We start from the raw sequence: 72,089 nt of genomic DNA on the forward strand, positions 1-72,089 counted from the left end.
TATCTTATTTATGAAGACACATCTGTAGTTCCCCTATTTATGTCAAGAATCAAGAGATTCTTGAGAAATGAGTATTTGCCAAAGATGTATTATTACAGGTCGTAAATTACCTAGCTGCCGTGGAACTCAGCCAGGCACTTCCGAACAGTAGTTCACTCTACCTTAATTACTTATTGATTGTTGACTCTGTACCTAGGTGATGGGGAATGTAATTGAGTTACAGGACACACATAGTATGCCAGTCAAGAGGTAGGGCTTCCATACAAGTTCCGTAGGAAGTCGACAACCTTTACTCTCCTTTTCTCTCTCTGCTTTTTTTTTTTTTTTTTTTGTTAGTTGACACTCCAATGCTTCCTATACAACCCAAGTCATCTTTTACTTCCTCTGGAATATCTTCTTGGCACCTTCAGTCTTCAATGCTCTTTTCATGCCTGATCAAATCTAACACTCACAACACCTGTGTATATACTCACACATAGTCTGTTAGTCTATATGTTAGTGTATGTTGTAATCCTGTAATTCCATGCATATGATTATATCCAGACCTAGATGCCAACTATAGGAACATACAGAAAAGATTTAGGTAACTAGAACAATGAACTTGTTATTTGTTCTTTGATTTTGAATACCTTATTTAATTATTTTTGGTATTTAGATTTTTCCTATGCAAATTAACAATACCTTCCTCATAAATGTTGGTAAGGAATATGACAATGTGTGCCTTGTATGAAATTTGATATATAGTAGGAACTTTATAGATAATAATGTCTTATTTCCAGTCACATACTCACATGACTTCCCTTCTTCTTCCAATAATAGAACAGCCCTGGATAAAATACTAGAGACCATTGACTAAACAGAATAATTGGTCAAAAATTGCATCTTAAGAGTCAGGATACCATCATGGTTGAACAAGAGTGCTGGTCCCTGTAATAAGGCATCTTTGAAGTCATAACTTTCTTTTTATTTTAAAGATTGATTTATTTATGATGTATACAGTGTTCTGTCTGCATGTATGCTAAATTCATAATTTTCTGCACCTTTAATCTTTTCATCTGTAATCCAAAAATAGTGGCGCTCATTTAATCTTTCAGACTAGAAAATGTGAATTAGAATGGTTAAATAATTTGCTTATGAATGTAAATATAGTGGTGCCAGAATTCAAACTCTATTTTATTATAGAACTCATGGTTAAATGTTATTTTATATATACTTCATATTTATTTTTGACCCTCATAACAGCTTATGCAATAGGCAGAAGTGGGTGTCTTTATTGTCTAAAAAAGAACATCATGTTTCAGGGTCACATGGTAATAAAAAGTGGAACTGATTCTGGCACTCTCATTGTTGAGATACAAACCTGTACATCTAATGAGTTCCTTATTTTATAACTAATAAAAGAAAAAGGTAATTGTGCCTATGAAATCACTTTGAAAGGCTCAGAAGACAGCATAGAAACAGGAACATTTTCCCCAGTATAATCCCTGCTATTTGTAAAAGCTGCAGTGTCTTCAAGAGGAAGGCCCCAGAGAGAGCAGTTCATACGTTGTTTTAAGCGTGTCTGCTTGACACTGTATTGGTGGTGGCTCTAATAGCCGGAACCAACGTTAAAAAGGCTGTACTGGGAGAAGGGTTTCTTTCTTTCTTTCTTCCTTCCCTCCCTCCCTCCCTCCCTTCTCTCTCTCTCTCCTTTATTGTGATGAAAGTTTTCATCTTGTCTGGAAAAGTCATTACATAAATGTTTAAATTTCTTAAAGCCCATCAAAATTTATATTTACAATGTGTATATTTTTCACACTTTTTCTTTTGTTGAAAATGGATTTTTTCCCTCACATAATATATCCTGATTATGTTTTTCTCTCCCTCTACTCCTCCCAGCCCCCCTCCCATCCATATGCACTCCTTTTCTGTCTCTCATTAGAAAGTAAGAAGGTTTCTAAGGGATTCTAATAATATAATATAATAATACAATATAATACAATAAAACAAAAACTAACAGATTGGAATTGGACAAAACAAGATTTCAAAAGGTGTGACAAGGCTTAGGTGCAGGTAAGGAGCATTAGGTGTGAAGATAAGGCAACAGCTTTATTGTACAGGATATGATCTCTGAAAACTGAGGATTTTGCTCTGCACAGCAGCGAGGGAGTGTTCTGTTGAGGTGTAGATACAGAGTGTAGCCTCATTGAGGGGACACACTCTGGGTTGAGAGAAGAAGGTGACTGCTTTATCTTAGGTGTGGTGACTGCGGGAAAAGTACCATGATTTTCCTGTTGACAGATCTGTCATCTGAATACCAATCATGCTGGCAGACCTGGACCTGCTCCCAGACAACCTTGCTTGACTCAGAATTTGGGTATCTTACTTTACATATGTATGTGCGTGGTGTTTTGTGTGTATCTGTCTTGGCAATACCCATTCCTTTCCCAGGCTATGTTTTCGGTTTGGCCACACCTTTTCTCTCTCCCTCTTGTGACTTTTGGTCAGAGTGTATCTATTTGCTTTGAATCTATCCCCCTTTCTCCTCTTGTTCACTGTCTTGATTCTCTGAGGTTTTCTAACAACCAAGTGCTCTGAGCTTCTCTATTTAGGACAGTGTTTTCTGGCTTCTTCCTGTGGAGAGACAATGCAAGGAAGTACTAAGAGCCTGGGCTTTGGATCCACAGAAGCTTTGGTTCCAGAACTAGATTTGATGCCAATTCTTACATATTCAACTTAAATGATATAATCATGTATTTGAACCATAAGTGCTGAGCAATATTAGTTTTATTACAATTGCTTGAACTCTTGACCAGCTTTTGGACTCCATGCAAAAAAAAAAAAAAAAAAAAAAAAGGCAAACCTCATGCTTTATCTATTTCACTTCGTATCTCTATCCAGTGACACTCTAAAAGCATCATGTTAATTTTAAATATTAATGACATACCTCTCAGGAGTTGTGTTAGAGCTACCCACTACACTGGGCTGAGATTATGAAGATACAGCACAATCAGGGAGGCAGCTGACTCTTCAAGCCCTTCGCAAGGGAGGGTTAGCATAGGATTGAAAACTGGCCACATGGTACAATTTTTTCTCTTCCACAAGCTGCTGGATTGCATACCCTTGGCCGTGTAATTCAAAGTCAACTTTGAAATAGTAAGTTGCTGTGGTCGGTGGCAGTGACAGTAGTGCGCCATAGAATGCCAACTGAAAATATTTTTGTCAAGCCAGGATTTTACTGTGTAGCCCCTGCTGGCTTCAACTCACCATGTAGCCTAGGCTGGCCTCAACTTTGAGCCATCCTTCTGTTTCAGTCTCTCAGATGTTGGGACCATTGGCATGTGCCACCAAAACCAGCTTGAAAATAAATTATTAATCAAAGAATAATTTTCCTAAGATATAGAAATGGAAATAGAATCATCATACTTGAGTGACTTGGAGAGATGTCTGCGGTTAAAGGTGCTTGCTGCTCTTCCAGAGCACCCAAGTTCAGTTCCCAGCACATACATCAGCTAGGTCATAACTGCCTAAAATTCCAGCTCCAGGAAATCTGTCACCTTCTTATGGTGCCTCCACTGAGTCACATACATATGGCACACACTCTCTCACATACACACAGAAATAAAAAGAATTCTTTAAAAAATTCTACTTGATTGACAAATGTAACATCATAATTTATTTAATTAGAGTTCATTTGGCTTAATGTACACTGTGGGCAAATCCTTGCTTAGGATGAGAAACTTAAGAATACAAACCTGCTTCAGTACCTGGTCAGGACACCAGAGTAAAAGAATAGTTTTGCCCCTTCTTTCATGACATAAAACTAAAGCCACCAGGATGTGACTGCACACTGAAGTAGATGACTATGGCAGAACACTAGAGTTCTACAGTACAAGGGTAGATCAGGAAGAAATTTACAAAATTTGAAAAGTTAAAAAAAAAAGAATTGGGCTTGAGAGTTGGCTCAGCAGTAAATAGTACCAGCTGCTCTTATAAAAGACTGTTCAATTCTCAGCACTACCATGGTGTCTCACAGCTATCTGTAACTCCAGTCCCAGGGGAACTGGTGCCCTCTTCTGACCTCTGAGGGTACCAGGCAAAAATGTGGTACACAGACACATATGTAGGCAAAATACTCATAAAATAAGAGAGAGAAAGAAAGAAAGAAAGAAAGAAAGAAAGAAAGAAAGAGAGAGAGAAATGAAAGAAAGAAAGAAGGAAGAAACAAAGAAAGAAAAGTAAATAATAAATCAAGGACCCCTCTTCCAAATAGAAACTCCTGCTTACCACTCCATCCCTCACTCCTGAAAACGCTGTATCCTGTGCTCCATTCCTCCAGGAAGGGACCTTTGGCTTAAATTTTACATGGAAACACAAAAGACGCAGGATAAACAACCCTGAACAACAAAAACAGGGCTGGAGGCAACATCACCCCCATTTCAAGTTATATTACAGAGCTCTAGTGATAAAAACAGCATGGTGCTGACACAAAAACAGATACATTATCTCAATTAAATAAAATCGACAGCCCAGATATAAGTTTACATGCCAATAGCACTCAAAATTTGAGAAAAAGGTCAAAAATACACATTGGAGAAGCAATTGTGTTGCTCAAACTGAGTAGCTACACATAGAAGGATGAAACCAGAGCCATATCTTTGACCCTGCACAAAACTCAACTCCAAATAGATCAAGGACTTCAATGTAAGACTTAATAATACCCTGAATCTGATGGCGAAAAATTATATGCTTCAAATTATAGTCACAGGATAGGACTTTTTGAACAGAATCTTTTTAGTTAGGTATTCATACAAAAAAATTGACAAATGGGACCTCATGAAACTGAAAAAAAACACCTCATTTTATAGCAAAAGATACCATTATTTGAATGAAGAGGCAGTCTAAGAATTGGGGTGGGGGAATCATGTAGCTATATCTGTAACAGAGGGTTGGTATCTGTTATAAAAAGAACCAAAAAATTAGACATCAGGAAAAAATTAGAAATTGGAACTAAATGGAGTTCTCAAATAAGAACTACAAAAGGCTGAGAAATATTAAAAAATATTCATCATCCTTAGTCATTAGGGGAATGCAAATTAAAATTACTTTGAGATTTCATTTTTCTCTAGTCAGAATGACTAAGATGAAAAAAAGACAAAAAAAATGGTAGTACAGATGTTGGGCAAGAGGAACACTTATTCATTGTTGGTGGGAGTGCAAACTGGTTTAGCTACTATGGAAATCAGTTTGGAGATGCTTAAAAAAATCTAGAATTATATCTACCATATGATCCAGCTATACCACTCTTGGACTTATTACGTCCTACTTCAGAAATACTTGCTAATACATGCTCATTTATTACTCACAATGTCTAGGAAATAGAAACAGCCTAGATGCCCATCAACTGATTAATAATGCAAATGTGGTACCCATATACAATGGAATATTATTCAGCTCCTCAAAAAAAAAAAAAACAACGAAACTATGAAAATTTCAGGTAATGGATGGATTTGGAAACAAACAATCCTGAGTGAGACACACCAGGTACAGAAAGACAAATGTTGCATGTTTTTCCTTATATGTGGATGTTAGCTCTGAAACTTTGGATTACTGTATTTAAATTTGAGTACCAATGGAGACCAGTAAAATGGTAGGGGGAATTGATGGGGGGATATTAAGAGGGAGGGATGAAGGACAAGTGATATGAAAGAGGAATGGGGAATAATGCAACAGCAATGACTGAGTCAGATAGAAGAAAGAATGGCAAGATAGAGGAGGGAATATGGGGAGGGATAGTTCACAGTATAGGCCGTTGAGAAAGTCACATGGAAAACTAGTTTTGTAGAATCTTCCTAAAATACATACATATGCATATATATGTACATAAATATACACATACAAAAAGAGTTTACATGAATTTACCCAATAACAGAGAAACAATGTTCCTTCTAGACACCATAGATCATCAACTAAAAAGCTCAGTTCTGTGGTGGTATTGTGTTCCCCAAAATATTGTGTACCCTAATAAACTTATCTGGGGTCAGAGAACAGAAAAGCCACTAGATACTTAGGATAGGCAGTGGTAGCACACGCCTTTAATCCTAGCATTCCAGAGGCAGAAATCCATGTGTTCAAGGATACAGTCAAGCATGGTGACTCACGCCTTTAATCCCAGGGAGTGATGATAGAAAGCAGAAAGGTATATAAGGCGTGAGGACCAGAAACTACAAGCATTTGGCTGGTTAAGCTTTTAGGCTTTGAGGAGCACAGTTCAGCTGAGATTTATTCTGGATGAGGACTGAGAAGCTTCCAGTCTGAGGAAACAAGATCAGCTGAGAAGTTGGCCAGGTGAGGTTAGCTGTGGTTTGTTCTGTCTCTCTGATCTTCCAGTGTTCACCCCAATAACTGGCCTCAGGTTTGATTTTATTAATAAGACCTGTTAAGATTCCTGCTACACAGTTCCAAGCTCGTTTTGGAGTTGTGGATCAGTGGGGTCCCAAATACCTCCAAACATTAAAGGCTATTATTTCCATTGCTCCTGGTTACTATCCAGAACTTGATGGTGAGACCCTACTGTAGAAGATAGGACCTACTTGAGTCATAGAACATGGAGAAATCAAGTTGGTATTAACCTGGAAGCTTTGTGTCTATGGTGTAGCTTTCATGATGCCAGAATATGCTATGTACACTACAGAGGAGAAAAAAAAATAATCATTAGTCTTATCCAGGTATAAACTGTGTGAGCTACAATAACAACTAAACTGGCAGGACATGCAATTAGTGCAATAGTGGCACAAACATCATGGGAGAAACCAAATACTTTCTGATTGGATTTAAGTCCTCCTTCATAAGATGAAACCATATTAAGCACCATTATTAGGCCAAGAACCTGTGGTTAGATAAATCATAGGCCCTAGGAGAGATCCTATCATTTTTAATATGCTGAATGGACATGATGTTAAACTGACTCCTAATGATTTATCATTATACCCATGGATTAGTACATCTCTCAACCCTCAACAAGAGAATCTTCTTTTTGCAGTAGATGGCAATATTTATAAAATAAATAAACAGAATTGAAACAAAATAAACATTCATCATCATCAAATTGGCTTCATACCAGGGATCTAGGAAGCAAAGATGGTTCTGTGGATCAATAGATTTCATACATTATATAAATAGGCTTATCTGTTTAGATATTGAAAGGGTCTTTGACAAAGTCTCACAACCCTTCATAATAACACCTTCAAGTAAACCAAATATAGAAGGAATATCCTTTGACATAATAAAGACTGAGTATGGCAAATCTATAGTCAACATTATACTAAAGGGGAGAAAACTGAAATTATTTTCACTAAAATCAGTAATAAGGTAAAGTGTTCAATTTCTGTACTTCTATTCAAAATAGTGCTTGAAATTATAGCTAGAGCAATAAAACAAGAGAAGGCATTAATAAGAACCAAAACAGGAAAGGAAGAAGTCAAAGCATCTTTACTTTCAGACAAAATAGTCTTATTCATAAAAAATCCTAAGGATACTATCAAAAAACTTAGGAGTGATGAACATATTTAGCAATGAAGAGAATACAAAATTACCATATAATAGTATCACCATACAATTCAATATATACAATACAATGTACAACAATTAGTACTTTTCCGAAATGGCAGTAATGAGCATTCTGATAAAGACATCAGGGAAACAATTCCATTTATAACAGCCTCAAAAACAAAACAAAGCTAAGCCCAACCAAAGAAGTGAAAGACTTCTTCAATGAAGATTTTACATTAAAGAAAGAAATTGAAGAAGACACTGAAATATGGAATGACCTCCCATGCTCATGGCTAAGTAAAATTAGCATTCTAAAAGTGTCTCTGTTACCAAAAGTGATCTACAGATTCAATGCAATTTTCATCAAAATTCCAATGACATTATTTACAGAAATGGAAAACAATTGTAAAATTTATATGGAAATGCAAAATACTCAGAATAGCCAATGCAATCCTGAGGGGAAAAATATCAATGCTGGAGTTATCACCACACCTAATTTCAAGTTATCCTACAGAGCCATACTAACAAAAGCATCATGGCACTGGCACCAGAATAGACATACAATTAAATAAAATATAAGATTCTATTTCAGCCAGTTGGTTTTGACAAAGAGGACAAAAACAAACATTGGAGAAAAAAAGCCTCTTCAATGAATGTTGTTGAGAAAACTGGGTATACATATGTAGAAGAATAAACCTAGGTTTCCATCCTTTACCCTGTACAAACATCAATTCAAGATGGATAGAAGACCTTTATATAAAGTATGAAGCTTCAGCCTGGGAGGAGGGGACTGGACCTGCCTGAACTGAATCTACCAGGTTGAACTCAATCCCCAGGGGAGTCTCTGCCCTGGAGGAGATGGGAATGGGGGGTGGGCTGGGGGGAAGATGGGGGGGAGGACAAGGAATCCATGGCTGATATGTAAAATTAAATTCGATTATAAAATAAAATTTTAAAAAGGAGAAAAAAAAGATATGAAGCTTAAACTTGCAGAGGAAAATCCAGGGACAAGATTTCAAGATATAAGTATATAAAAGTACTCTTTGAAAAGAACTCCAAGAATGGACAATAAGATTGTATGAAATTTAAAAACCATCTGTACATTAGAAGAGATCATTGATGAAGTTAAGAGACAACTTACAGAATGGAAGAAAAAGCATTGCTAGATAAATATGGGGTAAGTGATTATCTTCTAGATATGTGGAGAGCTCAAAATACTAAACACCAAGAAACCAAATAATCCAACCAATAAAGGCACTAATGAAATGGACAGATAGTTTTCAAAGGACAATTAAAATTACTCAAAACCATATAAAATAAATATTCACCAGAGAAATGCAATCAGGGAAACACAAATTAAAACAAAATTGAGATTCTGTGTCTCCTGAGCCAGAATGGCTATCATTAAAGCAAAACAAAACAAAATACATAACAGTAAATTCTATAGGATATGAGGAAAACCTTTCCCTGTACATTGCTGGTACTAATGCAAAAATAATCTAGGCAGCATGAAAAGAAGTATGGAGGCTACTCAGTAAACTAAAAAGTACTATATGATCTAATATACCACTCCTGGGTATATATATGAAGGACTTTAATATACCCCACAAATACTTACACATTGATATTGATTATAGCAATATTCACAGTAGCAGATTATAGGGTCAGCCTGGGTATCTTTAAACAGATGATGGCTAAAAAAAGACAATGGATTATGTACACAATGGAGTACTTTTCAGATATAAAGAATAATGGTTATGTTGTTTGAAGGAAAATGGATGCAGAGTTCATAATATTAAGTGAAATAAGGCAGAACCATGTGGGAGACCAGCCCTCACTTTTTTCCCAGGGTACTCTTGAGGAAAAAGGAATAAGAGATTTAGGTAGAAATATAGAGGGGAGAGAGACAGATAGAAACTCAGGATAGCCTCATGAGGGCCTGGATCCTTATCCACTGGCCATTTCTGTCTCCTCTAAAGGGCTTTTTATAGGAATGCCAAGGGGTGAAGCAAAGACCTCCCCCTAGCACAGGCAAGTGCAAAACCTTCCAGTTACCTAGTAACCACTCATGTGGCCAAGCAAACCTCTAATGCAGCCCTTCTGGGTGAAGCAAGCTCAGATCTCACTAAGAAACCTTTGTGAGCCTCCACAATTTCCCCTTGTTGATATAAAAATGGGTCCACCAGACCACTCAGATAGACTGTGCCTGTATTAGGTTGTCCTTCTTGATTGATCTTTCTTACCCATCATGGAGATATACTTCCCATCAAGCATACTCTGTCTTAGGTATGCAAGAAGAAAGTTCCTCGTCTTTGGCTACCAGTCTCTGGCAAGAGGGGGTACAGAGCCTAACTCAGCTCTGACTCAGGTCCCTACTGAGCTTGTAAGTAGTTAGAACATCCACAGAGATTCCTACACTTCCACAACTCCCAGTAAAGGAGTAGAGGATGGTAAAGATGGAATATTCTTTTTGGAATGGGTTTAAGGTGACTATAGCTGTCTTAGGTGCACCAAGCCCTTTTTCTAAATGAAAAATCTTGAGGCAAACAGATCAAATTATCTGTATCAAATTTAAAAGTTCCCTTAGCTTTTTACCAAACCATGATTCATAAATAAATTAACATAATTCTAATATAAATGTTGCTATACATATTTGGAACTAACATGAATATTACTATACTTTTTTCAAACTTATATTCTATAGAATTATTTTACAAACTCTAACACACATCTAGAAAAGATTTCTTAACATAACTATTTACATATTCTTACAACAAGACAGAGAGTAATTTTCTTTGGACTTCATTTGAAAAGTAGGAATAAAAATAATCTTAGTTTTCAAAGAACAGTGCCGCTGCTTAACAGTATTTTATGCATTCCAGATTTTTTTTTTATAAAAACTCTCTTGAGTGCTATCTCAGTTTGCAGAAAGCTACAAAAAAGAAAGGAAGAAAGAATAACAAGGAGGAAAACCTCCTAAGGAACATTCTGTTTCTAAATTACTCAGCTGGAAATTCTACAATAGTCATTTCCCATTATTGTCTAGGTTGGAGTGGGGTTTCACACCTGCAGCATTCATCAGACTCCCCTGTTAGGCTATTGCCCTGAAAGCTTAATGTGTGTCTGAGCAGCTTCATTGCCCTTTCAGGTAGTTCTTTGTATCATACAGTAGTGTCTTTGCTAGGACTATAACACTTGGGGAAATGCTATTCCCCAAAAGTCACCTTTCCCACCAGGCTCTCTCAGCCGTTCCAGAACCAGCAGAAATGTGCCCAGCAGCAGACAGTTTCTTAGCTAGGGGCTGTCCTTTTTACCCAAACTTAAACATTGCTGAAACTTTTTCCCAATCTCCTACTTTCCCCAGACTGCAGGATAATACCTCAACATCAGGAACATTGTTTCCACTGCTTTTTACTCCAGTTCCTCTAGAGGAGCATCATTGAAGCTGACATTTCTCTGTTCCATACACCTCACAAAATGTTCAAGTAGTCATCTGGCTTCATTTGCATCTTGTGAGAAAGTACAAACATGCCCTCAACCCCATATTAAAACAGAATTGGGACCTTTCCATGATTCTGAGCAAGGATCTTTTCATTTCACCTGAGCAAAAGTCACTCGGGTGCCATTATGCCAAAATCTATCAGTGGCAGATTGCTCAAGGACATCCACATTAAAAAAATTCAGAATGAAAAGAGCATGATTCAATGCATTAGGTGGTGATTGAGGGTAAATTTCCCCCATCTTTATTTTTTGAAGTTGTATTTTGAGATTTCTGTGAGCTCTTTCCACTATGCCTTGTTCTTGAGGATTATAAGGAATGCCTATTTTATGTTCAATTTGCCACTGGGTACAAAATTGCTGAAATGCTTTACTAGTATATTCAGAACCATTATTAATTTTGATAATTTTTGGCATTCTCATATATGAAAAATATTTTAAGGTTTGTGTAATCACATATTTTGTAGCTTCCCCAGGCTGTGCACTAGACATTAAAAATCTGAATAAGTGTCAATGGTTACATGTACATATTTTAATTTGCCAAATTTTGAAATATGAGTGACATCCATTTGCCATAAATGATTAGGAAGAAGACCTCGAGGGCTTACCCTTAAGTGAGAGATAGGAAAATATTTTGGATATATCCCACATTGTTTAACCATTTGTCAAGCAGTTTCCTTAGTAAGATTGAATTGTTTCCTTTGACTTTTACTGTTTTGATGATGAAAAGCATGTGATTGTTGAGCCAATTCTACTTGAGATAGGGCAATTATCTGTGTTAATTTGTCAGTTGTTGCATTACCCTTACCTAGAGGACCAGGAATATTGGAATGAGCTCTAATATGACCCACAAAGCATGGTAGCTTTCTTTGGTGATAGCATCTTGAGTTTGCTGAAATAACATTCTGACTTTACAGTTGCTAGTTCCAATGCATGGAACAGTTTCTATGACTCAAAGAGCTCTATAAATGTATTGACTATCTGTATATAAATTAAATGAACTGTTTACAAGAAATTGAAAGACCATATTCACTGCCCACAATTCCACTATCTGTGCAGAAGCTGGGGTTGTTTGTATACCTAGCTTTTTCCATTGATAATGTAAGCAGTTTTCCCATTAGAATAACCATCAGTAAAAACTAGCATAGCATCTCTTACAGGATTTTTTTTTTTATCACAACCTTAGGAAATACAAATGAATGCATTTGAATGAATTGTAACAATTGATCAGCTAGGAATTGACTATCAATTCGACCCCAAAATTGAGAAAGAACAATGGCCCAAGAATCATTATTTTGAAAAAGCCAATCAATTTGTTGTTTCATAAAAGGAATCCTAATCATACTTGGTTCTTTACCAAAATAACATCTAGATTCAACCCTGCTTTTCTGTACCAAACAAACTACAGCTTCATAATATGGATTTTTTTTTTTTTTTTTGGTTTTTTCGAGACAGGGTTTCTCTGTGTAGCTTTGCGCCTTTCCTGGAACTCACTTGGTAGACCAGGCTGGCCTCGAACTCACAGAGATCCGCCTGGTTCTGCCTCCCGAGTGCTGGGATTAAAGGTGTGCGCCACCACCGCCCGGCCATAATATGGATTTAATGCCTTAACTGGTGAAACAGAAAGATGTAACCATAAGAGAGGAATGTTTTGCCATAGAACTGCTGTAGGAGTATGTCTAGTGAGTAGGATATATGAATGCCAAGGTAAACTATAATTAATATAGCACACTTGCTGATATTGGATAGCATTCTACACTTGTAGAAGAACCTGTCTGCCTTCTTCAGTTAACTGTTTTGGTGAATTAGGGTCACTATCTCCTTTCAGATCACCTGTCGGTAGTTTCAAATAAGGTCGTAACCATTGAATGTCTTTTAGTAACTTTTGAAAATCATTTAAAGTTTTTAACCCATCATTTCTTATTTCTAATTTTTGAGGTTTCAGTTCTTTAGGGTATAATATATGTCCTAGATATTGAAAAGATGGCAGTCATTGCACTTTTTCTGGAGTGATAATTAACCCTGCACAAGTAAGATAGTGTTGAAGCTGTCCAAAGGTGTTAAGCAAAGTTTCTTCATTTTTATGTGCAAGCAAAATATCATCCATATAATGAATGATATAAACCTGTTGAAACTGTTTTCTAATTTTTTTTTTTTTTTTGGTTTTTTGAGACAGGGTTTCTCTGTGTAGCTTTGCGCCTTTCCTGGGACTCACTTGGTAGCCCAGGCTGGCCTCGAACTCACAGAGATCCGCCTGGCTCTGCCTCCCGAGTGCTGGGATTAAAGGCGTGCGCCACCACCGCCCGGCCTGTTTTCTAATTTTTTGAATAGCTTGAGCAACAAATTTCTGACACAGTGTTGGGTCGTAAACCATTCCCGGAGTAAAACTCTCCAATGGAATCTTTTTATGGATTCTTTAATGTTAATTGAGGGAACACTAAATGCAAATCCTTGACAGTCTTGAGGAGCCAAAAGAATGGTATAAAAACAATCCTTCAAATTTAAAATAATTTTATAAGTATTTTCTGGTATGGCAGTAGGAATAAGTAATCCAGGCTGTAAAGTTCCCCTTGGCTGTATGATTTCATTAATTTTCCTTAAATCCTGCAATAATCTCCATTTCCCTGATTTCATTTTTATTGGGAAAAATAGGAGAATTCCAAGGAGAATTAAAAGGTTCAATATGGCCACCATTCAACTGTTCTTGTGCTAACTGCTTGACAACTTGTATTTTTTTTTCTGTTAGGGTCCATTGATCTATCCATATAGGCTGATCAGATTTCCAAGTTATAGGATCTGCATGGAGTACAGGCTGCTCAATGATCCTTCCTAAAAATACTCTAACTATTAGCCTTTTCTTTTTAGGGGTAAAGATGACATTTCTATTAACTCTTGGTCAGGAACTTCTTGCTTAGAAACAATTGTACTAGGACTATATAAATATACTCCAATATTTCAACCCCACAAATTTACAGGGAAGTGAGGAACAATGTATGGCCAAAAAGTTCCTTCATGACCTTCCTCATTTTTCCAGGAGAGTTCATTGTTGCTCTGCTCAAGACACTGAGTTTGACCAATTCCTTTCAGCTGTGCAATAGTTTCCATTTTTGGCCACATAGAAGGCCATTGACTAGCAGTTATAATAGATAGATCTGCACCAGTATCTAAAAGCCCTGAGAAAAATTTTCCATTTATAACTAAAGTGAGTTCTGGACATTGTGGACCTCTGGCTTGTAGTCAATAGGCATCTGATGAACCAAATTCTGCTTCTCCTCTTTTATCTTTATTGACTGAATTTTTTGCTTGTATTTGAGGAAGTAAAATTAACTGTGCAAATCTCTGGCCAGTCATTATTACAGAAATTCCCTTGGGTGAATGAGTCATCACTTTAATTTCTCTGACATAATCAGTGTCAATTACTCCAGGAGCAACAAAGATGCCCTGCATGGTAGTACTACTTCTTCCTAATAATAACCTTACAGTGTCTTCTGGCAAAGGTCCATAAACACCCATAGGAATGGCCTGTATCCCCATTTCAGGGGTCAAAACCGCATAGATGAAAGAGCTGAGATCTAATCCAACACTACCTGGGGTTGCTCTATAAATGTCATGAATATATTCCATTGCTGGAAGATTGACTGCAGAGTTACCCCAAAGATCTATTTTGTCAGGGCCTGGGGCTGGCCCCTCCATCCGTTTCCTTGGGTATCTGCCCTTGATAGACATTTATTAGTCCAATGGTTCTCTCTCTTGCATCTCAGGCATAACCCAGGTTCTTTATATGCCCTTAAACTATTTCTCCTTCCATGACATCTCTTAATATGATCTCCCATCTGACCACACCCAAAGCAACCTCCCAGGGTTCTAGCAGCTCTCCCTTGTCTTGAGCTAAGATGTCTTTGTCGGTATAGAACTTCCTTGACTGTTCTTCCTTGTAACATTGCAGCCATAACTATCCCCTGATTGTATGATGGCCCTATATCTGAACATAGTTGGATATAGTCAGAGATGTTTCCTTTCTATCTAAAAGGGCATATTGCGCCCTGGTATGCTGCATTGGCATTCTCATAATTGAGCTGTTTAACAAGCAGAAGTCCAGCTTCTGAATCTCAGATTAACCTGCCTGCTGTTTGCAGTAGTCTGGAAATGAAATCTTAAAACAGTTCATCAGGCCCCTGCCTTATTTTTGATAGATTCCCCCATCTGTCTTTCAGATGACAGAAGTCTATTCCAGGCTTTTCTGGCAGCTGCATTGACCTGAGCATACACCGCTACATCAAAATTTAATTGTTGGCCTGTCTCCTGTTAAGGGCCTTCTCCAGCAAGCTTGCCAAAGGTAGTGGGAATCTGCTGGACCTGATTTATCTCAGCTGTGGCCTGACATTGCTCTATGAACTCACTTTTCCACAGCAGATAGCCTCCACCTGATAGGCAGGCTCTGGCCATTTGCTTCTGGTTACTTGGAGGCAGAGGCTCCAATAAAAGGCTTTCTAATAATGTTGTTCTAAAAGCAGCCATTAGGCCACTGATTACATGCTGTTTTTTAGCTCCTTGAGCTGTTTAAAGGGGATTGGAACATGCATTCATGTGATATTTCCCTGAGTGTCTGGCTGTTCCATCACAGAAAACATCTGACACCCTTCTAATTCTCCCCCTCAACTAGCCACTTCCCATATGCTGGCCTGAAAAGGAGACACAGCATTAACAGTGAGTTTGTAATGCTCCCGGGGATTTTTGTGTTAGGATAGTTACAGGCGATCTTTCCAGACTAAGAGATACCTCCCCAGGTGAGTCTGATCTTGCCTTTACTGAAGAAAGATGAGGTCTTTTCTGAGAGGGAGAGACCTGAAGAACTTCCAGTTTTTTGTGTAAGTGAAATGACTAAACTTTTAAACCCCTTCAGTTCCTCTCTTGTCTCATCCCAAGACTTGTTCCCTTAAATCAGTTTCATGGTCAAATGGAAACTGATTTTGATTGTACTGTGTCGTAATGGCATCTCCTGGTGGAGTGGAGGTTTTTTGTTTTTTGGTTTTTTTTTTTGTCCACATTTGCCTCAGGAAAAATTCCCTCCTGCATTTTGAAGCTTGAATCTAAGCTGTCTCGAATTAATGTCTACAAGCCAAAAGCTTCTATAGGAATCTTTTCTGGCCCATTTCTTCATAGTATTTTTTCATTTTTGCCCCTGTTCTCTTCCAGTACTCTGTGCTCAAAGTCCCATAATCAAAAAACCAAGAACACAATTCCTCTATAAACTCCAAAAATCTCTGTACTTCTTGTAATTCCACCTTAGTCCCTCTATTTTTAATCATTCTACAAGTGAATCTTCAAAGATTTGCTTACTATTTTCATGCCCCATTTTAACACTAAGGAAATTCTACTCTTGTTCTAAATTTCTTCTTACGTTATTTTCCTATAGATAGCAATTAAGAAACAAAAAGAAAGAAACCTAGATAGAAAGAAATATACATTGAAGCATGATTTTCCAACTTCAGCATTCTACTACCTAACTAGACTCCTGAGAATAAAATACCATCACCCTTATATTTCCATTCCTTATCAGCATGCCTTACACCCGTGATGCCCCCTTTCTCCTTTTGCCATGTCTCTGAGTCCCTTGTTCCTTGGTGCCATTTGTGGGAGACCAGCTCCTACTTTTCTCCCCAGGGTACTCTTGAAGAGAAAGGGATAAGAGATTTAGATAGAAATATAGAGGGGAGATAGACAGATAGAAACACAGGATAGCCTCACAAGGGCCTGGATCCTTATCCATTGGCTCTTTCTGTCTCTTGCTGTGGGATGTTCTGTATGGCAAATGTGTTGCTAATTAGTCAATAAATAAAACACTGATTGGCCATTGGCTAGGCAGGAAGTGTAGGTGGGACAAGGAAGAGAATAAAGCTGGGAAGTGGGAGGCTGAGTCAGAGAGACACTGCCAGCCGCCATGATGACAAACAGCATGTGAAGATGCCGGTAAGCCACGAGCCATGTGGCAAGGTATAGATTAATGGAAATGGATTAATTTAAGCTGTAAGAACAGTTAGCAAGAAGTCTGCCACGGCCATACAGTTTGTAACCAATATAAGTCTCTGTGTTTACTTGGTCGGGTTTGAGCGGCTGTGGGACTGGCAGGTGAGAGAGATTTGTCCTGACTGTGGGCCAGGCAGGAAAACTCTAGCTACAGTCTCTCTCTTTTTTTTGCCTTTTTTTAAAATTAAGACAATTTTTTCACTCATTTTACAGACCAATCAAAGATCCACCTCTTCTCTCTTCCTGCCCCACAGCCTCCTTTTTATAGGAATGCCAAGGGGTGGAGCAAAGATCTCCCCCAGCACAGGCAAGTGCAAACCCTTTCAGTCACCTAGTAACCACTCATGTGGTCAAGCAATCCTCTAAATGCAGCCCTGCTGGGTGAAGCAAGCTCAGATCTCACTAGGAAACCTTTGTGGGCCTCCACAGAACCAGAAAGATAGATATTACAAAATTCCCCTCACTTGTGGATTCTAAATTTTATAAAAGTACCTAAATTATGTACATTTTCCTTTTTAAAATCATTTTTCATTAAAGTAGAAACAAAACTCTCTGGAGAAACAATGGATATTAGCAGAGAGGGAAGAGGAATAAAAGGGACTCAATGGGGGTGAATACAATAAAAGTGCATTATATACTTGTACCTTTCTTTGTCCCTGAGTATGGACAATGAACATATGCTGATAAAAGAATTTCATTCCAAATAAAACAAAAATAGAAATGTGTAAACTTGATAAAATCCAGAGACAAGAGAATGAGGGTAACAAAATGTCCTAGCAATAACAGGCCAGATCCACAGCTGGAGGCAGAGTTCCTCCTATGTGGGAATAAAGTGGAGAGTCCCACCAAATTCTGTTGGCACAGAATCTGGCAAAGTTCAGGGTTTATATGCTAAATAGGTAAGAAGCCTGTGATCTGACTTTGGAGGAGGAATTATTTACATCTCTCAGCTCATTTCCCTGCTGTGGAACAATCTTTGTATACTGTTAGCATGTATTATTTTCACTGATTAATAAAGAGCTTATTGGCCTATAGCTGGGCAGGAGAGATTGGGCAGGGAGAGCTAGACTAGGAGAATTCTGAGAAGAAGTGGGCGGAGTTGGAAGAGTTAGAAGCCAGACACAGAGGTAGCAGGCTGTGTACAAAATGAGGTAACAAGCCATGAGTCCTGTGGTAGAACTTAGATAAGAAATATGCATTAATTTAAGTTGTAAGACCTATTTTATAATAAACCTGAGCCACTGGCTGAGCATTTAAAATTAATATCAAACTTCTGAGTGGTTATTTGGGAAGTGGCTATGTAGACACAGAGAACTTCTGCCTACATTCTCCAGATGCAGTAGCTGATGGATGTCATGTGAAGGGACCTACTGTGTGGATTAAGACTGTTCTGGAAGGCCAGAAACCCCTGAATAGCCCCATCTCTTGGAATCCTTCACCATTTTCGCTGCACTGCTTCAGTGAGAGGCCGCTCCGTAAGAGAGACTTTGCTCACTTGTCTTGGTGGAATTACTTTGACACAAACTTGGTGACAGTGCTACATGGTATAGAGCAGAGTTGCATATGAAACAGGGAAAATACCATCTCCATGGAATTAGGAAGCTTGCTCTCTGTGGCTGAGGGTGTGGCCAGCCACATTTGGTTTTGCTTGACTGACAGGACTAAGAGCACCAGGACTGAGGTCCCTGGGTCATGGAGTTCCTGTTGTCCTTTTCCAAGTGTAGAACTTTGTGGCTATAGTAATTTCTTTACCTCTGAGATACTCTGTGAAGGTCTTGAACAAACCTCTTGGTCATATTTTTGCCTTACTTCTAAGATGCTTAGATGACTAAATTCTAGATAATTCTACTTGGTGCTTCCTATACTACTTTAACTTGATTCGTTTAGTAAATAGCCCAGTTGAGAACAATTTAATAATATTCTGGTGTGATGCATTTTTCTCAATACCCAGTGACATCACAACTGAACGGGAGATGAGGAATGCTCAGACATCCTCCTGCCTCCGTCGTGCATAACATAACCCATGAAGCGTAACTTTGCTTGACTTAGACAATGTAGGCACCTCAGTTGAGTGGAATTACCTTTGGGCCTATGTTTTTCTGTTATTTTTAATTTCTCTGAATTTTTGTTAGTTTTTTTTTTTTTTTTTTTTTTTTTTTTTGGTGTGTATGGTACTAGGATAGAGCCCAGGGCTTCACACATTTGACTAGGTATTTTTCATTGAGCTAACCGCCCCCACCACTTCTATAGCAAATCCAACTCAAAGCTGAGATTATCTTTAACCTTAGTTATTCAGGAAAAGAAAAACTCAAGCAATTGATCTGACATAAGTATTAAAAGCAAGACTTGGGTTTCTGAACTCTTGCCTCTGGACAGGTAGACAGGCAGACAGACAGACAAACAGACAAACAGACAGACAGATAACACACACACACACACACCGAGGCATTCTCTCTTTCTCTGTCTCTGTCTCTCTGTCTGTTTCTCTCTGTCTCTCTGTCTCTCTGTCTCTCTGTCTCTCTCTCTCTCTCTCTCTCTCTCTCTCTCTCACACACACACACACACACACACACACACACGCACACACACACACAGAGGCATTCTCTCTTTCTCTGTCTCTGTCTCTCTGTCTCTGTTTCTCTCTGTCTCTCTGTCTCTCTGTCTGTCTGTCTGTCTGTCTCTCTCTCTCTCTCTCTCTCTCTCTCTCTCTCTCTCTCTCTCTCTCTCACACACACACACACACACACACACACACACTAACAGCAGAGGGAAATACACACTTTTCCCCCGACACCACACCTTGTTTTGACATACACTGTTGACAAGACTGAGAGCGAAGTCAGGGGACAGAGTAGGGTAGGATGGTGATTCTAGCTGCCACCTGTCCCTGTGAAGCCTCTGGACCTGGACCATTGTCTAACCAGAAAGAAAATGTTTCAGGTCCCATCCCACAACTGGAACAATCAGTAACAGAAACCTTCTTAAGTAACATAGCTAATCTTAGTCACAACTATAGAAATCCTCATTACTGGGTAGTAGTCAACATTCCCATTTTATGAATAAGCACAGAAGGTGTTTCTGATAAGCTCTGCTGTCTGTATTACATTGACTCATATTGCTAGTGTCCTGTTTCTGTGAGAACTGCACAGAGAGTGGGTCTCTCTAACAATGGAACCATACTCACAATGCCCAAAGTCATTCATCATAACCAATAAATCTACAAGTAGTAATAACTCTTGGGTTCTGGAAATATTCAACATTGTACAACAAACTGATATCCAAGGCAGAGCACCAGGAGAAGCCTCTTCCCACAAAACAGTAACAATATCCACTGTAGTGCACATGCAAAGATCAACATAGAAGTGTGAGATATGGAAAAATAAACTTGGATACTTCTTAAAGCTCACACATTTGTAATAATAGATCCCACAGTATTGAAGTACATGAAATTCTCAAAAAGAATTAAAAGTGATGATTTTAAAAAAAAAGTCTCTATGAAGTGCAAAGGAATACAGGTAAGCAATTAAATGAGACAAAGATATCAACAAACTATATGCATTAGAAATTCAGTAAGAGGATAGAGATTTGGGGAAAGAACAAATAGGAAATATAGAAAATGAAAACACCAAGTCAAAAAACAAATTGGTTGAGCTGAGTGTAGTGGTTAATGCCTGTACTTCCAGCACTTGGGTTGATGAAGTAGGAGGATTGCAAGTTTGAAACCAGTCTGATTTATACAGTGAGACCCCATCTTAATACAAAACATAACAAAAAACAACTAAATGCCTGAATAACAGACCATATCAAGCAGAACAAAAGTTAGAATGTGAAAACAGGTCTCTTAAATAATGATATTCAGACAGAAATAAGGGAAAAAAGAATGCATGTAGAAATCATTTCGCATCTTTGAGATATTATTTAAAGACCAAAACTTTGTATTAGTGGTAGAAATAAAAGCTAAGAGCACATAATGACTATTGAATAGTAAAAAAAGGATAGCAGAAAAGCCCTCAAATCTTCATGGAGAGAAATGGATATTCATATGTAGAGGGAATTTAGAGGCTCAAATTGACACGACTAGAAATGAACCCCAGAGTGAAATACAATTAAAAACCAAAAGTACACAACAAAGAAAGAATGTTAAACTCTACGAGAGACAAGGGCCAACTCACATTTAAAAGCAAACCCATTTGAGTACCAGCAGATTGCTCAGTAGACACCATAAAGGCAAGGAGGGCATGAGATGACATTTGTTAAGTCCTTGAGAAAATAACTATCAGGCAACATTACTATGCCAAGTGAGGTTATCCTTTTGAACTGAAGAAGTAAAGACATTCCAAGAAAAGCACGCACTAGGGAGATTTGTAACTACTAGACCAGCCATTAAGGGAGCCATAAATCAACAAACAGAAGAAATATATCAGCTGTCATAAAAACAAGGGAAAGAAAAAACACTTACTATTGGAAGAGAGGATGCTCAAATGAAATCCAAAATACAATCAAATACTATTAATACAGTTAGCCATCAAACTACAAAGATGAATGTGAGGATATGAAAGGAAAAAGAAAAGAATATTCAAAACAATTAGAAGAAACTCAACAAAATGACAAGAAAAAATCCTATTGTTCCATGATTATTCCCAATGTAATCTTCCAATTAAAAGATACAGACTAGCTGAATATGTTAAAAAGATGTAAAATTGTGTGGGGCTGGAGATGTAGCTCAGTTGGCAGAAAATTGTCTAGTGTGCACAAAGCCCTAGGTTCGATCCTCAGCACTATATAACCCAGATACAGTGGTGTGTAACTGTTGTCCTAGCACTTGGAAGATGAGGGCAGGATCATACCCTAACATAATAAAGGACAGAGTCAACATCATAGTAATGGAGGGTGGGGGGCTGAAAGCATTTCCTCTAAGGAACAAGACAAGGACGTCTGCTCTTCCTGTCCTAACATAAAAGATTTGGGCACAGCAGTTAGTATAGAGAAATAAATAAAAGATATACAACTAGGAAATGTGGAAGCCAGCATGCCCCTGCTTGCAGATACTATCATTCATTCCTTTGCAAGGGAAGGTTGATGCAGCAGAAGTTCTAGCATGTAAGTAGTGCACGGACAAACCAATTTGAGTTCTCTCTAGGGAATGTAAGAGATCTTTCTGAATATATAGGCCACATAGCAGAGACCCCAGGTAGGGCATGCCATGGCAAAAATCTTCACAGAGCAGAGGTAACTCTAGATGTGTGCTTAATGAGATGAAAAGTAAGCATCAAAACCATCTTTTCTGAAAACACACGGGCAGTAAAACCTTTTCCAACATTATAGAAAAGAATAAAAAAAATTCCAATAATGTAAAGCCCAATGTCTGACATCCAATAAACAATTATTAAGCACACAACGAATGAGGGGATCATAAGTGGGATCAACAGAAATCTGTAGAACAGACTAATACATGACAAAGATGCTTGCATAAGCAGAAAGTACATTAAAGCAAATATTAAACAATCGCTACTATACTCAGGGATTTTAAGAAAATATGAAACAGTGGAGAGATACAGAAGATATTTAAAAATCCCTAAAATGATGTCTAGATGTGAGGAAGTCAGTATTTAAAATGAAAGTGCACCAGTAACGATTCTGGCTGTTCATATGTGACAAAAGTGAACTCAGCAGTGACCATGAAGACAGGGCGGAGTGGCCTCACCCCACTGGAAACTTACCGGGACCTGTGTTCAGTGACCAGCAAGTTATTGTTAAGTGGTCTCACACACACAATTAGAGATTTAGAAAAAGTGGGGCTTCAGCCTCTCTGGAGAAATGACAGTTTTAAATTCTATGTTGGTGGACAGTAAATCTACACATCCAAGAAGCCGATGCCCATCAAAGTTCCATGCTGTGCACCGGCAGCACACCAACCTCCCCAGGGTCAGGTCACTGCAAACCACCGAGCAACGGAAACTTACAAGCAGATGAGAAAAGCACAGAGTTCAAGGGAACAGGAAGGAGAGGCTGCAGACTTGCTAGCACTTACTCCAGAAGACGAACAATATTAAAAGACTGAAAAATTACAAACAAAATTCACATGCTGAGTGAACTAGTCATTCATAACCTACAACTGAATGCTCAAGGAATCTTATTAGATCAAAGGGGAACAGCTGAAATTAAGATGAGATTATATCAAGTTTTCAAGCAATTACATATCAACATATACTGTAATAAATGTATTAGTACATATAATACAGTATTACATAATTATAAGATTGTAATACTTTATATTATGGTATATACTTAATATCATTAACTATACAATTAATAGAATCAGATATTACATTTTTTTATATGATTGCTATATCTTAATGGTTGGTAGCTTATTGTTGCTGACAACAGATTAATAATTTATAACCGTACATATTTATTTTGCCACTGTTTTGAAGTTCAGACATGTTCTAGCTGGAGGCTGGGTCTCCCAGGCTGCAGTAAAGGCTGTTTTCACAATGGGAAGCTTTAGTACAAAAGAATGAGCTTCCACACTCAATCAGAGTTGAGGCAAAATTTATTTTCTTGTGGCTGGAGATTGGGTGGAGGTCCTGGGTTTTGCTAGTCATTGGCTGGAGACCACCCTCATATCTGAGAAGCCATTCAGTGTTCATTGCAATATGTGCTTCCTTGTTACTTCTATTTGTTTCAAGCCAACAAAAGTAGCTCTTGTGTAGAGGGAAGTTTCTTGGTCTTGCCTGGCCCCGTGGTCCCGCAGCTGCTTATAAAATAATCATTCAGAGGCTTATATTAATTACAAACTGTATGGCCTATGGCTTCAGCTTCTTTCTCTTTCATCTTAAATCAACCCATTCCTGTTAATCTATATGTTGCTATGTGGCCGTGGCATTACTGGTCTGCTGGCATCTTGTTGCTCCTTGGGCAGCAGTTGGCATCTCTCCTGACTCTGCCCTTCTTCTTTCTGTATCTTTGCTTGGATGTCCCACTTGACTGTAAGCTTTCTTGCCAAAGGCCAAAACAGCTTTATCCAATGGGAGCCACACATATTCACAGTATATAGTAAGACACCCTACAGCACTCTTTCAACTGCTTAAACAGAATGTCATGTCTTATAATGTAGTGAGGTAATGGCATTCCATCACCTTTGCCAAATAGACTAACCTAGCTAGGGGTATGGCCTCTACCAGCTTTGCAAATGCTGTTAATGCTACTTACAATGAATGCTACTTGCAAATGAATAAATGACTACTGTAAATAGTTTCTGATTATCCATGCTGCAGAATGATGTTTGCTCTTCTTAAATTCAGAAGTTGAATCACTAACCTCCAAAGTGGGCATAATTAAGATGAAATGATGTTCCAAGTATGGGTCTCTCTCTAAGAACACTCAGCTCTTTTCCTCACAAAAAGGAGGGGGAAATACAAGTTGAGAACTATCCAGGTCACCATAGGGTCAGTCTGTCTCATGATCACTGCAAGACATTCACCCACTTGCAGAAAGAGGGTGCCTTTAATTTTGCAAGTATTCTTCCATCATTCTTATGAGGTCTTGGTAAACTTCCCAGGGTGCATCCTGCCCAAGGTAAAAATCCAAGTGATTGTAGTGTGGGATCTCCTTGTAGTAGATAAGATTGGTGACTTTAGGGAGCAGATTTTCAGTGTCCTTGGCATCTGCCACAACATCCTGTCCTCCACTCCATATTGCTGTTGGAACCCTCATCTTGGTGATGTTGTATACAGGAGGTGTAAGCTAAATGAAGTGAGGAGAGAAAGGAAGTGAGGGAGGGAGAGGGAGAACTGTATTATGGAAATAAATAAAACCATTGGACATTGAGCTAACTTTTCAAGTCCTAGTTTGTTGAACTTAATGATATATAAACATAAAAATATTGTGTTAGCCAGTTCTCCACTGCTGTGAAAAACTATCTTAGAATAACAACCAAATAAGAAAGGCACGCTCTTATAATTTCAGAGATCATAGTACCTGGTTGTCTGTCTCCTGTGCTTTTAGGCTTGTGATGAGGTAGTGCATCATGGCGGAAGCATACAGCTGAGGAAAAAAACCCACCACCATAGCTAGGAATCAAAGGAAGCATGTTCATGAAATAACATGATATGAAAATAAAGGGCAGCCATCACACTCCTGACTTGCACTTTGGGGGCAGACAGGAAAGGGTCCTTGAGGAAGAGTGTTTCTCTAAAACAAAAGGGTTTCTCTTTCTCATAGGGCCTCATCTGACAGTGTGACCTTTTCAATAATTGCTGGACAGGATAAATGTCTGTCTCACGTGCAGAATTCTGGGTTCAGCAGCTTTTTTTGACAGGTGTGCATCAGCAGGCTTTTCAGAGAACATTTATACCAACACATGAAAATGAGCACTTGAAATATGTTTGAAGGGATTGATCTGTACACAGAAATAGTGTGCTATAGGGCTAAATACCCAGTGAGCTTTCCCTTTCACATTCCCCTTTTTAATGAGCCAGGTCACACCTTGGTCTAAATGACCAAGTATCCCAGTTGGTCCTTCTGTAGCCAAAAGATCCATCACAGTGACTCAGTAGCATCTCTACACAACTCTAAAACTAGACCAGAAGACTTTCTGGCACCTTGCTCCTTAGCTATAGAGAAAATGTATCTTTTCCTCTGTCTTTAAAATGGCAAGAGCTGTGTGAGGTAAAGTCACGATACCAGCATTGTTTTGGAAAGAGCCAATGAATGGAAATAGGAGTCTTTGAGCAAAATTGAGAATGAGCTGTGAAGACAGAGGAGGGAGAATGATACTGTAGGAAGCCAGAGTTTCCTTTCTTTTCCTTCCTTCCTTCCTTCCTTCCTTCCTTCCTTCCTTCCTTCCTTCCTTCCTTCCTTCCTTTCTTCCTTTCTTCCTTCCTTCTTTCCTTCTTTCTTTTCTCTCTCTTATTTTCTCTTTCTTTCACCTAAAAGGGACTTAGTTTCTGCTTCTTGCAAATGAATAACTGACTGCTATGAATACTTACTGACTTCTTTAAATAGTTTCTGATTATCCATGCTATAGAATGAAATTTATACTCCTTAAATTCGCAAGTGGAATCACTAATCTCCAATGTGAGCATAGTTAAGAATAAATGATGTTCCAAGCATGGGTCTCTCTCTTAACTCTACAGAATAGTTGGTCATACAAAATCTCTCTCTCTCCCCCTCCCCCTCCCCCTCCTCCTCCTCCTCCTCCTCCTCCTCCTCCTCCTCCTCCTCCTCCTCCTCCTTCTCCTCTCCCTCTCTCCTTCACTCCTCCTTCCTTCATTTCCAGGAACATACCCTAAGGTCACATGGGCACACATTAAGAAGACAGCTATCTTCAAGCCAGAAAAAATAATCCTTACTAGAGTCTAGCCTTGATGGCACCTTTGCCACGGACATAATACGTCTAGTACTGAGGTGATAGGGACAAAAGTGAAGACCCCAAGGACTCATGAAAGATTTTTAATTTTAGCTCAATAGAATTCTGCTTGGGGAAGATCATGACAAGGTGAATGTGCATCTCAAGTTCTCTTCAAGAAGTGATGCTCAGGCAGAGCTCACTGGTATAGTCAGGTTGAGGGTTACTTTCAGTTGGTGGGCTGGAGCCTGGGTGTTTGAGCTTGTAAACATTAAAAGTATATCACCCATCTCTCCTATTAGTGGAGGGTCTTGGAATGTGGTAAAGGAAAATTGGCAGTTCTGGGAAAGCAGCACAGAAGACAGAGAAGAAAGTGAGTGTAGATAGGACTGCCGAGTGTGCAAGGGGAAAGGGGTTCCGTGTAGATTAGGACTGCCGAGTGTGCAAGGGGAAAGGGGTTCCGTGTAGATTAGGACTGCCGAGTGTGCAAGGGGAAAGGGGTTCCGTGTAGATTAGGACTGCCGAGTGTGCAAGGGGAAAGGGGTTCCGTGTAGATTAGGACTGCCGAGTGTGCAAGGGGAAAGGGGTTCCGTGTAGATTAGGACTGCCGAGTGTGCAAGGGGAAAGGGGTTCCGTGTAGATTAGGACTGCTGAGTGTGCAAGGGGAAAGAGGTTCCAGAAAGCCTGGCCCAGTGTCCCAAGTGTAAAGTGTAACTAGGAAGAGCAGGGAGCTGGCTTTTCCTGACTGTGGTTTCCTTAAAAGCAGGAGACAAAGCATAAATACTTAGCTGCAAAGACAGAGGACAATGAAGACTGAAAAAACAATGCAGTGTGAAGGCATCAACAGACACAGGCTAGCTTTCAGAAACAAAGCCAGACCCAAAGTCCCTTAAGCTGGAATTCCTTTACTCCAGTGAAATGATTACTCTGCTAAGAAGGCAGGCATTGGAGAAGATGGCAAATTAGAAGTGAATATTAAAATTCAGCTTTAAATGGTATCTGGTAGCTTTTGCCAGGAATTTTTAGTTTGTTTTTAAGTTGAGAGTGACAAAATAGTATGTATTCATTTAGAAATTATACTTCCTTAGTAATGAAGGACCACTAGTGATTTATGTCAGTAATTACACCCATGTGATTTATGGTATCATTAGGTGTAGTTGTGACTGAAGGCCACTGCCTTTTAAATACACATAGTTCATCTTCTGTTTGAGTCTCCACCAAAAGTTTCAAGCAAAGTATCCTTATCTGAACCTCAGTCACCATATATGCATGATTTTTATTTATTTGTAAATACAAAGATGAAGTTGATAGCTCTGATTCCACTTTCATCCAAGTTTCTGAGCTCATAAGGTACAACCAGCATCTAAAATACTCTCCCTAAAGAAACCACAAACTTTTGGTGGAAGACAGAAGGCAGTCATCGACAGAGGAACATCGCAGCCTGACAGGATGTGTTTGATACCTGTCCCTGCACCCAAGCCCATGCACATTAAACTATAGCAGTTTGGGAAGACAACCAGATTTTTCAAAATATTGAAAATATGAATTCTCTCTGTTTACACTATTCTTTGCAATTTTGAAAAGCTGATGACAATGTCTTATGTTTTTATGTTTTATCTCCGTCTGTCATCAGGAAGTCAAATGATGTTTGGGTCTCCCAACATAGTTGGAAAAAAGTAACAGTAACCAAACACCACATACTGTTTTTAGTGTAAGATATTCATTTTTATAGATGATGTCAAGAAATATCTTAGTATTCCATTACCCATTAGATAGTAGTTCTCCCTAAAGATGCCAATTTCTGATTGATGTGTCTTAAATAATCCATAGATTGGGTTTTTAAAAGTAATAAAGGATATCCTTAGGGACTATTAGAGCAATGCCAGTGTTATTAGGTGAAGCTCTGCTTTAGAAATGGGGGTCATGCTTTCTAATTCTGTCTTTAAAACAGTGTTAATGAAATATCGAGCATTCTTATTTGTTTGCTTATTTTTTCCTGTGAAGGAATGACTAGTGAAAAAAAATAGAGAAATAAATTTTAGATCCAGAACTCCTTGGGTCATATTCTAGTTATTTGGCAATTTACTTCCTTGAGCCTCTAGGGAAAGGAGGGTAACAAAGTTTACCTCAAGTGAACATTGTGGGGATTAGAAACAATGACTCCTCACATGGTAAAACCCAGGAAGCATCATGTGCTAGCAGCAATAAGCAATGCCTATCATAGCAAACAGGGAATAGTAAGCACTTAAATACTTGAATGGAAGCTGTTCTCATAGGCTCACTGCAACATCCACCGGCTATGATTAGCATTACTGTTACCTACCTGATGGAAATGCATCATGTTCTGGTCAGGACTGCCCCAGTCAAAAGCTTGGAGTTGACCAGAATTGACAGCCTAAGATAAAACAAGTAAAAAAACACATTAAAATGACATAAGTAAACAGTGTACATCAAAATTAATTTGCAAAAATGCACAAAGAAGGTTGGTAATACGCCCACTCATTAGAACATTAATCAATAATAAAAATGGACAGTGCTTCACAGAACTGATATATCCTTTATAACTGCCCCCCAATATCTTTTGAATGAAAATCTGCAGATAACAATGCTTTCAAATGTTACATAATACAATGAATTTCAGGAATTTATATGTGCATTTGTTTATAGAAGTTTTGGCCACACATTTCCAGCACTAAAAATGATTATGGCTGTTATTAAACAGCTAGGCGCTTTACTATCCCCCAGCAAGTGCCCTTATGTTATCACGAATGCATTCCCTATTATTAAACATTCCTGTCATCATTAGGAAAAAAATCAGCAAATGTGAACTGCTTGCTGCTTCTGTGCAGAACCAACTCACATGTTGTGTTGTGTTGTAAGTAAGAACTGTGGGCTGAGTGCTGGAAACAGTGGCGATGGCTATCCTTGGTATTTAGACTTCAAATATATGCGTAGAAGTATCCAGACATTTACAGTTATTGATCCTGTTATTTGCCACCTGTCACCCTTGTTGAGTTAAGGAGGCAGATACTCCAGATTTATATTAAGCACTTAATTATCCTCAGAATGCAGTGAGAATTTCTCTTCCCTTAACTTATAACTTGTCTTTTTATCCACTCATAGTTTTAATCCTTTTAGTTTAAATTCTTTACTTCCATAACATTATATATGTAACATTATATATCATATATTATATACATTATGTAATTCATATATAATGTTATGGAGTGTATAAAATGTTTTGGAAGTAAGACGATGTGTGTGTGTGTGTGTGTGATAATAAAATTCCATGCATTTTAAGCTGTGAGAGGCAACAGAGCATATTATTTAGAATCCAAAGTCTAGTGTCTAATAAGACTGTTTTATATCCATGCTTGAGTGATGGATGACTCAATCTGATATGAAGGACAAGATATTTGGGATGTGTGAATATTGATAGTGTTCTTCTAAGTGGACTGTAAGATTAAGTAGGAAGATGTGTATAAAGCAATCAGTCCTTGGTTATGTGCATCAGGGCACATTTCATCAGGATCACTACAAATCAAGTATGTTTTATTGAAACCCTTGAGACCAGCTGTGCTCTTGATTTCAGAGTTTAAAAAATATTATTTATTTTGGAATATTTGCATGGATTTTATATATTGAGCATGCCTAATCTGAAAATCCCCAATCTACCCTGTTCCAGATTCTAAAGTTTTTTGAGTGTAAGTGCTGCAGTAGAGAAATCCAAGCAGTACTATAATTAGATAAACAGCAGCACCCTTGCCTTAGCTCTCTGTGTATATTATGAACAAATGTTGTATCCACATTGTTCCCTCATTTCTATTAAAAAAAGAGTTTAAATGTAAATGCATAAGGCATTAACTGTAACATTTGTAGAATGGGGTATAAGTGCTTTCACTGAAAAATTTCCATGTGAATCGGTGAGATGAAAGAAATAATACGGAGATCAGGAGCATGACAGGTTCTACCCATGTCCTCATCAGTAGCAGGTCCCATGCTTAGACCAGACTTTATTCATAGGAACACAAAGTATGTCTACCCAGAAGTAAGAAATCCAACCTTTCTAGAAACTGTTAGTGTTTTTCCTACTCTCCGCAAATGATTCTCATTTCCAGCTTATAGCAGGTTACAAGGTATTAGTATACATGTTAAGATGCAAATGACCCTCTCATTAACTCATTTTCTCTCATACACAAATAAATGGGATTATGCTTATTTTGCTCAATTTTTTTAAATGGATGGGGCTGAAGTGACTGATCAGTAACACAGGCAAAGTTACACAAAATATTAATATGCATACATGCACAACTTGGCCCAGAAACTAGTAAAACTTAATTGAATTTTATTTATCTTTGAGCTTACTGGATATAGAATAATCTTATTAAACAAATTGTAACTGTGGGCAAACCCACAAACTGTTCATCTATTTTAATCCCTCCCTAAAAATATCTTTGTTCATAATAAAGTGTTCTTTCTGCAAGCTGAAATGCTCCCTGGGCTAACTGGAAGACGAACAGGTCTTTCTGAAACAGGCTGTATCATTTTACATAAAGTTTTATCAAAGCTAATGATTTCTCAGAAGAGGAAATACAAGCCTTTCCCAAACAGGCTGAGGGAGGAACCTAAGAATGAGAATTCAGAATATGAGGGAAGCAGGCTCCCAGCCGAAGCACTGAAGACACTGGGAACAGATGGGAGCAAAGGAAATCAAAAGAAGGAATTGGCGTTGATCCTAGAAGTATCACCATGATAGGCAGGTACCTGCACGCCCTGCATGGAGCTCTCTGGGAGTGCCCCTCAAGGATTTTGCAGACCTTTGTGTATGTCAGTTAGGGAGAGAAAACATGTACCTGTGCCCAGTGCAGCATGTTCTGAACAGATGTTCCTCCATGGTTTTGTGCCATATAAACATCCAAGCGACTCTGTAAAGGGATCATTTCTCATCTGGAGGCTACTCATAACACATGAAGAACACTTCAACTTTCTATTTATAATAACAACTACTATTTTTAAAGAAACATATTTTGTATCTTTGTGAACATATTAACCAAAGAAGCCCATCTTTTAGAACATTCTCCTCCCACAGCTTTGTCTTCTGTCCCGGATAATGATTCCCATCAGCCCACACAGGACATCTGACTGGTTGAATGCAGAAGACTATGTAATTCTTTCTGGACTCACCTCACACAGTCGAGGGGTTAAAAACTTTCCCTTCCTTGTCCCTCAAGTTATCTAGTTATAATTTGAAAGGAAAGGAGCCCAGTTGTGCTAGGACTGGAGGAAAGAAACCCAATGACCACCCCTCTCAGCACCCTTGAATACTGAGTTTGTAGCTGTCACTGAAACACCAAAGCCCTCTGTCACTTTCAACTAGGGGTGATTCACAAGACAAGCATTTCCAAATCACCCATGGATATGGAAAATTTATTAAAAACAAATACAAAATATAGATTCTAGAACCACTTTCTGAGATTCCACTTCAGAGGGTCTGAAATAGCCATAATTGTAACGGAAATAAAGAGATTTTTAATGGTGGGATTTTAGCCGCAGTAATAACTAGAAGCTCTGTCAGCAAAGCCATTTTCTCAAAGTTTTTTTTTTTTTATAGGTGATAGTCAGCTTTCAACCCTGGTTGGAACCATGAAAATTCTAATTACATCCTAAAGGACAAAAAGAAGGCCACCTAATATACTTTCCATAAAATCCAAAGTCACCTCTCACTCCTTATACAACAAAATCATTGGCTTCCAGGAAGTGATTACTTAGACCTACCATGTTTAAGTTTGGGCGATCAAATCCACTTAGAGAAAACATAACCTTGCTGCATACAGGCTGGAATATCTTCCGGTTGCACACTTTGGTGGCAATGAAATGTTCAAGCAATGAGTGAGTGGAGAACATTTTGTTACCAAACAACACCTGCAAGATGGGTGTAAAACATCATTAAATGTCATATACACAGATGTCAACAGTGGAGAACACTTATTCATCTAGGCAAGGACTGGACAGCTGACAGTACTGATCCTAGGTGAAACCATGGGGCTGGTGAAATTCTGTCTCCTAACTCTACCAACGCTTTTCATGAGCATCTCTCATTGGGATGTTTTGGGCACGTTCCCTTAGAGAATAGCCTACACGAGAATTGGTAAAACTTTGAAAAAAGCATTTCTATGTGGTTCTAGATTCGCTTTATTATAATTTGAGAAGAATTTAGTTTCTGTTTGTCTAAATTTTTGTATCTGTACAATGGTAAAACTGGCATCTCCAAAGCAGAGTCGCTGTGAAGGCGATAGGTCACATTTGAAGAACGTCTAATGAAGTTCCTAGAACCTTACAAACAGCTTCAGAACAATAACTATTATTCTAAGTGGTGAATGAAACAGGCAATAAGCCTTTCCTGCCACATCCCTTTAATGGTCTTCCAGAAACAAAAGCCACACCCTAAGCAGTAAATCTCTACTGATGAAATTTCAGGCAAGGCTGCAAGTATGCTGAATGCATTTCTTGATTTCTAGAAACCTATCACATCACAACACAAGAGAATACAGAATCTCTATTAGTCAGATCTGGCTTTTATTTTGTCATAGTGAATTTCACATTATTAGGATAAGTTATGAGGGTGGTGAAAAGATCAATTTGAGTTCTTAAAAGTTTTAGAAACAACCATTTAATGTGAAAATTGGCACAAAGTTCTTCTGAAATCTTTTATTTACTGACTATTGCAGCAACAACAGCAAAATAATAATAACGGGCATTTATTTTTATTGCAATAATGCACTATCAGTTCTTATACTTTCTTTGGTAGACTGGAGCCAGTAAATTCCCACATGGCATAACTTACTTCAATTCTGAGTTTGTAAAGTTTTTGTATTACAGTATTGAGAGGAATCTCTTTTTAATGAAACATTTACTAGTCTACAAAACTTCGGTAAAATACTTAAGACACTATGGCCTAATTAATATACCTTTTACATCAAAGAGAAAGAAGACAGAGAGAAGGAGGAAGGAAAGAGAAGCAGAAGGGAGGGAGGAGGAGAAGGAGGAGGAAGAAGGGAAAGAAAGGGAAGGGGAGAATGACCTTTAATTACACTAGTTCAAGTTTCTCAGCTCTTTAGGTCAGAAGGCAGTAATAGGCCATTGCAGAAGTCATCTTATTCATTCTATCCTGCTCTTCGTTTTGTCACAATTACTGTGCAATCCTAGTAATGACTCAATTACCAAACTGTAACCCTGTGTAACTGTCCCCATCATAATTTAATAATTGCGGCAACATGTATTCATAGTGTGAATTTATGTTTAAAAAGAATATTGACACATACTCAGTGTTCTAAGTGTGAAAACCTAAATTTTCACACAAATAAGTAATTTAACTAAGAAATCAATATCTAATCTGAATAACTGAATGTTTTTATTTTCTGTTTATCAATGCCTTTTCGATCCATATATGGGAAAAATGTACATGACATAAAACAATCAGTAAATTCATGTAGTCAGTCACAAAAAATATGTGAAGGAAGAGGTCATATTATCATATGGGCTCTTGTTCTCTGTTATGATAGTCATGTTTCCCAAATGCAGGAAGAGATGGCATGGTAATCTTGCATTTTATTTCACCTCTGTGGCCATTACTATGCATTTACTTAAGGACAGATAATTACCCCTTCATCCTGACCTAAAGCAGATCATAGTATAGTATAGTATAGTATAGTATAGTACAGTACAGTACAGTATGGTACAGTACAGTATAGTACAGTGCAGTACAGTATAGTACAGTACAGTACACTATGGCACAGTACAGTATAGTATGGTGCAGTATAGTACAGTACAGCATAGCGCAGTACAGTAAGTATAGCACAGTACAGTATAGTGCAGTACAGTAAGTATAGTACAGTGAAGTATAGTATAGTGCAGTACAGCATAGTATAGTACAGTGCAGCATAGTATAGTATAGTACAGTATAGTATGCTATAGTGCAGTACAGTATAGTACAGTACAGTACAGTATAGTATATAGTATTGCAGGAAGTCAAGCTCCTGTTTACAGGCTAGACACACTACTGTGCAGATGTAATTCCAGCTTGATCCTGGAGAGGGCATATTTGTCACATAATAATCGGCACAGAAGATCCTCTAAAAATCTTAGCTCTTTGTGAGAATTACGCCATTTTTGTGTTTTTGAAAAAATGGCACCATGCCATATTGTGGCTGTGGGCAAAACAGACATAATGTTTATGCATATCATCTCAATGACTATTGCAGCTTCACAGATCCTACCCACTGTATAAATGCCAACACATGGCTTGCAAAACAGAACAATGGTTGGATTATTTCTCCAATGAATTGTCTACACATCTGGGGATCCATATGTACGTATCTGTGAGTATTCAGGCCTGACTTTTCCTGGCTGACATTGAAAATGTTATGAAACTAGATTTGGTAGAGTTTGCCTGTGATCCCTGAACCTGGGAAACAGAGGCAGGAAGATTGCCACAGTCAGATGCTTGATTTGTATACCAAGTTTCAAGCTAGGCAGGCCCAAACATAACACCACTGCTATCAAAACAGTAATTACATATAAGTGAATTGTCATCTTCTTTAAGTTGTCCAGTGAGAATAAGACTGAGGTGCTGGCTCTAGTACCCATTAGTAGTTTTATTTGAGAAAGGTTTCTCAGTTTATCTAAGTCTCAAGCTTTTATTTTAAGAAATGAGGCCAATGAGCAGAACCAAGAAAGCAAAATGAAAAAACGAGACTCAGTGTAAACTGCAGATTCAAATGAAAGTAGAGAGTCAAGAATACAAAGAAATAAATGCCCAGAGGTAGAATGGGATGTGGAAGAGAGAAGCAGTAAACAAATGCCAAGTGCTGTACATTTAAACCTAAAATAAGCTTGATTAATATATTAATTCTGTTAGGCAGCATTTGTTGAGCATGTTATTGGCCAAGGATGATGCTTACACATATTTTCTCGTCAATTTCCCAGGATGGTAAATTCTACCCACTCTATAAATGTGAGAAACACAGTTTGTGATGAATGAATAGTTTACCCTCAGCCACAAAGGATAGGAGGCAGATGCACATTGTGAGCCTAATTCTATGTGACTCAAATCCTTATACTTGTCCTTAAGTGGACTGAACTAAATTTAAGATGCCAGTGCCCCCCAGACATCAGAAAGCTTTCTAGAGAGCACAATGTCCACATTCCCAAGAGGTGGGGTAGGTGGTTTTTTCGTCACGTGGTGGCTTATGGATATTTGTTGTTGTTTTAGGGGGTTGGTTACAAATTGTTATTGGTCATGGTCAGAAAAAAATGAACAAAGGAGATTAGATTTAGGGATCTCTTTCTGAGAGAAAAGGTGGGGGGTATAGTATAAAAATTATGAGAAAAAAGGGTGGATTGTTAAGTCTACTTTTGAACAATCACTAGTCTCAAGTATTTTACATTGATATGGATTTTTGTATATTGATACAAATTTAAGGTATTTTTGTTAGAACATACTGTATATATTTCTACTCTTGTTTAAGGTATTATACCTATGCAACTCATTTAACAATATAATGCAAATTTCTAGTCCTTGAAAGTTATTATTACAAACTATTTAGGATAATAAAGAAATACAGGTTAGTAATTAGTCACATATAACAATCAAACTTGTAGTCATGTTAGGTATGTTTTCAGGGTCAAACGGAAGTATATTTTAGATAAATAGATAGTCTTCAAACACTTCAAACATCTACAGAATGGACATTTAAAATGTTTGGTTAACATGGGACTTTTCATGACAATGAGACATGTCTGCTCCTTGCAACACTAATTTACTTCAGAGAAGATGATGGGCATTGAAGAAACTGCATGTGGAATTTGCTTTCAATGTGGCAAAACTAGCCATTTGGTCAAGAAACTGCTCATGTCTTGACTGCTGACAGTCAGGACACAAAGGAAAAAGAGTGTCAAACTTTTCCAAGATAAAGTGGGATAGTCCTTCAAAATTCCTGCTTCATAGAAAAGTCTGCCAGACATTCTGCAGGACACACAGAAAAGTGACTGATGAACTTTTTGCCAAAACAAGGTGGGACAGTCCTTCAAAATTCCTGCTTCACAGAAAAGTCTGTCAGATATTGTAGGACTGTAGGCTGAAGATGAATGCTCCAATGTTGCAGAGGAACCTTGGGGTGACTGTCCAAGCAACCAAATTTCGTTGCCATTTCTGTAGTTTTGGAATTTGTTTGCTCCACACTTCCTGTTTAGTCATGTAATATTATATCCCTTGGGGTATTTGATAGAGTTGAAGACTAGATAGTTATAGTTTTCCTTAATTATGATAAAAGGTAAACTAAATCTGAAACTTTGGACTCACAAAGATAAGATAAATCATGGAGTATTTTCTCTAAATTTGCCAACCATTAATGGACTGGATATTGTAAATGTAAGCCTTACTTGGTAATTGTTCTTATTGTATATACTTTTACTATGTTAGAGCTTAAATCCATCCCTTTTTGTTTAGACAAAAGGGAGAAATGTTGTGGAATAATCTTTTTGTACACTGTGTAAAGATATTTCACTCTGATTGGTTTAATAAAAAGCTGAACAGCCAACAGTTAGGCAAGATTTCCAGGTATAGAGACTATTGGGAAGAAGAAGGTCAGAGACACCAGGATGAAGAACAAGCATTATAAAGTAAAGATAACTGAGCTACAAAAAAGAACATAGATTAAAAGATATGGGTTAAATTGCTGCGTGGCAGTGGCACACCCTATAATCCCAGCACTCAGGAAGCAGAGACAGGCAGATCTCTTTGTGTTCAAGGTTAGCCTGGTCTATAGAGCGAGATCCAGGTCAGGCACCAAAACTGCACAGAGAAACCCTGTCTCAAAAAAACAAGAAAAAAGAAAAAGAAAAAAAAATACGGGTTAAGTTATAAGAGTTAGTTAGAAAAAGCTAAGCTATTGCCCAAGCTTTCATAATTAATAATAAATCTCCATGTCATGATTTGGGAGCTGGCTGGTAGGACAGAGAAAGACTCATCACAGCAATCCCAAGAACGAATACTGATGATGAAAAGTCACTACATGGAACATTTGCCAGAACAGATCATTTGGGTGATACAACTAAAAACCTCTTTGAATTTTTAAAAATTGAAAATCTTGGGCAGGAGACGTGGCTCAGTGGTCATGAGCACTTACTGCTCTTGCAGAGGACCTGAGCTTGTTTCTCAGCACTCACAACAGAAATTCAAAGATCAATTGTCATTAACTGGAAGCAACTAGATGCCAACATTGATATTCTAGAAAAAAAATGAGTGAGTTCATTGATGTGTATGCCTACCCAATACTGAATAATAAATAGAAACCTGAACAGGTCAATAACAACAAACATTAAGGAATTGGTAAGGAATGGTCTCTCATCAAAGAAAAGCTCATGACCAGTGGTTTCATTGGTGAGTTCTACCAAGCATTTACAGAAGAGCTTATAGAAAAATTTCTAAAATTATTCAAACTGAAAAGGAAGAAGGTTTTCCAGTTTCATTCTCTAGAGCCAATATTATCTTGATACCCAAACCAGACAAGGAAATAACAAAACAAAAAAATTACAGATAAATATTCCCAATGAGCAGATGGAAATATCCTTAATATAGAACATAGTAAACCAAATACAACACATTGAAAAGTTAATTTATCACAATCAAATGGAATTCATCAAAAAGATTCAAGGGTGGTTCAAAATATGCAAATAAAAATCATGATATAATTGATCAACAGAATGAAAGACAAAAACAAAAATAGCAACAAAAACAAGCAAATATATTAGTGATTTGGTAAGGTGTCTCAGCAGGTGAGGGCACTTGTTTCTCAAGCCTGGTGACCTGAATTTGATCCCTGGAACACATGTCATATTGGAAGGAGAGAACCAACTCTACAGAGTTGTCCACAAACCAACCCACATGCAGTTTATGTCATACATGCCCCTCCAATAATAAATTACAAAAACTTCAATAGATGCAGTAAATTTTTTGATAAGCTTGATCATCCTCTCACTATAAAAACTATAAACAATTGTTTTGATGTGTTCTTGGAGTCTGTTTGCCAATATTTTATTGAGTATTTTTGTATCAATGTTCATGAGGGAAATTGGTCTGTAGTTCTCTTTCTTTGTTGCATCTTTGTTTGGCTTGGGAATCAGGGTAATTGTAGCCTCATAGAAGGAGTTTGGTAATGTTCCTTCTGTTTCTATTGTGTGGAACAATTTAAAGAGTATTGGTATTATCTCTTCTTTGAAGATTTGGTAGAATTCTGCATTGAAACCATCTGGTCCTGGGCCTTTTTTGGTTGGGAGACTTTTAATGACTGTTTCTATTTCCTTAGGGGTTATTGGTTATTGGAACAGAGTGAGAGAACAAGGAAAAAGATACCATGATAAATGAAGACCCCATGGGAATAGGAAGAAGCAGAGTGCTAGAGAGGTCCCCAGAAATCCACAAAGATACCTCCACTATAGACTACTGGCAATGGTCAAGAGAGTGCCTGAGCTGACCTACTCTGGTGATGGGATGGCCGAACACCCTAATTGTCATGATAGAACTCTCATTCAGTGACCGGTGGAAGCAGATGCAGAGATCCACCGCCAAACCCCAGGTGAAGCTCCAGGAATCCAATAGTCGAGAGAGAGGAGGGATTGTATGAGCAAGAGATAACAAGACCATGATTGGAAAAAGCACAGGGACAAATAGCCAAACTAGCAGAAACACATGAACTGTGAATCATTAGCTGAGGAGACCCCATGGATCTGGACCAGGCCCTCTGGATAAGTGAGACAGTTGATTAGCTTGAACTGTTTAGGAGGCCCCCAGGCACTGAGACCGGGACCTGTCCTTGGTGCATGAGCTGGCTTTTTTGGAATGTAGGGCCTATGCTGAGACACTTTGCTCAGCCTTGGTGCAGGGAGGAGGGGATTGGACCTGCCTCAACTGAATCTACCAGGCTGGGCTGACTCCCCAGGGGAGACCTTGCCTTGGAGGAAGTGGGAATGGGGGATGGATTGGGAGGGAAACCTGGGGTTTGGGAGGAGGGTGGACAGGGGAATCCGTGGCTGATATGTAAAATTAAATTAATTATAAAATAAAAATATTTATAAAATATATAAACAAATTAGTATGAGAGAGATGTATCTCAAACATAATTAAATATATACATAATAATCCCACAGCTAGTATCATCACAAATGGGGAAAGCTGCAAGCTCTCTAGGATCTGAAACAAGACAAAGTTTTCACACTCATCACAATACATAAACCAGGAGTGAAAGTCCTCACCAGAGCAATAAGGCAGAACAAAGAAACAAAGGGCATCTATCTTTATTTACTGAGAAAGGTCTTTGATACATATATCAACTAGAACTCAAATTCATTACGTAGCCAAGGTTGCCCTTCAATTCACCATCCCCCTGCCTCAGACTCCTGACTTTTGGGGGTTATAGATATACACTTTTGGGGGTTATATATATACCACTACACCTGACCTTGCCTACAATTTTGAAAGAAGAAATTCAACTTGTCACCATATGCATGTGGTATGATCATACATAGAGAAAATCCCCAAAACTACCCCAAAACTACTAGAAGTAATAAATGAATTCAACAAAGTTGTAGGATATAAAATCAGTATGTGGATATCAGTAGCATTTTTACATACCAACAGAAAATTATCCAAGAAGGAAATAAAGCACCCCCCATTTAGGATAACTATAAAAAAAAAAACACATTTTGGAATAAATTCATCAGCAGCAAAACTTTCTACAACAAGAACCTTAAAATGGATGAAAGCAGTCACAGAGAATATAAAAACCAGACATGCCATGTGCACATACTAAAAGACCCTGTCAAAAATAGTTGAAATGCAATTCCTATCAAAATAACTGTCCTATCTTCATAGAATAAGAAACACATCCTAAAATTCATATGGAAACCCAAACAGGTAGAACAATATTGAGCAAAAAGAACGAAGTTGGAGACGCACTACCTGATTTAGTGATGTCACACAAAGCTGGATTGATAGACATGTCATGGCACTGATATGAAAACAAACACACACAGGCCAATGGAACAGAACGGAGAGACCAGAAACAAGGCCACATGTGACAGCCAAACAGGCTACAAACACACGCTGGGAGAGCTGCAGCCTCTTCAGCAAGTCCTGCTGCAAAGATGGGATGTGTGCGCGCGTGCAGAAAACTGAAGGTAGTCCTGTTCCTGTACAGAAAAGTAAACTAAAAACGGACAAAGTTCGCCAAACCTGAAATTCTCAGAAGAAAATGTAGGAAAAGTGGTTTGGGATATTGAATTATCAAGAAATTTTTCATAAATAAGATCTCTGTATCATTGAAACAAAAGCAAAAGTGGTCAAATAGGATCTCGTAAAACTGGGAAGCTTCAGAACAGCCAAGGAAACAATGAATGGACACATGTCCTTTACACATCAGATGCAAGTTGTGCATGTGATGGGGCTGATGTTCAAAATATGTAAGGGCCTCAGGAGCGCAAAAATCTGATTAGAAATGGTAGATAGAATTAAATAGATGTTTCTCAAAAGAAGATGCATAAGCAATCTTCAAGTGTATGGAGAAGAAATGCTTAGCCATCACCAGGGAAACACAACAAAACCATGGGGTGTTACTACACTCCAGTTAGAGAACCTTTCATCAAAAGTACTACAGGAACAGGTATTTAAGATGTTGGGGAAAGGAACTGAATTTGGAACAGGAATAGGATTCCTCAGAAATATCAAGTAGAGTCTCACTTTAGCTGTGTTTGGGAGGTGATGCTGAGGGATAGATGTTCTGTAGTTAGAGATCATAGCACTAGATCAGAAGGCATCAGGACTAGTTCCCTGAGCATGCTAAGATACCACACCATCAGCAAATCTGTATGGAACCTTTGATCACATTTTACATTGCCAAATGGTTTTAAAAATGCCACACATCTTCTCTTGATATCTGTGGAAACAGGGAGACTTCCAGTTCCTCCTGCTTTAAACCCAAAGATTTCACATACCTTGACAGCTTGCCTGGAAAGGGCGGTTAATTTTTTCATGGGACTTCTAGTGTATTTTACTGTGACCACTGGAGCGAGTGCAAAAAATAACTTAATCTTTTTAGCCAGTTCTGGATTTGTCGAGAATGCTATGAACGCTGCAGGGAAAGAAGACATTAGCTCACACAAATTTCCAATTACCTTTTCATCACAAATCACTCTAATGGTAGCTATATTGAAAACAAAACAAAATGAAATTGTGAGTACTATTTATGGGGAAGAATTTTTAAATTTTTCAAGGGTAGCATGGGTTCTTTCTGCGGAGTACAAGTGTGCTTGTATGGAGAGTGTTGAAGAGGAGGGTCAGCCACATTCTGTGGCGCATGTATATTAAACTCCAGAGACCACACTAGCTTGAACTTGGTGTAATATAAAACCAAGCTATCATCTTGGCTTCTAACTCATTAACTGTGAATGTTACCTCCTTTGTATCAACCCCAGTTTCTTCAATAAATAAATGAGGATAACAGAATCTTCAGATAATGACTGTTACATGTATATGTGAGATTATGTAGGCATGTACATATACATATATAGTTTAATGTATGTGGAACTATATACATATATGTAAATGCCTACAAAAAAGTTTCATATACATTAAATTATTATATAGAAAAAATATAAAAATGAATCTTAAAGTGTTACTTGGTATTTTTACTATTTGGAAAATATTTCTAAATTTAATAATCTAATCAATATGGATAATGTAGTCTCAAATATGCATTTTTTCAACAAGGGAGAACAGTGAGAGGCCCAAGTTTCCTGTGTCTCTGTCATCATGCTCTCTAGCTTAACTCATTGCCTCCCTAGCAAGAAAAGCCACACAGATTGTAGCATATAATCAGTTTCATAATTCTATGCTTTTGCTTTAGTGTCATTCTCCAGACTGTGAGAGATTCAAGTGAAAAATGGGCTCCTGTTTGTCTTTGTTTCCTCAGAATATAATCTGGGGTCTCATTGTTTGCCAAGAGCAAAAATTAAATCCTATCAACCTCCAAATTCAGTGTCGGGGATATATTTCCAGAGTTGGGGACAACTTCCTCATGGTCATCCTTGCTTTATTTTCTTTTAAGAAACTACCTAGAGGAAATGGTTTCTCAAAGTCCCAAAACTAGAGACTACAGAGAAATACAAACCATCAGAAAGAAAAGAACAAACAAACAACCTGACCCCTCCCAAAAAGAGACAGAAGAAAATCTTTCACATTGTCTGATTGCATCTGCCCCAAACACACCTATAGTGGTACCCTGTGAGTGGCCCACATAGAAGAGTTCCTTCTGTCCACTTTTCTCCAAGATTAGATTTATTGTGGCTGGAAGATCATATTTAGCCATCTCATCCAAACTGCCAAAGAGAAGGAATTAGAAAAGACAAGTGGTTCTTAGACCAGCAGTATTTGCGAGTATTCCTTGTAGACCTACATACTCAGCTTTGGACATGAGAGGAGACTGAGAACAGTGTGTGTCTGGACAAATTTTCAGGTTGCTGTCTTCACATCTTCGTTGCAATGGGACCACTGTCAGGAAACTGGAATAAAAAGGGTCTGATTTGAAAGCCTACTGATAATTTTTCTATGGGGCCGTCATAGTCCATTCACCCCTGAGAAGATTTAGGAAATGTCAATTGACTTCCAGAAAGAATGCAGGAATGAGGCCGTGGAACCAGCCTAAGTGTGGCCTAAGTGATCTCGGTAGCATGGTTCTTAGCTCCCCAGGAAGTGCAAGCCTTGTCCCTGTGACTAATATGTCAGGCTGCAGGAACAACTCTCTGCTACTAAGCTGCCTTTTGATAAGGACAAGCACAGACTCGCTCCTCCTGCCACCCCCACGTCAGTCACATCAGGAAGGAAATGGGGCATTAGAAACAAGCAGTGATGCAGTAGTAACTGGAGCGTTTCTTTTGAGATGGAAGAAAGCCTGAGTGGGGGAGGAAATTCTAGCTTCCTTCTAGTAGATTCCATTGGGTGTGTTGGGACAGAGAAGGGGAAGCCAAAAGGAATTTATGCTTGTAAGTGAGTAAACACTTCATTCACGAACAGGCTTCTCTTACCTGAAGGCCCAATATTGAGGTGACTCAGGGGACAATCTCAGGTGTTTTCTGGACCAGGTGTTTCCTCTGCTGTTCCCCAACCACACATCATAACCACTATCAGCCAGAAGAAAAGCCAAGCTGTTGTTGGGCAAGTTGCAAATCCAGTTGCTGGCAGATGCAACTAATCCATGCTGCAGATACACAGCTGCCTTCGGAGCTGAAAAACAGACAACCACAGTTGCTTGCTCGACTCACTCAGCCTGCTTGCAAGCTCTGCTTCCTGATTGCTTCACACATAAGCAAGGTTAAGCGATGAAATTTTGTGTCAGGGAAGTCTAGGGTCCAGTCTTTTAGGGACTCTTGGATATGTGATGTGACTAAGTCCTACTTTCCTCATGTATAAGGTGAAGACTATATATATAATGTATGATGTCACCTAGGTGTTTGTTAGCGCCATCTTCCAGCCTCCACAGGACCAGGCACACGTGGTGCATGGGCATAAATGCAGGCAGAATGTTCATATACAAAAATAAAATAAATCTAATCAGAAGAAGCATCTTCTTGAAACTTGTAGGCATTCCTGAAATAATTCAAATGATAAAGTTGCCAGGTGTTCAGCAAACATTCAACAAATGAGAACTTCCTTATCATTGAAAGCAGCAAAGTGTTTCTCCCAAATGGATCATTATTGTTTCCTACACACAGCAGAGAGCTGGAAAGGCTCTTTGATGACGTGAGAGGACAGGGTGAGTAGGATAAAACTTGTTTAAAAGAATTAAAATCACACTGCTTTGCATGGGGATGGGATTATACATTAGTTAGTCTCAATTGCCATGTATTACAATGGAAGATATTATGCCCAAACCTGGATTTGGATATCATTAAAGCTAAGAGAAGTTTTCAGGTTACACAGATTTTGCAGGCAAACTGATAGATCTTGGCAACTGACTGCATTTAGGATGTCAGTGAGATGACTACATCAAGGATGATTCCTGGGAACAGAACACATTTCCTTTTACTTATGTATGTAATTGGAGAGACAAAGACGTGGAGAAAGGGAAAGACCAAATAAAGAGTATATATAAAAATGGCAAAATGTTTTTAAAAGTTGTGTAAATTAAGTAGAGGTGGGGGTGCCTTTCCTTCTCTGATTGAAAGGAATACAACCTACTGTGGAGAGGAAGCTTCCCTACTGCTACCAAGACACCTAGGTATTTCTCTTTCAAGCATTTTGATTTCAAAGCAAAGTAAATCATACCTGTTTTCCTTGAACATCCTTTGCCATGAGGAATCCGGTAAGTTCCAAGGATATAACCATCCTCTGTTACAACATCATACTTTTCATAAGGATAGCCCCAGTAAGAAATAAGTTGACTCTGAAAGGGAGGAAGGAAAATACATACCCGCAATTCAGTTTGCATTTTGTGTAGACATTGCAATATAGTCCTTTAACTATCAATCTACTTTCACCAACCTATGTGTCAGGCAACAGCATAGAGCATGAAATATTATAACAACTTGGGAAACATTTCAGGAAGGGACTGAACGCAAAAGGGTAACATAAGGATGGAGTGACTCCACATTTAGCATCTTCAGGATGCTGTCTAAATAAGCTGTGGGCTTAGTGTTACTAACCCCGGTAGTTCATTCTTAAGATGTTTTGGGGACAAGAAATATAAATAGTTGCCTAATGAGGGAAACAACAGGAGATTGGGAGGTATCTTGTGTCTAATGATAAGTGAGTTCCTACCAATTTGGCTCCAAAGAGATATGAAAGGGAAGTGGTTATTAGGATCCAGGAAGGGAAAGAGAAGGACCACATCAAGGAAGATGGCTGCCAAGGTAATTTTGCAAGATAGTGTAAGGGCAATTAAAAATAAAAACAAGAAACCCAACACTTGATCTCACTCCTCTCTTTCTTTCTACTCCCTTGCTCAAGATTTCCATTGGCTAATTGGATGTAAAAATTACATTTGGGGGACCTTTAGACCTAGCCTTTATAGGCCAACCTTTATGTAGAATGAAAAGTATAAAGGAACACAAAATGGGTTATAAGGACCAGCAGAAACTACTCTATCCCGCCATACACAGAGACAGAAATGAGTGTTACGGGGTAGACGTTCGCTCTACTTCATCTAATCCTTTTAAGAGGTCTTTGCAGTAGAACTGTTAACATTTTAGAATTGAGAAAAGTGAAGATCAGAAAAATTGGTGATTTATCCAAGATAATATGTTAGGAAGAGAGAACTGTTCGATTAATGAGACAGTAGGTTTAGCTGCAAAGTCTCTATTTCATCACAAGGTTCCAAGTACTGTGAGGCACACAGTGCATGCTTAAGTTATGCTATTTCATGTGATATACTGTGTACCCTAATAAATTCTTTGGACTTAAAGGTACATAAACCAACCTTGGCTTATTGAATCCCAAAAGACTAAAACCATGAAGGTGGCATACACAAAGCCCCAGAAAGAATTCAAGGGTGTGCGACAGGGGATCATCAAAATAAATCCTGAACCTCCTCTTCAGGAAGCCACCACAAACAAACAAACAAACAAACAAAACAAAAACAAAAACAAAAAAACCCCACCAGGATTGTTGCTTCAATGTGGGTCAGAGCTTTCAATTCTAGGAAAGCTAGTTTTGGTGAACACTAAAACCAAAAGTCCCGATTTAGTCATTAGAGAAACTCGTGACATACAAATTATACCTAAAACAGTGAGAAATTAGTAATTTCTTATCTTAGTGTTATTTTGTTTTTGTTTTCTCAATGAATGACTTACAATGTTCATATTGGCTTCTGGATTTGTGATGCTCCCTTGCTTATAGCCATGTATGGGTCCAGGAAGAAGCAAACACCATGCTGCTGCTAAAAGCCACCACATTTTGGAGTCTGCCTGGGAAAAAAATTATTAATGCATTTGTCATCAAGGAGAAATCTTGCAAAAGGAAAATTGGTGCAATTTTTTTTATAGCACTGATGAGGAGGAGAGCAGAAACATAAACTTCTAGGCTATGTTTTAACAGGCAATACATTGTGTTATTAAGGATTCATTTCAAGAACATCCTTAAATGGTGACCTTAGAATTAAAAAGGAGGATTGAGGGGGAAAAGAATGGGAAGGAAGGAAAAAACTATAAGGAAACCACTCAAGGAGGTAACTGGATAAGAGAAATGATGGATAATTGCACAAAATATGTTGCTCACAGAACATTAGCTATTTCTAGGAATTACGTAAATTGTTTTTTTATGGAGTCTTGTGACTTGCATCTCTACCACTGAGTTCTAATTCTGGACCCATAAGATTTCATCCCCCTCCCCCCATTTTCCTTAACGTATCAGTAAGCCTTGACAAAATCAATAAGGAGATGTTTGTCACTAGCTTTCACACATTTAAAACATTTTAATCTTTCACTCAGTAATTTTATTTACAAAATTAGAACTAAAAAAAAGATAAGGTATATATGTACCATGCATTAAATATTCTATATGTTGTATCTAATATAGTATAATTATATAAAATACAAGATTAATAAAATCAATTATTAATGAAAAAGAAGCAAATTATTCAGCCATAAAATATAATGTTTAAAAGTCAATTTAAAGTGGGTTGAAGACCTTACTGTAAGTTCTGAAACTTTGAAACCGCTAGAAGGAAACACTTCGGGATAAAGGAGTTGGCAAGAAATTTCAAAAAAAAAAAAAAAGCTTCAATTTCCAGCAAGTATTGAGAAATGAGTTTACAGGAAGTTAAAACTCTTCTAAACAGCCAAGGAGATAGAGGAGGATAGTTACAGAATGGGAGGAAATCTCTGCCAGCTTTACACCCAACAAGGGATTAGCATCCAGAGTACATAAAGAACTCAGAAAGTAAACAGCAACCTCTCCCAAATAATTCAATAAATGAACAAATGAACTGATCAGAAAATTCTCCAGAAGAAGCCAGTATACACATGAAAAAATGCTGAATATCCTTAGCCATTAAGGAAGCAAAAGTCAGAACTACACATAGATTCCGGGCTACCTGAGCCCAAACAGTATCACCAACCAAACAAGTGACAGTGAAGCTGGTGAGGATTCGGGGAAAGGGAACTCGGTGGGCAATCCATTAGTGTAGCCACCATGAGATTCATGTGGAGATTCCTTAAAAAACCAAGCTTGACAGCCTGAGTCCCATCCCTGGGGTCACTCAGAGGAGTGGAGGTGGAGGTTGCCTACAGGACCACGGGCCATTTATCAGCAGCAGCACCACCGAAGATGGCTCTCCCTGGCAGCCATTAACCACCTGTACTTTGGGATGTGTGGAAACTCTTGATCTTGAATACTGACTCCTGAGCTGCTTGTGATCCTCTCCTTCACACCTGTACATCTCCCCCAACAAGTCCCTTGTCCATGGCCTCTTGAGCCCCTCATGACTGTCTGTGTGGCTCTCAAGCAGAGCCTCCTGGGCTTTCCGTAACTCGTGGGTCCCTCCTTCTAAGCCCCTTATGCACAGGCTCCTGAACTTTGTCTTTCTTTTCCTTTCACAAGGGAATGTTAGGGGCCCAGGCTTATGAGGGTCTCTTGTTGGAACTAAAGCTGTTCTAAATTGAAGAGAATAATGGCCATGACAGATAACGGAGTTTCACAAAGTATGCGCGCGCGCGCGCACACACACACACACACACACACACACACACACACACACACCCCATATATAACTTGATTGGATTGCCACATGTGTACACCACAAACCTGATTTACTTGATAATCATAACTTACAGTGTTAAAGCCAGGCAAAGTCCCACAATTAAGGTATTGTCTAATTTTGTTTAATCTATTTTTCTACAATTTTGTTTGTCCTTAATATTTTATTATTTGAGTAATACCATTTAATCATACTATAACAAATTTTATAAGGAATAGAGATGGAAAAAAGCTAGTTTAATATTTCTTTCTTTATCAATTCATCATCTTTAAATGTGTCTGTGTAGTGAAGGAAATGATAAAATGAAGTGTGGATTTCCAAATCAGAACTCCATCTTTCACAGTTTGCTTTAAGTAGAGACGTTGATCACTGTGGAGACAGCTGTTACAGTCCTACTTGAATTTTATTGGGAAAAAAATCAGGAAATTTACCTCTTGTAAAACCCTCCCACTGCCCAAAGATATCCTGTCTTTAATAAAGGCCATTTATTTTCTCCTTTATCTGCTACAGCCAGGGGATGGAGAAACTTCCAACAGAGTCATAGCTTCCTGTATTTTTGGTTTCATACTGTTAAATATTTTACATAAATGCTGGTGGAGCATCTATAGGCAGCTATCGTAACAATACATTTAGTACTGACAGAGATGTACATAGATGGTGGAATTTAGGACCTTTCCTTTTTTAAAAAAAATAAGAAGCAATAGAGACTCTGTGTCTTATCGCCCCATGGTAGGAACTGCTGGGCTTATTAACCAGACATTTAAGCAGAGCTTACGAGGAAGCTTGAGTAACATTCTTGGCTAATTTACACCCTGATTTCACATAAGGGAATTCTCAGATTGTTCAAAAGTAGAGGTGAGACTGTGGCAGAAAGCATGCTGTGACTGAAGCCTGCAGGAAGCTGAAGAATGTCTTAGTTTGGAAAGCACACAAAGACTGGTCTCTACATATGGCTCTCTGATCAGTCTGCTTCCTCAGTGGCAAAGGAAGCTAATGTTGAATTCTACATGCAAAGTTCTGGGTTTAAGTTCTGGCTCTTTTTATCAGTGGTTATGGCAGCCTATAAAGTTTAGGTCCCAGACTCTCAACTGCAGAGAGAAGGAACGGCCCTCAGACATAGTTTTTGTGTTCCAAGTCCTTCCCTGCGCTCACTTCAAGTACATACCTAAGATAGGATGTGTTGCTTTTCTCTGTTGCTATCAGCTATGGAACATACAACTCTTCCTAGTTTGTGTCATCAGGATCATAACTAACACCTACAAGCAGATTTAGCTTAAGATAATACATCCTGATGTAATACAGAGATGACAAACAATATCTACAAACACTGAACAATGCTTGGCTCTCAACAAGTTGTCACTATTATTCTATGACTTGGTGATTCTTTCAGATGTGTGTATCTTGGCTCTCAGCTACTTCATTAGCTCTTCAGCAAGTATCACCTTCCATACCAGTCTGGTTTTCTTTTCTGCTACTATGACAAACAACAGGATCAAAAGCAACTTAGGGGAGTTGAAAAGATATGTTTGGCTTATACTTCCAGGTCACATTCCATCATTGAGGGGATTCAGGGAAGGAACTCAAGCAGGAGTTTAAAAATGAAACCACAGAAGAATGTTTCTTGCTGGTTTATTCAGACTCATGCTTAGCTGGTTTTTTTTTTTTTTTCATGCAGCCCAGCATTACCTGCCCAGGGAATAATGCCATCCACAGTGGGCTGGGTTCTCTCACATCAATTAACAATAAAGGCAATCCCCTACACACATGCTGTCTTGCTTAGTTTTTTGTCAATTTGACAAAAGCTAAAATCATCTGGGAGGAGGAATCTCAATTGAAATGAATGTCTTCATCAAATTTCCTGTAGGCAATTCCATAAAGAACTTTTTCTGATTAATGATTGACAGGAGAAGGCCCAGCTTACTGGGGGCAGGTGCTGTTCCTGGCCAAGTGGTTCTGGGAGGTATAAAAATGTAGGCTATACCCTCAAGCATAGGCAAGTCACTGGGGATGGGCTTTGAGGTTTCAAAAAGCCAGTGCAATTTCCCCCTTTCCCTCTCTATCTCCCTTTCTTGTGGTTGTGTCTCATGATGCAAGCTCTTAACTACTGCTCCGGTCCCGTGTCTACCTGTTTGCTGCTATGCACCCAGCAACAATGATCATGGATTCATGCTTTGAGACTGTAAGCCTCAATGAACTTCTTCATTAAAAAAAAAAAAATGTAGGCTAAAGAAGCTGTGGAAAGCAAGCCAGTAAGCTGTATTCCTGATGCCTCTGTTGAAGCTTGTGTCCCTAAGTGCCTTGCCTTGAGTTCTTGTCCTGACTTCTCTCAGTGATGGAGAATTACAACTTGGGAGCTGTAAGATAAAATAAACCCTTTCCTTCCCAAATTGTTTTTGCTTATGGTCTTTATCACAGCAACGGAATGCAAAGTAGGAGAATACATGGACAGAGGCCAGTGTGACCTGGGAAATCCATCAACTGAGACTTCCTTCATGAGACTCTAGGCTGAGCCAAGGTGACACCTAATGTTACCAGAATAGACACTTTACCTGTAGGTGTAATGTTATCTTTTGCACCTCTAGCATTATTCTTACTAAGTATTGCACAACTCTTCCAACTGAATTGTAAAAAGTAACTGAACTGCATATTTTGCACCATTACCACTTTTCCCAACAGGATAACAAAGAGAATTAAGAATTTCTATGTTCTTATTACTTCTAGCAATAATTTTCATTTTGACTATATAGAAAATCTTGCCTATTTAAGCTATCATTTTATACACAGATTGAGCTAAGTTATTATAATTATTATTTTCCCTGAGCTAATAAATGTCACTGTCGCATTTGGACAAGATTAATCAACTTTCGCTGAGTCTTACCCATAAAATTATTCTCAAGATATTAACTGATGTTAGATTGAGTAGAGTGCAACACATTAGATGATGAAAACAGAAGAACAAGTTTGTTGTAACAGGTTTGAGCATAAAATTATCAGTGACAAAACCGAAAGGGATAGGACTCAGAAATATGAAAACATGCTTTGTATCCAGGTCATTAAAACAGGCATTGTGAGCATACTCAAGTACATGTAAGTCAGATGTATGTATGACACCTTCATAGCCCAAGACAGCTGAGAAAATTGTTATGAAAATTGTGTATATGTAAAAGGAAACAAAAAACAATTAGATTTTCCTAGTCATTGATGACTTACATTCCTCCCCCTCCATCCCTCTTGCCTGTCCACCTGTCCTTCCTTCCTTCTTTTCTTTCTCAACTTTTCTTCCTTTTTTGAAACAAAAGCTCATTGTACAGCCCCAGGTAGCCTGGAACTCGCTATCTAGAGCAGCCTGGCCTCAAGCTTGAGAAGATTTTTACTGCCTCTGTCTGCTAAGGGTTTAGAGTGAAGGTGTGTGCCATTATTCCTGATTAATATTTTCTTGATTGTTGAGTTACGAAATGTAGAGATGAGAAGCCATCCCACCTTTACCTGTCTCATCCCTAGGATAAGAGAGTGATTGAATGAGGGAGAAGCAAAGAAAGGAGAGGAAGGAAGGATGGAAGGGAGGAAAGAAGGAAAGAAAGAAGGGAGGAAAGAAAGAAGGAAGAGGAAAGTAGGAAGGAAGGAATGAGGAAGGAAGAAGAAAGAAAAGAATGAAGGAGGGAGGAAGGAAGGAGGGAGAGAGAGGAAAGAAAAGAATGAAGGGAGGAAGGAAGGAGTAGGAAGGAAAGATTGGTTGTTGTATTAAAACAGCAGAAGTCTAGAGTGCCCAAATGCTGTTTTCTTTTCAGTTATTGGCTTAATTGTCTACATCTTAGTGATTTCCAAATTTAGCTCTTGGTAAATAATGTTCCCATGAGACACAAAAGACACTTGAATTATCCATTTCTATGTATTTCCTAAGAGATATTAGCAGAAATCACATGACCATAATGAATTAAGTTAATTTTCAGCAGTTCAAACTGCATCATCATTTTTCCTAACTGCATACAATAGGGGAAATAAACTAACCAAGAACTTAGTATAATTTCACAGGTACCACAATGACATACTAGCCTAGAGAGAGAGCAATAATAATTAAAGATTATAAAATACAAATTGTTAAACTAAAGTTAAAAGCAAAGGCCAGCGACCTGCTTTAAATAAGCAACATAGTCTAAATACAAGGGTAATTGGATTGAAAGTAAAAGGCACAAAGTACACCACATTAACAGCAACCCTGAGGAGTGGGTGTGTTTACATCAGACAAAGCAGACTTCTAGAGAGAGTGTTGTTAGAGATATGTCATCATTTTTAGTCTACACAGAAGACAAAAGTCAATTCATCAGCAGGACAGAGAAACCCTATATATAGGCATCTAATAAGAGACATTCAGAAGACATGAAGTCTGACATAGCTAAAGGCATCTGCTTGTCAGTGTCTTACCTTCTTCCTATCTTGAACCAAAGTACAGAAGCCAAAATCCTTCCTGCCTACAGCAGACAATAGAGATCAGAAGTCCTCTGTGAAACAGGGCATAAAGGCAAGAAGCCTACTTTGTCCACGTCCCTCCTTTGTTGATGGTTATCCCAGAGAAGTCCTATTGTACATCTGGAAGGAAGGAATGCAGGACAGAGGCCAAGAGGAATGTTGTAAAGGCTTTGCTGGGGTTCCCCTCCTTAGTCTGTTACATCATGCCCTGTGTCCAAGCGCCTTTCTGCACAGATGCCTATTTACCATCAAATTCGGACACATAAATAATTTTCCCTTAGTACTGAGCTCTTCATATTTCTACTGTAAAACAAATTTTAATGCTTCTTTGTAAATGCCAAGGTGCATGTGTAGAGTTCAGAGGACAGCTTGTGGCAGTCGTTCTTTCTTGGCACTATGTGGGATGCAAGGATTTAGCTGAGATGGCCTAACTTGGCCTCAAGCCCCTCTACCTACTGCACCATCTCACTGGCCTTTGGGGTGTTCATTTCTGTCCCACAAAATTTTTATAAAATAAATCCGTATGCTTTTTTGTTGTCAACTTGTCTCATATGATAAGGTTCAACACCTTATGGAGGGTGAGGAAAGATGTCACATGTTTCCAGCCCCTAAAGTTTCTTGGATCCAACTTAGAGTGGCTGAGACACATGACGGTTTCAGAGTCTTCGATGAGATCCTGAGACAAATGGCAAAGCTTAGCAGGGAAAACAGAGTTTTACTCGTTTTATTTTTTTCAAGTCAAGGTCTTGCCTCTGCCTGTAGTGTTTCATCAAGAAATGCAAGTAACTTTCCTTCTTCTCTTCCTCCCCAAATTCACACAATCAGAAGAAAGTTATTGCACACCAGCTTTTGGCTTGTGATCACCTTGGTGATATTTTTGGTATGCAAATCTAAGTATTTTGGTGTTCTGATTCATTCATTCCCAGAGATGGTCATTATTTTCCTTTTCTCGGTTTTCTGATATTTGTCCCAAAGAGGAGAATCATGGAGCAAGAATACAGACACAGAACTTTATATACTTCATGTTAATGCCAGTAGCAAGTTCACAGTTTTTTTTACCAGATGAGATTGTACTTGCCTAAACTCTTTATTACACTATTGTGTGATAAAGGAAAATTACTCTGAGCTACAAAAACATCTGAGATGCTTGAAGAAATAAGATAATTCTCAAAATTGACCTTGGGAAAGAAAAAGATTTCTGTATAATTATTATAATTATTTTTCAGTGGCAATTACTCTGCAAATCAGTCTCCACTTTAACAGAAACATTGAAAGGAGATCTACTCAACTAGTTAGTGGGCAGATCATAAAAAAGAATTTTTCTGTCTTCTTCTTCCCTCTGTCTTTCTTCCCTCTTTTTTGTATTTCTATCACAGCCCAGGCTGGCCTCAAACTCACCACCATACCCAGCATGCAAGTACTTCTTACTGATGCATCACTAAGGCCACAGCTTCAGAAAGAGTTCCAGCAAGTAAATGGCACTGTTTGAGCATAGCTTTGCACCACTTACATGTATTCTGAAAACAGAAAAGATTTAATGAAGAATTTTGTTCCATTGAGAAAGATGGCAGGTCTAAACCTTCCATTAAATTTCCATCCTATTAAATAAAGTGATTTTTTCCCAGCAGAAGATATGAGGCATCAAATTACCATCTTCTGCTTCACAGAAAATATGGTGCAGCTTTTTAACTTTAAACTGCTAAGATATACAAGCACCATAGTATGTATCCTTAGCAGCTATTTTAAATTGTGATAAAAAGTTTTATGTCATCCTAAAAACTAGGCAAGCACTTACACTTTTGAAAATTTTACTTCAGATTAAAAAACAAAAACAATTTTTAAGAAGATGTTGCAAATATCAATAAAATTTCATTATTTTAAATGTCAAAGGCAAATAAATAAAAGGATAAGATTGTAAAAAAGACTGACGTAACCGCTCTAAAATGATGACAAATATATTTGGTTATTGGATATAATGATCTTTTCTCTTACACTAACTTAATTATTGGTTGTATATTTTTTAATGACTTTATTTGGCTTGAGTTACTTTAAAAATAAAGCATGGTTTAAGATAATTGGATGTCAATGTAAAAACATAAATTCATTTAAAATGAATGTCCTCTGAAGCTCTACGTGTGTGTGTGTGTGTGTGTGTGTGTGTGTGTGTGTGTGTGTGTGTGTGTGTGTGTTGTTCTGACCCTGACCCAGGTCCCCATGACTGAGGGATAAGCATCTTAGCTTGTCCTCAGCCTAGTCCTCCATTTCTTATTAAAAATTAGAGTCTACAAGGCCTAGCACTTCCTCCTTGTAATATTCACTTCAGTACTTCCTTATAGTATTTATTTATTTTTTGCATCAATACAAATGTTTGAGTTTTCTGTCTGTCTGCTGCTGAGAATGTTTGGAGGGTATCAGTCTATTTTTATCGTTCATTCTTCCCTCCAAGGCTTTGCATGTGGATCTGCAGCTGCAAGGCTCAGAGGCAGATGACATTCTTCGGTGTCAGGTACAGTATCATGAACTGATTTTACACTCCTCCGCCTATACAACTATTGCAAAGAAACTAAAAACATTGCAAAAGAAACTCCTTCATAAATGACAGGGAAATATTTACAATTTTTATAAATGATGGGAGAGCAGGCCTTTACTTGTTAGTAGATCCCACATTATCCTGTAGATTATTCTGTTAATATTCGTGCTCAAGACCATTGGAATAGCAATATAGAATTTACAAAAACTAGATATTTAAAAAAATATTCAAATATCTTTTCCTAAATCTCTACATGTACAACTCTGAAGAAGACCCATTAAAATACCTACTACTACCTTTCACTGGGTAGAGACTTGCTGTATTTCCTCTCACTGTGATTCTAAGAGAGAATGGAGTTGTTTCCAAGGGGAAGGTCAGCCCAAAATACCTAGAAAACTGTTACGTAACTCCCCCTCTGAAGTGGTTCTATTATTCACTCTCTCTGTCTCTGTTTGGCTGTCTCTCTCCATCTTGTTTTTCCTTTTATAAATTAATGGTTTCTATTAGCACTCACAGCAATGGGTTACATTATGATGTTTTTATAGTAATCTCCTAGCTCTTGCTTAACCCAACAGACTCAAACATAGCACTCCTCACCCACACTTGAACTTATGCCCCTCCAAGGCTTCCCCTGTCTCACTGACATACCATGACCCAGACCTTTCAAATAGATGAACATTTATTACCAGATCTCAGCTCTTCTGTAGGTCAGTCTTCAAGTTCTAAGAGAGCTTCCGATTGATTCCAGTTCATTCCTGAGTTACCTATCAGTGAAACGCGCTCTGCTCTAAACAACCCAGACGATGTTGCAATCAGAAATTTCCCAAGTAGAGGCAGATTAATTATGGCTTCAAATATGACAGATGCTGCCGGGACAAGCCTGCTGGGTGAGTGATTAGTCAGTGGAGAAAAAGAGAGTGATGAGGGAACTAAAATGCCTGCTCCTGCCAAGCCAGACCTCAAGTGCTGGGCCTCAAGGAAGAGGTGGGTGGACAGCTTCTCGTCAGAATGTGCATTACCCACTCTGAAAATATTTTTCACTCAAGAAAGGCTGCCACGCATCTGGTCATACAAGTTTCTCTATCCCCCTGTATCTCTGTTTGCAGTACTTCCAATACTATAAGATTCCCAACTGTTTTGCTTTTTTAAAGTGTTAAGAAATGCAGATAATATACTGTCTATTTTCTCCTCTGCTGAAGAGATAGTGCATGATTCAAGATCTCCAGTTAGCTCAAAGGAAAAAGATTTTGTTATATTCTCTAATAAGTTTCTTCCTTGTCAGTATGCCATTTCTGTGTCTGTACTAGTTGGAGGCTTGGCGTTGTAGAACCCCTTAGGAATTTTCGGACTGTGTAGATTTCTATTTTCGGCAGAGGCCTTGTGAAAGGTTACAAATATGCAGGTCTACATTGGTTGAATTAATACAACTGAACTTCTCAAGTTATTAATAAACCAGTTTTACATGCTTGAAAATCATTTGCATAGGAAGTCTTCCTGAATAAATTTGTAAATTTTTATCATAATTAAGACATGTCTACATATACTCAGAACATGTAACAATCTTGTAAACAATTTTTAACTGGGGAACTGCAGAGAAGATTCAGGGGTTAAGAGTGTGTAGTGCTCTTGCAGAGGACCAAGGTTTGGTCCCCAGTACTCATATCAGGAAGCTCCCAGCAAACATGTAACCCCAGCTCCAGCAGGTCTGACATACTCTTCTGGCCTTCATAAGCAACTATGCTCATGTTCCCTTACATACAACAGAAATGAAATAACTCTTCAAAAATACAACTTGCACTTTAGTCAGGCAGCTAAGATTTCCTTGGGTTTATAATAATTAATAGTTACATTGGATCCTACTTGATTATAACTTTTAGCTGAAATTGCTTTTGATTTAGTTGCATAATAGTTTCAGCCACTCAATGAGATTGATTTTTAGGTTTAGTTGGCTTATAAAAATCTTATAGCTCTGCACTCTTGATGTACAGTTCTACTTACACAGTGATATGTCCTACTAGCATTGTGTTTTGAATCTCTCCGATTGAAATAACCGGAAAGAGTTTCTGTGCTGATAACTGTGTTCCCCTTCCTCACGGCCACCTGGAGTGACAGTGTTTGTAAATAGCTCATATCGAATTCATTCCAGAAATTAAAGACATTCTTTGGCAAAAGAAGTGAAATAATAAGGAAAGTATTCTATAGTTGATCTTGAACTCTGTTAACAATGGTTTACTGTAGCACATACTTTGAACACTTAAATAATGTAGTCAGCAGCACCGATATATGGAGCCATTCTTCTATATAAGGGCTCATTGTTGTCTGATTGATTTTCCTCTTAGTTTAATTTTAATTTCTGTCCCTAATCCCAAATTCCACTCAATATCCTGAAAAATGAACACCTCCCTTTAATGTATGCAGCATTTACTGTTGGGAGCTGTGTGGACAAGTTTTGGATCATCATATGAATGCTTGTCCAAGGTCTCCACAAGGCAAAGCCCATAGAGATAGTCTCTCACTCATCAAGAACCTGTGGATATAGCACAGAATACTGCTGGGACCACACAGCCTGTACACTCTCTTCTCTCTTACAATGTTGATGATTTTCCAGACAGTTTTAGTGTCACTTTTTCAGTCACACATAGAACAGATGTGATCATTCCCAGTAACCCCATTTTTTCTCAAATATTTTCCCCTAAAATTCTTTGGGAACTGTTGCTTCTCAGGGTTCTTATCTGGAAATACCAGCTATCACTCCAGACCCTGGAAACTATTCTGATTCAGCACTGACAGGATCAGAGGCAATAAAAGTTAATGGGCAGTTGAAGAAGTGCAAGCTAACTATGCAGGCAGCTTATGGCAGATCACCCCTATTTCTGTAAATATGCTTTCCGTTTTGAACAACACTGTTCTTCAGAATGTGTGCCTATGTTTATCACCTTTAGCTTTGTAAAGACAGGATGTGCCTGGCTCAATATTTAGCCAGACCAGCAAAATGGTGAACACTGTTTCTGGTTTAAAAGTTGTTTTAGCCGGGCGGTGGTGGCGCACGCCTTTAATCCCAGCACTCGGGAGGCAGAGCCAGGGGGATCTCTGTGAGTTCGAGGCCAGCCTGGGCTACCAAGTGAGTTCCAGGAAAGGCGCAAAGCTACACAGAGAAACCCTGTCTCGAAAAACCAAAAAAAAAAAAAAAAAGTTGTTTTGATGTGAAGTTTGGGAAAAAACGTATTTGACTTTTTTTTTCTAATGAAAGTTAATGCTGGAGGGTGGGAAAAACATACTAGTTTTTGAAGTATTAATAGTGATGCCTTGAGCTATTCTGGCCAGCCACTTGAGTGAAACTCATCTGGTAGTTGGATACGTCTTCATGCCAATGCCCCTTCACTGTCTCAGGACCTGAACCCAGGCTGCAGTGGGACTGTGGCAATATACCCTTTTCATGTCATTTGACAAATGTATACACATGGCCACTTTTCTTCCTCTGCAAGATGACTGTCTCTGTTGTTTCTGGGGTTCAATGCAAAAATCCAAGGGATCTCCTTGCTGAGAATTATGTAAAACTTCCTAATGGTAACAGGAGAGTTTCCTAAAGGGTGAAGTTTTTCTCAATATAGCACCATGGCTAACTGTGTGTCTTGTAAGCCTATAACACTAGCCCCACCTCTGAGAACACAGAGAGTTTCAGCTTCCTCACATGGCTTGTAAATTAGTCGTTTCTCTTAGAATTCTACACATTCACCCTTTCACAATTTTATCCTTTGTTCACTTCATTCCCCACATTTCCTCACCATGATTAACACCTTTAGGGAATTCTGTGAGGATTTTTCAATAATATACATCTGGAAACAAGATGGGTTCTCCAAAGATCATATAGTTGCTAAATTCAACTACCTTCTGCCATAAAGTTCTAGAATATGCAGTGTGTTTTCATCAACATACTGAGAGAACCCATTTCCCCATGTACTCAATTCACTGCTTGTGATATGCAAAAAGTTATTACCATTTTGTCTTTTCTCTAATCATTTCATCTCTGATTTAATTCATTGAACAGAAAGTCATTTTCTGTTTACCAGTTGTCTTTTTATATTAAATGTAATTTGGGGATCCATATTTCTTTCACTTCTCTTCCCTTCAACAGCATGATGGAGGGGTAGGTGTTTCATCAAGGTTTCTATGATCAAAAGACATTTGGGTAGAGCAAGGAAAGTGTGGGAAAACCTCTACTTTTGCGCACATTGCTGATACAACAAGGTCATTGTATTTATTTAGCTGCTTGTGCTTTGGGTGTTGGGAGGTACTAAAGGGTACATATCACTTAGAGTGGCTCAGATCTAGGTTCCCAGATTGCACGCACATATAAAAAGTGCCTATAGTTATGAATCAGGAATTTGATGTTATTTTCTAAAGGTCAAATGTTTTATATTTAATGAACTATCTTGGCTTGGGTAATTGGTTTGGCATACTCTTCCACGAAGTACATATTTTTGAGTTTATTGGTGGAGAGCTCTGTGTTGAATATCTCTTGAAAATGCACATGCACAGATATTTCTGCTGTCTTGAAGATGTTGTATTGAAGATTATGGTTAAGAAGGAAATAAGATTCAAGGACAAAGCAAGCATTAAAGCTTATTCCTATGATAATAAATGTAGCACTTCATCTAGGCATAGGAATTTTTCTAGAAGAGAGTCTTAAATATGTGATATTTTATTGATTCCAAGATGTTTATGTTTATAAAATGTGTCATTATGTATTGTATGATTAGGAAAGAAAAATATCAATTATGTTTGTAAGATATCATGTAATTTTAAGTCAGTGACATAGTCTGTTACAATGGTATGACCATAAATCTTATAAAATGTGTTTTATGTTTTATATTTATAAACTGTGTCATTATGTATTTTATGATTAGGAAAGAAAAATATCAATTATATTTGTAAGATATCATCAATTATATAAAAGCTTTGATGTACAGAGCATAAATAGAGTTTTAACATATAATTTTAAGTCAGTTATATAATCTGTTACAATAGTAGGACCATAAATCTTTATAAAATGTGTTTTATGATTCAAAATTATATGTTCACTAAAAAGTGAAGTCACTTAGTGTTCTGTACCATAAGGATCTTATTCCTTTAGTTTTTTAGAGGCTGTAATCTAAGAAACTATAACGATTCAGAAGAGCGTCCTGAGACAGACAACCCATTATCATGAATTGTCATCTATATCCTATATGACAGACATTGGACTCTCCAACATGCAGCTTAGGAGCTAAAAATTCAGGGACATTACAACTTGAAGGTAGAACTGGCCAAGGGAGAGCAAATAATGGAACATTTAACTCTTGGGAAAATTAATTTAGGGGCACTAAGGGCCTGAATTTTTCTGTTATATAGGCTTTTGATGTTTTGTGTAGATTCTACAGTCCAGTGGCTATTTGTGGACATAATCCATACATTTATATAAATGTACAGAAATAAAAATTTCTGCTTATAATCTAGTTTGAATAAGGCTTCAAAGCCAATGTCATTTATGCTTATTATTATCCATTAAACAACATAGAGAAGGAGCAAATCTGCCTCAGAAATGGAAAGCAGAAATTTTCTTGTATTTGAAATATTTTCTATACAAATTGGTTGTCCATGGTGCCTATCTTTATAGAAAATATAATATTAATATTTTTAATGAAAAAAACAGAAAATCTGAAAAATTAATATGCACATTTGGTGTAGACAATTATGTAAGTAGAAAAATTAATATACACATTTGGTGAAGACAATTATGTAAGTAGAGAAAAGCCAACATACAGGAAATGTGATTCTTTGTAAGGACAGAATTTTAAAATGAAATTCAATGAATATTTTAAGACACTGCGGCAGCAGTGACTAAAGGGTATATTGTAGAACAATGGTCCTGTGAAAAGATGCCTTAAACCAGGGCTTCTTAAACTTTTTGAATTGCAACCTCATTTTGCCAAGAAATTTTGACCCACACATGTAAGTAAATAAAAAAAGGTACACAAATCAAACACCAATGACAAATCATAAGTTTGTTGTAAAACATTTGATATATAGAATGATACCATTTACTAATGATGAAGACAAGCCTACATACTGATTATATGGATGTGCTTATTTATTATTACATAAATGACTAAATCTTAGTTTTATACTTGATTCTTCATAACAGAGAGCATCTTCAAAATTTTTAATAATTGATCAATAGTTTCATTTTATAATTGTCAGTGATGACATTTTCATACAAATGCATAATAGAAAATGGCATAACTATGTTTAGTGTAACCAGAAATTGCTGGAAATTTTGTCTGTATGCCAAGCCACAATTTATAATAATTTTAAAATAGATCTCATGTCAGTAACTAAAGATCAATTTTTTAAACCAAGCATTCTAATATAACACAACCCACAGATAAGTTTTATAGATACTTATATGCTAAAGACTGACAATAGAAACATGCTGACTTTTTATTTTCTGTAACTAAAGCAGTATGTTTCTGTGAGAATGGAAAGCTTTACACGTATACTAAAATTACTGCAGTTCACAATGGTTTTGGAATTGGAGCCAAGGTGTTTCCAGGTGCATTCATCGGTGGTGTGGTTAATGGCATGCACAGTACCAGTGCACATGTGCATTCAGAACCAAAGCTACAGTGAGGTAGTCGTCCCACCAGAAATATCACAGATTTGGAATTAATTTTAGCTCACTTCATGCTTAGTAAATTTTTTCTTAGAAAGGTTTCATGACCCTCACATTTAGTCGTGCAACTTCTGCTGCCATATAAGGTTTGGTTTGGTCCCACAGCAACAACACATTCATGATCAAAAGTGTTTGGAACACTTTTGACTTTGTTTTCAGAGGTTCTTAGTGAATATTATCTGTACAGATGCTTCTCAATGATAGAAAACGTTCTTGTGAAATATAAATATCAATACTAACTTCAGAAGCAAAAGAAAGCATGAATAGATCTGAGAAAAATGTAAAAGACAATAAAAGAATATGAATAAGATATCATTATATTTAAAAGGGGTATAGATTATAGTTCTAGCAAGTCATGACTATTAAAGAGTATAAAAAGAATGATGTTTAAAAATACGTGTGTATTTGTGTATATGAGCTTGCATGTGCCGAGATGAGCATATGGAGGCCAAAGAACAATGGGACTTGCTTCACTCCTCCCACCATTTTGTTCCTTGGATATAGATGAGGTAGTCAGGTTCAAATTCCAATCATCAGGCTTCATAGCAAGTGCCTTTACTTGCTGAGTCATTTTGCTGGCCCCATGAAAATTGTAATGTATATGACAAACTATAATAAACCTGGTTTAAAATTAAAAAGATAAAGACTTACCTATAGACTATACTTGATTATAAATTAAGAAATCAATACAAAATAAAATATCCACAAATGTTACATAAAGGGGGGAAATAACACAATAGATTAAAAAATTCAACACACAAATGCATTTCACATCAAGACAGAACACAAAATTGGTTAAGATTGGTAAATGAAGGTAGATTATTTTCCAGATAGCATTAGGGCAGTTAACTAAATATTTGGAACAAAATAAAGTTAAATAGCTACTCTATGCCAAACAGTTAAAAAAAATCCACCTGAATTAGAATTTAAATATCAATTAAGAAAATATAGAACCAAAAGAAATGCGGGTGAACATTTTTAGGAGATTTGAAGGAGGAATGGTTTTTCAAATATGACATCAAAGGCAAAAGTAACAAAATGAATCATTAAGATACATAAAATGTCTATATTTCTGTTTCTGCAGGTACGACAAGGAACTTTCTCAAAGCCTACTTCAGTTGATAGTCATATTAAGGCCTTATTTAACACTTTTCTCCTTGCTCTCTTGCTTCAGTGGCTTCAAATTATGGTATTTTAATGCTAAGTACTATTTGGTGGTCACGTGTTCATACTTCTATATTTAAAAGAAACTTGCATTTTAACTTGCTAGAATTAACTGAAGAGTTGAGGAAGAATAAAGATTATTCTTTATTCTGTTATTTCCTGGAATTTGCATTATTTTTTTCATAATGAACAATGCTTGCACATATATACACAGACATGCATATACAATTGTGTCTAGATGCACATACCGATTATCACAGAGATTATGACTTGTGTGTGCATGTGTGTGTGTGTATGTGTGTGTGTGTGTGTGTGTGTGTGTGTGTGTGTGTGTATAGCATTTCCCTCCAGTCAATCACAAGGCATATCCAACAGAATTTGTAATCTCTTTTTTTCATGTTCTACATTTAGGCAATTGATTTACTGTTATATCTTAAAGCTTACATATGATTCATGTATTCATAAACATGTGTTATAAGTATAATACATGTTTATGAATATATGAAACATATGTAAGCTCATGTACATGAGTATAACTGTTACTTCCCAACATTTTTTAAAAGGAATTTGTGATATATATATATATATATAAAATTTAGTGATGTCTCTAAAATGTACACTAATAACTAACAAAGTGAAAATGTGAAATATTTAGAGCATGGTGACTCAAAGAAATGCAGTTCATGAGGAACTTTTCAGCCCATTAGTAAAGGACAACCCAGCTTTGAGGTAGGTAGAAAACTTCTTTAGTGAACACTGGAAGCAAAGGATATCCAGTCTTAACCAAAAGGCTGAGAAGGAATGTTGGAGACAAATTAATCTTGTCATGTAAATTTACAGAGTTTCATGATTAAAGTTTTAATTTGGAAAGTTATGGTGATATTTTACTTGTACTGAAATGTGATTTTATTTGTATGTTAATAAATAAAGATGCCTGGGGGTCAGAGCTAATAGCAAGCCATAGCAGAGCTGGGCATTCGTGGCGCATGCCTTTAATCCCAGCATTTGGTAGGCAGAGCTAGGCAGATCTCTGTGTGGTCAAGGATACAGCCAGCATTGGAGACACATGCCTTTAATCTCAATACCATAGAAGACCTGGAGGGTTGTACATACAGGCAGTGACGAGGCAGTTATGTGGTTGGGTTTACAACCAATGAGAAGGCAGAACAGAAAGTCTATATAAAGACAAACAGACAGGAAGTAGCTTTCTTTTTTTTTTTTTTTTTTTTTTTTGGTTTTTCGAGACAGGGTTTCTCTGTGTAGCTTTGCGCCTTTCCTGGAACTCGCTTTGGAGACCAGGCTGGCCTCGAACTCACAGAGATCCGCCTGGCTCTGCCTCCCGAGTGCTGGGATTAAAGGCGTGCGCCACCACCGCCCGGCAAGGAAGTAGCTTTCTTTCAGAGAGGTCTTTTGGCTGAAGAGGCTAGTTGCAGCAGGCGGGTAAGGCTCTTAGCTCTGATCTCTTGGCTTTCTTCTTTGCATTGGTTCTGTGTTTCTTATTTAATAAGACGGTTGGTTACATCTACATTTGGCACCCAATGTGACAAGAATCCATTAAAAACCACATGACTTGGCTAGGCAGCAGGTCTGGTTTCCCACCTGGGCGGCTGGTTCCCTAGCCTGGGCCCAGGTCAGCTTGGCCTCAGGCTGGACTGACCATAGCCCCAAGCTGTTAGCTTAAAGCCAGTGCTACAAACAACTCAGGCCTGCCCTGCCGAACTGGGCCCCTGCCTGTAAAGCCACGGCACATGGTTGGAGCTTAAGGAAGCCAGAGCCAAGGCTTGACTTGACTCAAGAGGGAACACGTGGCTGGATTTTCTTGCATTCTCTCTCTCTCTCTCTCTCTCTCTCTCTCTCTCTCTCTCTCTCTCTCTGGATGATTCACACCTCGGACACTAGGTGGCTGTTTTGAAATTTTTTTGGATTTCTACTGTTCTACACAGACTTGGTAAGTCACTTAACGTATCAGATATTTTAAAGGAAACTATTTAAAAGAAAAATTTTCCACATTAAAAAAAAATGGGTTTTATGTGTACATTGGAAGAAAATTGGGCTTTGTTTGAAATTTTAGGCAGTCTAACAATGGAACAACTATATGAGAAGGTTAGTGTTGATCGAATTATGCAGTTTATTACTATGCTTATCCTCATTTTACTATTTAAAAAGATAGTCAATTTAAGTGCCAGGATAACAGTTTTAGAAAAACTTGTTAAACCTGTAAAAATGAATCATAGAGAAACTCAAATTCAGACAGAAGAAATTAACAGTGAAGTTGTTTCAAGATTGGATCATAAGGTTACAGAAAGAAAGCTTGTTTTCACACAGTCACCCTTAATTTATCTGGTAACCGTACAGCAGTTGCCTAATCAAATGACTACACAAAATATTTGGGCTCCAATTGAAATGTTAGATTTATGAAGGTTTAAGGAGGCAATGGTATCTTATGGCATGCATTCCCCATACGTAAAGCAAATGTTAAACTCTTGGTCAACATATAATAGGATTATACCACAGGACTGGCGGGAGCTGGCACAGACTGTTCTGGAACCCAAAGACTCCAGTGGCAAATGTGGTTAAGGGATGAGGCTAAAAACATAGAAAAACAATGGAGGGATAACGGAACACAAGTCTGCCAGGATCAGCTTATTGGAGAAGGCCAATATGCTTCAGTACAAACACAATGTTTATATGATGTCCAAACCCTAATTCTATGTCGAACGGCAGCCTTGAATGCATGGGACAGAGTTGAGGAACCAGGAAAAAAAACTGAGTCATTTACAAAGGTTATACAAGGCCCCAAAGAATCTTTCACAGATTTTTTACAAAGACTGGCTTCAGCAGTAAAGAGAATGGTCCCGGATTCAGAAGCTAGCCAGATAATAATTGAATCTTTAGCCTTTGAGAATGCAGCATGCAAAAGAATAATCAGACTGTTAAAGGCAAGATCTACACCTTTGGAAGATTGGATTAGAGACGTGGTTAATGTTGAGGCTCATGACCATGATGATATGTGGGTAGGAGAAACAATTTCAAAAGGTTTGAGGAATGTTAGATGTTTTGGATGTGGAAAGCAAGGACATTTGAAAAGGGACTGTAAAGAGGTCATTCCTAGAAACAATGTTTCTTCATGGAACAATGGCAACAGAATGCCCCTTCCTTCTGGAGTATGCAGAAGGTGTGGTAAGGGAAAACACTGGACCAACGAATGTAGATCAACAAGGGACAGGGAAGGCAATCCTTTGCCTTGGTCTTCAGGAAACTCCCAGAGGGGCCTCATGCAGGCCCCCATAGCAAATCCAATTCAAACCTTTCCTGCAGTCATAGAGGAAACCCCTACTCAGAGCAATTAAATAACCAAATGCCTATTGGAATAAATCATGCCAGTCGGGATGATGAAACAGAGAAAATAGAAAATTCAGGAGAAAACATAAAGAAAATTTTTTGTCAAAATTCTATTAATGAACAAAGACCAAAATTAACAATAAAAATAAATAGTGTGTTTCTTGTCTGGTCTGGTAGACACAGGTGCGGACGTTACCATAATTGCACCAAAATTTTGGCATTCAACTTGGCCTCTTCAGGAGGTAAACGTTCAACTGTTAGGAATTGGGACATTATCTCAAGTGAAACAGAGTGCAAGATGGCTCGAATGTATAGGTCCAGAAGGACAGAGAGGAAAATTAAAACCTTATGTGGCTAACATAGCTATGAACCTGTGGGGTCGAGACTTGTTGCAACAATGGAATACTCAGATTAACATCCCTCCAATCTCAGAAACAAATCATAAACTAGCACATGTTTCTGAGAGAAGTATTAGAAGGCATTATTCTGAGTGGTCACCAGCCATCCATATTATACAAGAACAGGGCACAACAACTGATCATCTTCCAAAGACACCAACAGCTCTACCTTTAAAATGGTTAACAGACAAGCCTGTATGGGTTCAGAAATGGCCTTTAACAACAGAGAAACTCCAGGATTTAGAAGAGCTGGTAGAAGAACAGTTAAATGCTCATCACATTGAAGAATCAACCAGCCCTTGGAATTCTCCTGTATTTGTTATTAAAAAGAAATCTGGTAAATGGAGAATGGTAACAGACCTTAGAGCAATTAACAAAGTAATTCAGCCAATGGGCTCTCTACAATCTGGAATTCCTTTGCCTACTCTGTTACCAAAAGGATGGCCTCTCATAGTTATTGATTTAAAAGACTGTTTCTTTTCAATACCCTTACAAGAAAAAGACAGAGAAAGATTTGCTTTCACAGTGCCTACTTATAATAATTCTCAACCGGTTAAAAGATTTCAGTGGAGGGTCCTCCCACAGGGAATGTTGAATAGCCCAACTCTGTGCCAATATTTTGTACAACAGCCATTGGAAGTGATACGTAAAAAATTTCCTAAATCTATAATTTATCATTATATGGATGATATTTTACTAGCTGACTCAAATGCAGATACTTTAGAAAGAATTTTTGAAGAAGTAAAGAAAATTTTGCCTTTCTGGGGATTACAAATTGCTCCTGAAAAGATACAAAGAGGAGAGTCTATTAATTATTTAGGATATAAAATAGAGCTACAAAAAATTAGACCCCAAAAGGTGCAAATTAGGAGAGATAGACTACAGACTCTTAAGGACTTTCAAAGATTATTTGGAGATATTTCTCATCTACGAACTATTGTTGGGGTAAAAAATGATGAACTGCATAAATTGTTCAAAACCTTAGAAGGTGACAAGGACTTAAATAGTCCAAGAGAATTATCACCTGAAGCTGAGAAAGAATTGGCCTTGGTAGAAAAGAAAGTACATGAAGGGCACATGGATCATATTGATCCAAAGCTGGATTGCATTTTGGTTATTTTACCTTCTAGGCATTCTCCTACAGGAATATTAATGCAGAGGGAAGATATTATATTGGAATGGATATTTTTCCCAAATAAACCAAATAAAAAATTTAAAACTTATGTGGAAAAAAATCTCTGACTTGATTTGGAAAGGAAAATTGAGACTTTGTCAATTAGCAGGAATGGACCCAGCAGAATTTGTCATACTGTAGCTAGAGTTTTCCTGCCTGGCCTACAGTCAGGACAAATCTCTCTCACCTGTCAGTCCCACAGCCACTCAGACCCAACCAAGAAAACACAGAGACTTATATTGCTTACAAACTGTATGGCCATACCAGGCTTCTTGCTAACTGTTCTTACAGCTTAAATTAATCCATTTCTATTAATCTATACCTTGCCACAGCAGTCATACCTTTAACTAAGGAGGACATTGAAAAATTATGGACAGAAAGTGAATCTTGGCAAATTGCTTGCAGTAATTATTTGGGAGAAATTAACAGCAATATCCCCAAAGCGATAGAATTGATCTTATAAAGAGAGCTGATTGGATCTTACCTTGAATTGTATGGGGAAAAAACCCATATCTGGAGTTTGTACATTTTATACAGATGCCAACAAACAAGGAAAAGCATGTTACAAATTAGAAAATTTAAGTAAAGTGGTTCAAAGTCCTTATAATTCAGTTCAAAAATCAGAATTGTATGCTATTCTGTTGGTATTAATGGATTTTTCAGAACTTCTCAACATCGTAACTGACTCTCAGTATGCTGAAAGAGTAGTATTACATATTGAGACTGCAGAATTTATCCCTGATGCTTCAGAATTAACTTCACTATTTATTCAATTACAAGATACAATCAGGAAAAGGAGTCATCCTTTATATATAACTCACATTCGATCCCATACTGGTCTGCCAGGCCCTCTAGTACAAGGCAATGATGAGATTGATAAATTATTGATAGGAAATGTGCTGGAGGCCTCAGAATTTAATAAAAAACATCATGTCAATAGTAAAGGTTTAAAAAAGGAGTTTTCCATAACTGGCAACAAGCCAAAGAAATGGTAAAGAAATGTCCTACTTGTTCCTTCTACAATCAAACGCCATTACCAGCAGGATGTAACCCAAAGGGTACTCAGAGGAATGAAATCTGGCAGATGGACATGTTTCACTTTGCAGAATTTGGAAAACTGAAATATGTACACCATACCATTGATACTTATTCAGGATTTCAATGGGCAACTGATTTGAGTTCTGAAAAAGCTGATTCTGTAATTACTCATTTGCTAGAAGTTATGGCCATTATGGCTCTACCTGCACAAATTAAAACTGACAATGCTCCAGCATATGTCTCTGTTAAAATGAAACAGTTTTTTGCTTATTACAATATAAAGCATACTACAGGCACACCACATAATACTACAGGTCAAGCAGTTATAGAAAGATCAAACAGAACTCTAAAGGATATGCTAAATAAACAGAAAGGGGTAAAAAAAGCCCCAGAAATAGACTGCATAATGCTCTATTAACTTTGAATTTTCTCAATGTCAATTGAGAAAGGAAAAACAGCTGCAGAGAGACATTGGATAATAGAAAAAACTACAGAATTAAATCAGCCTATATATGTTAAGGATGTGCTGACCTCAGAATGGAAACCAGGATATGTGTTACGTTGGGGACAAGGTTTTGCTTTTGTTTCTACAGGAGAAGATAAGCTGTGGGTAACATCAAAATTGATGAAGATTCAATTTGAACAAGAGAGACCTCTTAATTAGAGGAGGTGATAGTTCATCAACCAGCATGAACATCCAATTTAAACTAACTTATACCAGTAACACATGCCTTTTCATTTAATCAGATAATAACTTGTCAAAAAGGAACATCCCCAAAATTAGTCTTGAGGAAAGGTTTTTGTTTTTGTCTTTTAGGAGAATGAAGGTTAAGGAATCTGAGGAACACTGGACAAATGAGACAACTGAAGAAAAGGGACAAATCATCTATCCCAGGAAACAGAGTGAAATGGCGTATGGGTATATCATCTAAAAAATTTTATGTCTTCCTAAATGTTTGTTTCTGCTCTTCTCTAAAGATCTAACACTATTGGTCTTCTAATAGTCCCAGTTCAATTAAAATTTAAAGCTGACTTTGGAGTTGGATAATGGCTCTCTCCTTCTTTAAACTCAAGCATGTTGTTAAAAGGAAAATGCAAACTCCCTGTATCATGCCAGAAGAAAAGAGTCATCTTCTGCTATGGGACAGGAGAAAAGCCAAATTAATTAAGGGACTATTCTATTACTAATCTCAACTCTTTGATTCTATTCTGATTCTTTAAACTTTTCTTAAAGTACAAATTTTATATCAAAATTTGTAAGATTAATATATATATATATATTTAAAACTTTGTTAAGATATGAATAGCCATATAGGGTACTAACTAATTCTAGAAAGAATGCTTCAATTAGCTGCATATATATGTTTTTGTGTTCGAGTCTCTTATCAGTTTTCTGCAGGAAATCACAGCCAAGCCTAACATCAACTGAAGTCTCCAGGAAGGAGATGGGGCCCACAACAACAACAATTCCATGTGGTCAATAATAATATCACTAAGCTGACAAACATCATCTACAGATCAGCTTTGAACTACAAAGTGCTCAGAGCAATTTTGAGGGGGCTAGCTGAGATGATCCAGTCTCAAAGACTACTTGAATAAGGACTTGAGATAAACCCTGAACTTTGGCATTATACATAGACTGGATAATGAAGGATATAGTTACCTTTCCTAGAATTTGACAATTAACCTAAAATTTTTCTTTCAGGATAAAGATAACTTCGCCCATACCCAGCAGGAAGCAATTTTAAGAATACGACGCCCACATTCCCAAAGAGGTGGTGTGGGGCGGGTGGTTTTTTTGGTCTTTTTAATGGGTTTTGGGTTTGGGATAATTTTCATTGTTTAGGGGGGTTGGTTACAAGTTGTTGTCAAGGGTTAGGAAAAAGGCTAAGCAAAGGGGATTAGATTTAAGGTTCTTGTTTAAAAAAAGAGAGAGAGAAAAGAAAAAAGAAAAAGACAATTACTAGTTTTAAATACTTTACATTGGGTTGGATTGTTTTATATTGTATACAAATTATATATATTGAAATTGATATTGTTAGAAAATGCTATATGTATATTTCTAATTGTACTTATACCGTTCATTTAACAATGTAATGCAATTTTCTGATCCTCGAATGTTATTATTACCAACTATTAGGATATAAAGAAATGAAAGTTAGTAATTAGACATTACAATAGAACTTGTAGTCATATTAGATATGTTTTAAAAATTGAGCAGATATATTTTAGATAGACAGGTCATCTTCAAACCCTTCAGAGATCTATAGAATATGGCATTTAAAATGTTTTAATAACTTAGAAAATTTTTCTTTTTTGTTATGAGACACGTCGGCTCCTGGCAGTACCAATCTACTTCAGAGAAAATATGGGCATTAAAGAAACTGCATATGGTGTTAACTTTCATTGTGGCAAAAGTTAGCCACTGGACAACAAAGTATCCTCAAATCAACTTTTGACAAACAGGACAGACAGGACACAAAACAAAGGACTATCGATTCTTGCCAAAACAAGTGTGGTTATGGCTTTATCAAAAGGCATCTTCTGAGGCCAGGATAATATGGCACCATCCCTGAAGTGGCCTTTGCAATCCGGAAAAGGTATAGTGCCCTTTTCTTCGAAGGCAGTTGAACAGGCAGTGGGCCGATGGCTTCTGATGTGCAATGGAACAGCAGCTGAAACAGTTATTCTTGAAGAGTAACTAAGCTCACGCCTCTCAATAGTAGACTGGCATTTAATAGAGGGATGTGGAGAAGAACAGGATGCTGAGATGAAGCCATATATACACAGCCAAGAAGAATGGACAGCTGAATAAAAAACCATCAACAATTTCCAGAATTTAAAATCATGACATGACACTAGTGGAATTCAGGTGTTTCTGGTACATGGACTGCTCTCACCCAATGTGAGGTTGAACTGTTGACCTTGTGTACATCCTGCTTCACAAATGAGTCTGTCAGATACACTAAGCCTATAGGCTGAAGATGATGCCTCAACACTTCGGAGAAACCTTGGGTGACTGTCCAGGCAGCTGTCTGTTTCTGTCAACTCACAAAT

The 72,089-nt window shown here is 37.8% G+C and overlaps 1 protein-coding gene across 1 annotated transcript; it reads right to left on the reverse strand.

Moving 5' to 3' along the window:
- Window positions 1–24,150: 24,150 nt before the first annotated feature.
- On the reverse strand, window positions 24,151–47,914 carry LOC128095335 (lipase member K). Its single transcript, XM_052714194.1, has 9 exons — window positions 47,882–47,914; window positions 44,781–44,898; window positions 43,541–43,739; window positions 42,726–42,835; window positions 41,453–41,589; window positions 32,180–32,326; window positions 31,258–31,329; window positions 28,728–28,799; window positions 24,151–24,801 (listed from the first exon to the last, which is right to left on the reverse strand). Exons 1-9 carry the CDS (start codon window positions 47,912–47,914, stop codon window positions 24,562–24,564), a joined length of 1,128 nt encoding a protein of 375 aa, XP_052570154.1. The 3' UTR covers window positions 24,151–24,561.
- Between the last annotated feature and the right edge of the window lie 24,175 nt (window positions 47,915–72,089).

Source organism: Peromyscus californicus, unplaced genomic scaffold (assembly GCF_007827085.1).
Source record: "Peromyscus californicus insignis strain IS unplaced genomic scaffold, ASM782708v3 Scaffold_4__1_contigs__length_199733344, whole genome shotgun sequence".
Classification (NCBI taxonomy): domain Eukaryota; kingdom Metazoa; phylum Chordata; class Mammalia; order Rodentia; family Cricetidae; genus Peromyscus; species Peromyscus californicus.

What these genes read in the sequence shown, in the direction of transcription:
- LOC128095335 (XM_052714194.1), bottom strand. Translation starts at nt 47,914, where the DNA reads ATGGACAAGGGACTTGTTGGGGGAGATGTACAG. An exon ending in TTGTTGGGGGAGATGTACAG is followed by an intron (nt 44,899 to 47,881) that starts GTGTGAAGGAGA and finishes CCTCCCTTTCAG; the next exon opens with AGTCAACTTATTTCTTACTG. An exon ending in TTTCCAGGCAAGCTGTCAAG is followed by an intron (nt 32,327 to 41,452) that starts GTATGTGAAATC and finishes CCCATCTTGCAG; the next exon opens with GTGTTGTTTGGTAACAAAAT.